Source organism: Anolis sagrei, chromosome X (assembly GCF_037176765.1).
Source record: "Anolis sagrei isolate rAnoSag1 chromosome X, rAnoSag1.mat, whole genome shotgun sequence".
In the NCBI taxonomy this organism is placed as follows: Eukaryota; Metazoa; Chordata; class Lepidosauria; order Squamata; family Dactyloidae; genus Anolis; species Anolis sagrei.
This window is the reverse complement of record NC_090034.1, coordinates 6,363,542-6,424,489: the sequence shown is the minus strand read 5'-3', so window position 1 is coordinate 6,424,489 and position 60,948 is coordinate 6,363,542. Positions and strand designations below refer to the sequence as shown.

Here is a 60,948-nt window from a genome sequence, read left to right as displayed (position 1 = left end):
AGAGAGCACTGTGGACTCAAACTATGATGGATCTGGACCAAACTTGGCACGAATACTCAATATGCCCAAATGCGAACACTGATTGAGTTTGGGGATAATAGGCCTTGACATTTTGGGAGTTGTAGTTGCTGGGATTTGTAGTTCACCTACAATCCAAGAGCATTCTGAACCCCACCAACGACAGAACTGGGCCAAACTTCCCACATAGAACCCCCATGACCAACAGAAAATACTGTGTTTTCTGATACTTTTAGTGACCCCTCTGACACTCCCTCGTGACCCCTCCAGGGGTCCTGACCCCCAGGTTGAGAACCACTGGTGCAAATTATTATTATTATTTACCTTACTTTTATACCGCTGTTCTCAGGCCGAAGGCGACTCACAGCGGTTCACAACAAATACGAACAGCAAAAATTCAGTGCTACAGTATAGAAACAGTTAACAACCTAACACATTACACAATTAATAAACAGTTACTACAATACCCATTCACTGTCGTCTCGTCATCAAAAACATGTTCCAGATTCGTCATCCATTGTTCCATTCCAGTGTTCATTAACCAATCATTGCACTAATTATTCGAAAGCCTGCTCAAACAGCCAGGTCTTCACTTTTTTGCGGAATACCATTAGAGATGGTGCTAGTCTAATGTCCGTAGGAAGGGCGTTCCACAGCCGAGGAGCCACCACCGAGAAGGCCCTATCTCTCGTCCCCGCCAGCCGAGCTTGAGAAGCAGGCGGGATCAAGAGCAGGGTCTCCCCGGAAGACCTCAAAGTCCTGGTGGGTTCATAGGCAGAGATGCGGTCGGATAGGTAGCTTGGGCCGGAAACCTTGTCTCTTTCTCAACCACAGCTGAAATGCTGGGATGTGTAGTTTCCACTGGACTGGACGCTGACCATGCTGGAAGAGCTATACATTGATAGAGAAGTTTGCCCATGTCTTTACTTGCACTATTCCACTTTCCCGGGGGCCTTGTGCCTTAACCCCAGGGAATTTGGGGGGCGTTCTTAAGTTGAGAGCTCTGACTAAGCCAGGCACCTTACAAATGCCCTTTCTTTTCACGGCTTCCGTTGCCGGTGTCTCGGTTATGACTCCATTTGGAGCCGAACTCTGTATCCCGAGTACCTTTCAGCGCCGCAATAAAAGAAGGTGGAATGAAGGTGAGAATTCTCGAAAGACGTCAGAAATATGCAGGAGGCGTCTCCATTGTATAGTGCTGAGCCATTGTGGGTATCATTTTCAAATTAGATGTTATGCTGCCAAACCATTATTGATCTAATTTTCTCTGCAGAATACTTATTAATGTTATCTTGTTACCCCTTGATGCATATGGCCTTGCCGAGCGGAAATGGCAGGCTGTAATTGTCCCTTGGCAGGGAATTATTCATTTCCCCCCACCCTATCTTGAAAAGAATGAGCACCATATGCAGTTACACTAATGATTTCATTTCTGAAGACTTCATGTACTGCGTACGGGGCGTTCTCGACGTATTACGGCTAGATTAACAATCATTCATTTTAAATATCCCATTAAGAAGTGCATGTTTTGCTTACTAAATGCCAAAAATTCTCTGCCTCGCTCTCTTTCTCTCTCTCCACTGTCATTTCCAGGATACTAAAAAAAAAGTGTGTTTTCCACCCTTTTGCTGAGAATATTTTGTAATTAGTAGGTGCTTATCCCCCCCCCCCCCCCCCACTTTTCCATTTCAGGTTTGCAATTCAACCTTACACAGGGTAAGACAAGTGGGAAAAAAACCAAAAAGTGGGACCATCTTTTGTAATGTGGCTTGCTCTTCCAAAATAATAATAATAAAGAAATGATATATTCATACTCAAGTTCAGAATTAATTGGCTTACACTGGAACAATGGATTAGCTCGTATCCAAATGGGAGGCAGGAAACAGACACGTTTTTAATTGAGGTTTGAAGGACATGACAAATATTGGCCCGTATTTCACGTCGTCTAAAACTAAGAGATCATCCACACTGAAGAATTATAGTAATTTGAAACTACTTTAACTGTATAAGAGGATTGAATGAAAAGTAATGCCTCCACCTTCGTTACTTGGGTATGGATGGGAATATTTTAATAAATCAACACAGAAATAATCATCAAATAATCGTCAAAGGCTTTTCATGGCCAAGGTAGTCAGTTGAAACATTCACACCTAGCTCCAGCAGACAAGAGTCCTTTGTCCCACCCTGGTCATTCCACAGATATATAAACCCTTTTTCCTAATTCCAACAGACATCACTACCTCTGAGGATGCTTGCCATAGATGCAGGCGAAACGTCAGGAGAGAATGGCTCTAGACCAGGCATGGGGAACCTTCGGCCCTCCAGGTGTGGTGGACTTCAACTCCCACAATTCCTTGAGGCCAAGGTAAGCCTTTGGGGCGAATGCCGAGCCTCAAGGAATTGTGGGAGTTGAAGTCCACCACACCTGGAGGGCCGAAGGTTCCTGACCCCTGCTCTAGACCATGGCCATATAGCCCGAAAAACCTACAACACCACAGAAATACTCCTTAGAATGTGCTCTGTAACTACCACTATCCACTTTTCAACATAATCACCAGACAATTGGATACATTTCTGCCAACGATGAACAAGTTTCCTGAAGCCCTCACAGAAGAAGCCGACACTGTTTCCGCAACTCATCGTGCACAGATCTTCCGAAAGCCAAGCAAAGCAATAATGTGACCCACACGTTCTTGTGAAATGCCGATTATGCTTGAACTTTCTCTCAGAGTGATACGACGATCGTCCTGAATCAATCTGTCAACCTTTTGCTTGTGAAACTCGGTGGTTGCTGTCACGGGACGTCCAACTCTTTGTTTGTCATGCAAATCAGATGTTCCTACCTCAACATCTTTAAACTTACTCACCCAACGATGCACAGTACTCAGGGGTGGCTCAACCCATTACACAAAGTAAGCATTTGCAGTATAGTTGGTTTTGCCCAGGGGCGCTCTTGGGGGAAAATAGACCTTGACATATGCGAGTTGTAGTTACTGGGATGTATAGTTCACCTACAATCAAAGAGCATTCTGAACTCCACCAATGATGGAATTAAACCAAATATGGCACACAGAACTCCCACGACGAACAGAAAATATATATCAGTGATTGTTTGGGGGGGGGGGGGGCAAAATACTGTTTGCTTACCGTTGAAAATTACTTAGGGCCGCCTCTGTCTGTTGGAACTAGGAAAAAGAGTTTATATATCTGTGGAATGACCAGGGTGGGACAAAGGACTCTTGTCTGCTGGAGCTAGGTGTGAATGTTTCAGCTGACTACCTTGATTAGCATATAATGGCCTGACAGTGCCTGGAGCAAACTTTTGTTGAGAGGTGATTAGATTAGATCAGCCATAGCAGAGCACCTGATGAACCAACCTGGACACACAGAAATGCTGGACCACTCTCACAACCACCATGTCAGACTACACAGAGAAGCCATTGAAATACACAAGCATGTGGACAAATTCAACAGAAAGAAGAAAACCATGAAAATGAACAAAATCTGGCTATCAGTATTTAAAAAAACTCTAAAATTACAATAGCACAACAACAGAGGGGAAACAAACAAATTATTTTGTTTAGGATAGGGGTTTTGGGATGACTGTAAGGTCTGGGGTATGTGTGTAAAATGCCATGTGCTGATTTCCTGAATGTTATGGAAAAAAAATTAATAGAAAGTTCTGACTGAAAGCAGTGGAAAACAGGTGGAAATAGCAAGTCTGTGTGTATTAAGATATGTAAGTGATAATAATTTGTACCTAATGTCAAAATTAACTGATTGAATAAGGTAGATAGGCATGTACACGTCAAAAATATTGGTACCTGATTATATCTGCCATGATTTGCTTTTCTGTTATGTACCATAATCAAAATAAATTGTTTTAACAACAACAACAAAACAGAGAGGGAACAAACAAGGACATCTAATCACCTCTCAACAAAAGTTTGCTCCAGGCACTGTCAGGCCATCAAATGCTAATCAAGGTGGTCTAGACACTATGCTCCTATTGATGCAGGCCAAAATCCCATTGGCTTTTTTTGCCGCCACATCACATTGTTGGCTCATGTTTAATTTCCTGTCCACGAGGACTCCAAGATCTTTTTCACACGTACTGCTCTCGAGCCAGGCCTCGTCCCCATTCTGTATCTTTGCATTTCGTTTTTTCTGCCTAAGTGGAGTATCTTGCATTTGTCCCTGTTGAACTTCATTTTGTTAGTTTTGGCCAATCATCTCTCTAATCTGTCAAGATCGTTTTGAATCCTGCTCCTGTCCTCTGGAGTATTGGCTCTCCCTCCCAATTTGGTGTCATCTGCAAACTTGATGATTCTGCCTTCTAACCCTTCATCTAAGTCAGTGTTTCTCAACCTTCCTAATGCCGTGACCCCTTAATACAGTTCCTCATCTGGTGGTGACCCACAACCATAACATTATTTTTGTTGCTACTTCATAACTGTAATTTTGCTACTGTTATGAATCATAATGTAAATATCTGATATCCAGGATGTATCGTCATTCACTGGACCAAATTTGGCACAAATACCCGATATGCCCAAATTTGAATACTGGTGGGTTCGGGTGGAGAGGTGCATTTTGACATTTGGGGGTTGTAATTGCTGGGATTTAAAAGTTCACCTAACAAGCAAAGAGGATCCTGAACTCCACCAAGGAGTTGAACTGAACTTGGCACACAAAACTCCCATGACCAACAGATTTGGTGGGTGGGCATTGACCTTGAATTTTGGAGTTGTAGTTCACCTACATCCAGAGAGCACTGTGTACTCAAATAATGATGGATCTGGATCAAACTTGACATGGATACTCAATATGCCCAAATATGAACACTGGTGGAGTTTGGGGGAAATAGACCTTGGCATTTTGAAGCTGTAGTGGCTGGGATTTATAGTTCACCTACAATCAAAGAGCATCCTGAACGCCACCAATGACCGAATTGGGCCAAACTTCCCGCATAGAACCCCCATGACCAACAGAAAATACTGTGTCTTCTAGTGGTCTTTGGCGACCCCTCTGACACCCTCTCACGACCCCTCCAGGGGTCCTGACCCCCAGGTTGAGAAACACTGATCCAAGTCATTAATAAAGATGTTGAACAGGACCGGGCCCAGGACGGAACCCTGCGGCACTCTAACTATCCTTCCCAATGGGGCCACCTCTCATAATTCATATTTTTAGCTCTACTTCTTTATAACAATCCTAAGCCATGTAACCAATTACATTTCAGTATGTGCTGTCTTGTTCTGCAATTTTCTGGTGAAGAAATTACCCCACAAACAGAGTGGGAAGGTTTAACGTCAAAGCATACAGTGTGGTTACAAAACAAAATTCCAACTGACAGTTTCTTTCCCTCGCATCTCCAATTCTTCACCCTGGCACCTCCTCTTCATTGCTCCCATTTCCATGGAAACTCTTTCCCTTGATTCAAGTAGGCACAGGCCAGGGCAAGCTAAGGCAAGGTCTTCTTTATTGGTTCCACACAAAACCAGAAAAGGAGGTCATGACATGTACTAAAACAGTGATTCTCAACCTTCCTCATGCTGCGACCCCTTAAGACAATTCCACATGTTGTGGTGACCCCCAACCATAACATTGTTTTCCTTCCTACTTCATAACTGTCATTTTGCTATTGCTATCAATTGTAAATATCTGATATGCAGGATGTATTTTAATTCACTGGACCAAGTTTGCCACAAATACCCTATACGTCCAGATTTGGTGGGGTTGGGGGGAGTTGATTTTGTCATTTGGGAGTTGTGGTTGCTGGGATTTATAGTTCACCTGCAATCAAGGAGCATTCTGAACCCCACCAACGATGGAATTGAACCAGTCTTGGCACACAGAACTCCCATGATCAAAATACTGGAAGGGTTTGGTGGGCATTGACCTTGAGTTTTGGAGTTGTAGTTTGCCTACATCCAGAGAGCACTGTGGACTCAAACAATGATGGTTCTGGACCAAACTTGGCACGAATACTCAATATGCCCAAATGTGAACACTGGTGGAGTTTGGGGGGAAAAGACCTTGATATTTTGGGAGCTGTAGTTGCTGGGATTTATAGTTCACCTACAATCAAAGAGCATTCTGAACCCCACAAATGACAAAATTGGGCCAAATTTCCCACATAGAACCCCCATGAACAACAGAAACTGCTGTGTTTTCTGATGGTCTTTAGTGACCCCTCTGACACTCCTTCGTGACCCCTCCAGGGGTCTCGACCCCCAGGTTGAGAACCACTGTGCTTAAAGAATGCTCACTTAGCATGAATAGTGCTTCTTAGACTTTTAAAAAAAGTTTATAAATTTATTGAGTGAAATTAATGAGATACAAAATATGTACAGGAGGAAGATCTAAAGATAATACAATACAACCAATATATTGCAGTACTCTATCCAATCTTTCCCCTCCTACCCCCACCCATGAACCCACCACCCATGATTTCCAACACTACTCACTATGAGCCCGATATCGAATGAAATCTATCCTTATATGCTTCCTAGACTTTCTTGTTGTGTGCCTTCAAGTCATTTCTGATTTATGGTGACCCCAAGGCAATTCTATTTTCTTGACAAGACTTGGCTTTTGCCTTCCTCTGAGGTCAAGAGAGTGTGACTTAGCTCAGGTCACCTAGTGGGCTTCAACAGTTGAGGAGGGATTCCAACCTTGATCTCAGGTCAAGAACCAACACTTTCCTACACCATTCTGGATAACTTCTACAGCCAAGTTTCCTTGACTAGTGGATGAACAGAATTTATTTATGAGTGAGATTCCTTAATTTATGGCATTTTTTCTTGACATAGGTGTGCTGTCGCACGCTGGGCCTGTACATAGGACTGTAGACAGGACATAAATTCTGTGTGCTCAACGGGATGCCGGGGCTGCCTCAGGCTAAAGGCCTTTGGATTTCCTTAAACAGAGTCTTTAGATTGCTTAAAGGTTCATCAAAGTTCTTTATTATTGAAATCAAACCGGTACTTCAAGGCTTTCTTAACAGTCTATTGGCTCTTTCAATCTTGTCCACAGGGGACAGGCACTATCTTCATAACTGTATTTTAACTAATGGAGAAATCCTTAACTTCTTATCTGGGCAGTCTGTCTTTGCCTCTGTTGTCGTGGAGCCCCCACACCCAGTACCAACTGCTTCTGGCTGCCACGAGTGACCCTTACCAAGCAGAGCTTTGTAGACTTCCAGGGGAAAGGAAGGTGTTCAGGTTTCGGTGATGGCTGGCTGAAGTGTTGTGGGACCGGATTCCCTCAGCAAAGGAGCTGAATGGCTGTAAAATCCTCAGCAAAAGAGCTGTGCTGAGACTGCATCTCTCTGGCCAAGCTATGGGGCTGTATATCCCTGGCCAAGCTGTAGAAGACGAAGCTTTCTACAGGAGCTCCTGGTTTTATGTCCTGTATGAAAGGCTTCTCTGTGTGGACTGACCCAAAATGGCTCCTATTCCCTCCAAAACCCAAAAAGGGGGCGAGACCAAGGAACCTAACGATAATTGACAGGTCGTAAATCCAATAAATGCAAACTAAGGAAAGCCATCTAACTGCAAAGGCATAGAACTTTAAAATACATGCAGTAATCAACAAATAGCAAGATAAGCTGGAGCTCCTGGTGCGACTGTACCAGAACAAAAGGCTTTTCACTTAAGCCACCCGAAAGTAGAAATGTGGGGAGCACAGGCACACATTCGTTGTTTCCTGTCCTCTTCCTTTTTCTTCTTCTTTTGAGGGAAGAAAAATCCCAGAGACATTTGTGCCTTCACACGGCAGGGGATATGGGACTTTATGCAAATATAGCCTCAACAATTACGTACAAAAGAACAGTTCATAATGGCAGCTGTTTTCCTGGTGGCGCAGGTGAAATAATGGTCCCTAAGGAACGTTTAGAAACATAACTCGAAAGCCTCCACTAGTGTGAAGAGCTGGCTCTGGGGATTGCTTTCAAGATGATGGGCTTTTTGGGAATCATCAGTCCTGTTGAAGACAACTCCATGGGGATCTGCAACACAAAAGAGGAGAAAGAGATTATAATTATACTGTTGCATGTTGCATAATCAGATGTCGAAAGTCTCCTTTCCTCCTCCTCAAAAAAAATGAAGAGCAAAGTTCACTGTCTCCCTTTTGAAATATGGGACATGCTCAGAGATGCTCTTTGAACATCTATCAGATGTTTACACTGCTATTGGAAACGTGTGACTATTGGAGTTCAGTCCGTGATTGTGTCTAATGATCAGGGTACTCTGGATGTTGGGAATGAGAATGATGTTTCTAATGATGAGGTTGCTTTAGATGCAGAGAATGACAATGGGATTCCTGTTCAAAATGTCTTTTCTGATGAGAATGTTCCCTAAGGATTTGGGGATGATGGTATGGTCCCTTGAAGAGGGCCTGAATTGCTACCAAAGAATTCCCAGGACTTTGAACATGAAAATTCCCAGGACTTTGAGCTTGAGAAAAGCTCAGCACCTGAACCAGCTTCAGAAATTAATGAGCTGGTAGATAGAAGGCATATTTTCAGTCAACACAGACAAACAAATCAATCTCTCAGGCGTTCCGCCAGATTGAGAGAGATTGATAACAGAGTCAAGGGTGAAACGAAATCTGTTTCTGGCCGCTTGGGACATAGAGTAGATTGGGGATAAAAGTGCCAAGTACAGAATCTATAGTCAGACGAAGCAACATTGGAATTGAGTCAAGACGCCTTTCTTGGTCCTTGGTCCTTGGAAGCACCTGGATCAGCACCTGGGCCAGCTGCAGAAATTAATGAGCCAGTAGATAGAAGGCATATTTTCAGTCAACACAGGCAAACAAATCAATCTCTCTGGCATTCCACCAGACTGAGAGAGAGATTGATAACAGAGTCAAGGCTGAAATGAAATCAATTTCTGGCTGCTTGGGACAAGAGTAGATCGGGGATAAAAGTGCCAAGTACAGAATCTATAGTCAGACGAAGCAACATTGGAATTGAGTCAAGACGCCTTTCTTGGTCCTTGGTCCTTGGAAGCACCTGGGTCAGCACCTGGGGCTGCTGCAGAAATTAATGAGCCAGTAGATAGAAGGCATATTTTCAGTCAACACAGGCAAACAAACTAATCTCTCTGGCATTCTGCCAGACTGAGAGAGAGATTGATAACAGAGTCAAGGCTGAAACGAAATCCATTTCTGGCTGCTTGGGACATAGAGTAGATCAGGGGATAAAAGTGCCAAGTACAGAATCTATAGTCAGACGAAGCAACATTGGAATTGAGTCAAGACGCCTTTCCTGGTCCTTGGTCCTTGGAAGCACCTGGGTCAGCAACTGGGCCAGCTGCAGAAATTAATGAGCCAGTAGATAGAAGGCATATTTTCAATCAACACTGGCAAACAAACCAATCTCTCCGGTGTTCCGCCAGATTGAGAGAGATTGATAACAGAGTCAAGGCTGAAAGGAAATCCGTTTCTGGCCGCTTGGGACATAGAGTAGATCAGGGGATAAAAGTGCCAAGTACAGAATCTATAGTCAGACGAAGCAACATTGGAATTGGGTCAAGACGCCTTTCCTGGTCCTTGGTCCTTGGAAGCACCTGGGTCAGCACCTGGGCCAGCTGCAGAAATTAATGAGCCAGTAGATAGAAGGCATATTTTTAATTAGCACTGGCAAATAAATCAATCTCTCCAGTGTTCTGCCAGACTGAGAGAGAGATTGATAACAGAGTCAAGGCTGAAAGGAAATCCGTTTCTGGCCGCTTGGGACATAGAGTAGATCAGGGGATAAAAGTGCCAAGTACAGAATCTATAGTCAGACGAAGCAACATTGGAATTGGGTCAAGACGCCTTTCCTGGTCCTTGGTCCTTGGAAGCACCTGGGTCAGCACCTGGGCCAGCTGCAGAAATTAATGAGCCAGTAGATAGAAGGCATATTTTTAATTAGCACTGGCAAATAAATCAATCTCTCCAGTGTTCTGCCAGACTGAGAGAGAGATTGATAACAGAGTCAAGGCTGAAATGAAATCCATTCCTGGCCGCTTGGGACATAGAGCCAGTTGAACTGACGTAACCAGGGGGGCAGAGGAGGTTGTATGTTCCTTGTATGCCACTCCAATAAGAAACCTGGCTGCTGTCTGTTGGGCTATTTGAAGCTTATGAACAGTCTTCAAGGGCAACCCTACATAGAGTATGCTGAAGTAGTCTAACCTGGATCTAACAAGATCTACCATGGCTACCTCTACTGCCCACAAAAAGCCTTGATCTATTCCAAATATGCACGAGCTGAGCTCCATCCCACTTTCTCACCAGTGTTTCCTTGCAGGGTTTGAAGGTGAAATTCTGCAACAAGCTCACAGCACCAGCCTTCAGAACGAGAAGTGCAAATCGCATCCCGATGCAGTTCCGCGGACCGGCTCCAAATGGCAGATAAACATAGGGGTCTATGCTGCCTTTGTTCTCTTTACTGAACCTGTGGAGGGAGAAAAGGACAAAGGAGACCATTTGTTAGCTCTCTGAATAATTGGATTTACTGAGCACTTAAGTGGCGGCAAAAAAAGCCAATGGGATTTTGGCCTGCATCAATCGGAGCCTAGTGTCTAGATCTAAGGAAGTCATGCTCCCCATGCTCTATTCCGCTTTGGTTAGACCACACCTGGAATATTGTGTCCAATTCTGGGCACCACAATTCAAGAGAGATATTGACAAGCTGGAATGTGTCCAGAGGAGGGAGACTAAAATGATCAAGGGTCTGGAGAACAAGCCCTATGAGGAGCGGCTTAAGGAGCTTGGCATGTTTAGCCTGAAGAAGAGAAGGCTGAGAGGAGATATGATAGCCATGTATAAATATGTGAGAGGAAGCCACAGGGAGGAGGGAGCAAGCTTGTTTTCTGCTTCCCTGGAGACTAGGACGTAAGGGAACAATGGCTTCAAACTACAAGAGAGGAGATTCCATCTGAACATGAGGAAGAACTTCCTGACTGTGAGAGCCGTTCAGCAGTGGAACTCTCTGCCCCGGAGTGTGGTGGAGGCTCCTTCTTTTGAAGCTTTTAAACAGAGGCTGGATGGCCATCTGTCAGGGGTGATTTGAATGCAATATTCCTGCTTCTTGGCAGAATGGGGTTGGACTGGATGGCCCATGAGGTCTCTTCCAACTCTTTTATTCTATGATTCTATGACACCGAGTTTCACAAGCAAAAGGTTGACAGATTGATTCAGGACGATCATGATTCAGGATGATCACGTTCCTGATAATGAAAGATCTGCGGGGACATCATGATGCTTCTGATGAAGACGTTGAGAGAACTGTGAGACGCTGGTTGCGGAAACAGAATGTCGACTTCTTCTGTGGCAGCTTCAGAAAACTTGTTCATCGTTGGGAGAAATATATCCAATTGTCTGGTGATTATGTGAAAAAGTGAATAGTGGTAGTTAAAGAGCACTTTTAAGAATTATTTTAAGGAATGTATTGTCGAAGGCTTTCATGGCTGGAATCACTAGGTTCTTGTGGGTTTTTTCAGGCTATATGGCCATGTTCTAGAGGCATTTTCTCCTGACGTTTCGCCTACATCTATGGCAAGCATCCTCAGAGATAGTGAGGTCTGTTGGAGTTAGGAAAACTCCAGCAGTTAGGAAAACTCCAACCGAATAGAGCTCATAGGGCTTGTTCTCCAGCGACTAAAATGATAAAAAGTCTGGAGAACAAGCCCTATGAGGAGCGGCTTAAGGAGCTGGGCATGTTGAGCCTGAAGAAGAGAAGGCTAAGAGGGGATATGATAGGCATGTATAAATATGTGAGAGGAAGCCACAGGGAGGAGGGAGCAAGCTTGTTTTCTGCTTCCCTGGAGACTAGGACGCAAGGGAACAATGGCTTCAAACTACAAGAGAGGAGATTCCATCTGAACATGAGGAAGAACTTCCTGACTGTGAGAGCCGTTCAGCAGTGGAACTCTCTGCCCCGGAGTGTGGTGGAGGCTCCTTCTTTGGAAGCTTTTAAACAGAGGCTGGATGGCCATCTGTCAGGGGTGATTTGAATGCAATATTCCTGCTTCTTGGCAGAATGGGGTTGGACTGGATGGCCCAGGAGGTCTCTTCCAACTCTTTGATTCTATGATTCTAATATTGCCATCCAAACCCAAGTAATGAGGGTGGAGGCATTACTTTTCATTGAACCGCCATATAAACCCCACTTGCCTAGTTTCCAACAGTCCTCACAACCTCTGAGGATGACTTTTTCAAATAACCCAAGCAACAGCGGGCACCCAAGCTAGTAACATAATATTAATTGGGTTATTGTGAGTTTTTTGTTCTGTATGGCCATGTTCCAGAAGCATTATCTCCTGACGTTTCGCCTGCATCTATGGCAGGCATATTCAGAGGTTGGGAGACCTCACAACCGCTGTGGATGTCTGCTATAGATGTGGGCGAAACGTCAGGAGAGAATGCTTCTGGAACATGGCCATACAGCTCAAAAAACTCACAACAACCCAGTGATTCCGTCCACGGGAGTCTTCAACAATAATATTAATTGTTTACAAATAAATAAGGATGTGAGGTCACATAGCCAAATCACAGTTGAGTAAGGAATGTTGCCACTAAATGGGTCTATGGATGGAGGATGTATAACTCCAAGATGTTGATGGGTGGCAAATTCTACCCTCTCCTCCCACTGTCTTGGTTGGCTAGGGTTGGTGGATGTGGCCATCAGCCCAAAAAACTTAACAGCAACACAGTCCAAACTCATTGCAACACATTTGATGGGAGGTCAGCTGAAGAAAACTTCTTCAAATGGTTTGAAAACGTTGTCGTCTCCGCTCTGACAGGAGTCAGCTCATTAATGCAAGCTACCTTCTGGCTAGGTAGGGGGAAAAATCACCCCCTGGCACTGTGTTGTGCTGACATCACGCCTCTCCACCTGTTATCTTGCAGAAGTTGACATGAGAAAAACAAACCTTGGAAGAGGGAGGGATGGGGAGGATTCATCGGAAGCAGGGATGGCCAGTTTTGGAAACCCTCCGGGCACGGTGTGTTTTATCATGCAGATGTGCGGCTCTCGCTCATTTGCGCTCGCCACACAATCGCTGTATAGGTCGGGTATTCCTTATCTGGGAAATACTCCAAAATCCAAAACCGTCCATATGGGTGACAAGACAATGACGCCTTTGTTCTCTGACGGTTCAGTGAACACAAGATTATGAAATGACCTTCAGGCTATGTGGGTGAGGTATCGATGAAGCAGAAATAAATGTTGTGTTTAGATTTGGATCCCACCTCCAGGATGTTATGTATATGAAAACCAGCTGTACCCGCCACGCATGGCTATGGCCAACTTTTGCTCCCTCTTTCCTTCCTTTCCCCCTTTTTCTTTTCCTTCTGCTTTTTCTCCTTTCTTCCTTCTTTACCTCTTTCCTTCCTTCACTTTTTGCTTCCATCCTTTCTTCTCTCTTTCCTTCTTTCCTTCCCTCCCTCTTTCTCTCCTTCTTTCCCTTCTTCCTTCACTCCCGCTTTCCTTCCTTCCTTTTTCTTTCCTTCCTTCTCTATCTTTCTCTCCTTCTCCCTTTTTCTTTTCCTTCTGCTTTTTCTCCTTTCTTCCTTCTCTACCTCTTTCCTTCTTTCCTTCACTTTTTGCTTCCATCCTTTCTTCTCTCTTTCCTTCTTTCCTTCCCTCCCTCTTTCTCTCCTTCTTTCCCTTCTTCCTTCACTCCCGCTTTCCTTCCTTCCTTTTTCTTTCCTTCCTTCTCTATCTTTCTCTCCTTCTCCCTTTTTCTTTTCCTTCTGCTTTTTCTCCTTTCTTCCTTCTCTACATCTTTCCTTCCTTCCTTCGCTTTTTGCTTCCATCCTTCCCTCTCTCTTTCGTTCTTTCCTTTCCTCTTTCTCTCCTTTCTTCCTTCTCTACTGCTTTCCTTTCCTTGACTTTTTGCTTGTAATACTCTCTCCTTCTTTCCTTCCCTCCATCTTTTTCTCCTTCTTTCCCTCCTTCCTTCGCTCCCTCTTTCCTTCCTTCCCCCTTTTTCTTTTCCTTCTGCTTTTTCTCCTTTCTTCCTTCTCTACCTCTTTCTTTCCTTCCTTCCTTCCTTCCTTCCTTCCTTCCTTCCTTCCTTCGCTTTCTGCTTCCATCCTTCCTTCTCTTTCCTTCTTTCCTTCCTCTTTCTCTCCTTTCTTTCTTCTCTACCTCTTTCCTTCCTTCCTTCCTTCGCTTTCTGCTTCCATCCTTCCTTCTCTTTCCTTCTTTCCTTCCTCTTTCTCTCCTTTCTTCCTTCTCTACCTCTTTCCTTTTTCCCTTCACTTTTTGTTTTCATCCTTCCTTCTCTTTCCTTCTTTCCTTCCTCTTCCTCTCCTTTCTTCCTTCTCTACCTCTTTCCTTTTTCCCTTCACTTTTTGTTTTCATCCTTCCTTCTCTTTCCTTCTTTCCTTCCTCTTTCTCTCCTTTCTTCCTTCTCTACCTCTTTTCTTCCTTCCTTCACTTTTGGTTTTCATCCTTCCTTCTCTTTTGTTCTTTCCTTCCTCCTTCTCTCCTCTCTTCCTTCTCTACCTCTTTCCTTCCTTCCTTCACTTTTTGTTTTCATCCTTCCTTCTCTTTCCTTCTTTCCTTCCTCTTTCTCTCCTTTCTTCCTTCTCTACCTCTTTTCTTCCTTCCTTCGCTTTTTGCTTCCATTCTTCCCTCTCTCTTTCCTTCTTTTCTTCCTTCCCTCTTTCTCCTTTCTTTCCATCCCTCCCTCCCTCTTTCCTTCCTTCTTTCTTCTCTCCTTCCTTCTCTACCCCTTTCCTTCCTTCCCCCTTTTTCTTTTCTGCATGGAGCACCATTACCTTCCCACCAAAGCAGTACCTATTGATCTACTCACATTTGCACGTTTTCGAACTGCTTGGTTGGCAGAAGCTGGGGCTAACAACAGGCGTTCACCCTGTTCACAGATTCAAACTACCAACCTTCCAATCAGCAAGTTCTGCAGCTTACATTTTCATGTTTTCAAACTGCTTGGTTGGCAGAAGCTGGGACTAACAATGGGAGCTCACCCACAGATTCGAACCACCGACCTTCCAATCAGCAAGTTCTGCAGCTTAGCAGTTTAACCTCACTGTCATTTTCATTGTCATCCCAATAGAAAAGACCACAAACTAGACGAAAGAAGAGCCAATGCAGAAAGACGCAACCCTCCTCCTCAGTACCTTTCAGGTCTAAATTCTTCAGGTTGCTCCCATAGGTCTGGGTCAAAATGCAGGACGTGTGGAGGGATCATCACGGAAACGCCTTTCGGAATGGTGATCCCATTTATCTCAACATCCTTCTTGCAGATCCTGTCAAGTCTGCCGCCAATGGGATACAGCCGGAGCAATTCGTTGACCGTCATATCAAGGTATTCCATTTGCATGACGGCCTCATAAGCAAGCGGAGCCTTCAAGAGAGAGAGACGGAGAGAGTTGCGCTTTGCAGGTAAGTAGGTCATGATTGCTTTCAACACAATCTTTCGGGCTATCCAACCTAGTGCCCTAGTATCGAGAAAGGGGATGTCCGATTCCCTGGTTGGCTTTGCCTCTCAGCTTGACTTCTCTCACAAAGTTGTGATGATTCAATTGGAAAAGAGGGAGAAATGCACCAAAACTATTCACTTGTTTAAGGCATTTTTTAAATTACTTGTCAACTCTCTGAGAGAGCGCACAAGAAGTAAAAAAGGTCTGACTTCCGGTTGGTGGCCGCAGGATGGTGGACGTGCTCTGAGCTCTCTCCGAGAAGAGCCCAGAGCAACCGGGTTTTGGCTAAGTCAGGGGGGCAATTCCCCTCCTTTGTCGATGGTCAGAGGTCGCAGAGGCAAGACCCCAAGGTGTTGTCGGCCGACGGCGTCTGGGAGGTGCCCCCCCCAAGGGGACATCCAAAAGACGTCCGGCAACGGACACACAGGGGCGGACACAACTCCACGGTAGGAGGCTATAGCCTTCACTTTCCCCATCGACCACCAACACACCGAAAAGGAAAAGAATCTGATTAAGAACCCTAAAACATATACAAGGCGATCGGTACCGCTGGGATCTACAGCCGACGAGAAGAAAGGAAAAGAGAGCTAATCTACATGCAAGATAGAAACATAGAGGAAAGCAACAACGGGACGCTCTATACCAAAAGGTAAAAGGTAAAACAGGGGAAGGAGGAAAAGAGGAAAGGAAAGCAAGAACAGAAAGGGGAAAAAGGAAGGGGGCAGAGGAGAAGGGAAAAAGGAAAGAAAGGAGAATACAAGAAAGAGATGAACGTATTGCCACAGCTGGGTAGAGTGATACGCTCCCTCCCATAAAAGGGACAGCATAACCAGAAGAGCCCCATACCCCAGAAGACGTCCCTTAAAGGGGTCGACGGACGGGAAATTGGAGGCCAGAGGTACAGCGGGCTGTGAGCATAACAGCAAAACAGCAATACATCAAGTTAAAGTTACGTGAAAAATTTAAAAGTAAGAGATTTCTACAATCCCCCCCTCCTTACCCCAAAGCTTACAGCGCATGCAAATACCCCGACCTTGAAAATGCGCTGGATAAAGGCGAACACAGCAGAAAGACGGAGGTGCTGTTTACTTTACCTTATCTTAGAAGATAGGAGCGTCCTTGGGAAGTCCTCGTGGCTAGCGAAGGACTCAGAGGAGGTCTGGAATTGCCCGCCTTCCGCTCCTCCCATCCGTGAAATAACAAGCCACGAGGCGAAGAAATCTCGCGAGAGAACAGAAGACAACGCGAGACTGCCGAAACCGCGGAAGTCCCGCGAGAAAACCCAAACTAACGTGAGAGCAAGCTGATCCCGCGAGAAGAAACGAGAAGACGACGAGCAAGAAACACAGGAAGCAGGAAGTAGGAAAATAAGAAGAAAACAAACACCCGGATACCTAAAACGGAGGGAACGGAGGATTAAGTGGAAAGTCCAGAAGAAAGCCCTGAGGAAAAGGCAAAAAGCAAAGGGCATAGGGAGAGGTAAGACAAAAGGACAAAGGGGTTTTATTACATACGAAAGTAAAGCAGTGAACAGCGAAGTAAGTAAGGGGACTTCTAAAAGGAAGAAAGGAAAGAAAAGGTAAGAGAATTTGAATCAGAAATAATTTAATTTAGAATAAATAATCAAACTTCCACAAAATATAAAACCACCACTGAACTGAACAAACCCATTTCCATTAATTCTAAAGAAAGGCAGCACACTGAAAGATACCTGCAAACCTTGGCATTACAACCAAAACTAAATTAAAACAAACATGGCAACACAAAACACTAAAGGAAAAAATTCACAAACAAGCAAAGTGCAAACAAGGAGAGATTCTCTATGTAAGCAGGATTTACAAACAGAGCCACAGACAAAGAAAGATTCTACGACGGAAGATTCCATATTGGGCAACATTTTAGCAGAGATAAAGAAACTCTCTGAAAAGCATGACAAACAACACAAGGAATTACAATCAGAAATTCTAAATATGAAGAAAGAAATTAAGGAGGAAATTGGCAAATTGCAAGAGGATGTTGATAAGGTGAAAAAAGAAAACCAGAAACTATGGAAAGCACAAGGAAAGGCAGAAACTAAACTGCACAACTTGGAAACTATCACCCAGAAAATCCAACAGCAGACAGAGAAATTGGAATATAGAGAATCAGAGTATCAATTAAGAATTAGGAATCTGAAAGAAATGGAAAATGAAAACGTGAAACAAAACATGATTGTATTATTAGCAGAGTTGTTAGATGTGAGCACTGAAGTAATTGGGCAAGATGTCGATAGGGTATACCGAGTGCCGACAGGATATGCCAAGAAACACAACACACCACAAGATGTTGTGATAAGTTTCTGCCGAAAAAGCACGAGAGACGAAATTTTAAAAGAAAACACAAAAAAATCAATTTTCTTCAAAGACCAAAAAGTAACAATTATGAAAGAAATTCCGCAACAAATTTTGGCGAGACGACGGAAATTCTCCTTTTTGACGAAAGAACTCACCAGAAAAAGAATAAAATTCAGGTGGGAGAAGACAGACGGACTAACGGTAACCCTGAATGATAAGAGATACTGGATAAACAGCGAAGAAAGCGCGAGAGCCTTCTACAATGACCATATTAAAGGAAAAACAAATGAGCCAGCACAAAGGAACTTTCATAATGATAGAAAGAAGGAGAGCCCCGAAAGAAACAAGGAAAACTCTAAAAGTACGGAAGAAGCAGAAAATGAAGTAGAAGAAGAAGGAAAAGGCGCATATAAATGGCCCAGAGATGCTCAAGAAGAAGAAGCTGATGAAAGAGACCTTAAAAGACTGAGAGAATTCTCTCCGGAGAATTATCAACTAGTGGTGCCGCAGGAAATGCTGCAATGGGAAATGACCGAAAATATCCATGAATAGCAGAAACGTGAAAATATATTCCGTTAATATTAACGGATTGAACTCCCCCAATAAGAGGAGGAAATTTTTCAGCTCTTTACAACAGGGTAAATATGACCTGATAATGCTACAGGAGACACACATATCGGACAGACACACCAAACATCTAATTGATAACAAATTAGGAAAAATGTTCCAAGCATCCTACAGTGGAAAAAAAAGAGGGGTGGCGACGTATGTAAAGGAATGGTTAAACCCAACACAAATATTTAAGGACACACAAGGGAGATATTTAGGTATACAAATTGAAATAAAAAATAAAAAAATTCTTATGTGTAACATTTATTGCCCCAATGGCCCGAAATTACAATTTATAAAAGAATTAGTCAAAGAGATAGACAAAGCAGAATATGACGACTTAATCCTCTCAGGGGATTTTAACGGGGTAGTGGATGGTACTCTAGACAAATACCAAACAAAGGGGAAAGTAAGAAAGGGTAATAACAAATCTGGTGTACTACCCAAAAAATTCTTAACACAATTAGATAAACTACACATAAAAGATGCATGGAGACATCATAACAATACAAAAAAAGATTATACATATTATTCCGGGAGGCATGACTCGTGGTCCAGGATTGATATGACATGGGCTACCAATTCAATAAATTCAAAAATAAAGAAAATTGAGATAATACCCAGAGTGTTTTCAGATCACTGTGCCCAAGAAATAGTAATAAAAGGGGATGATATCTCATATCGGTGGAAATTAAACGAAAACTTATTAAAGAAGGAGGAGGATATCGAAAGAAACAAGAAACTACTAATAGAATATTTAAATTTAAATAAAGGAGAAGAAACCTCAAAGATAATCCAGTGGGAAGCGATGAAAGTAGTCATGAGGGGCTACCTGATACAACAAGAAGCTATCAGAAGAAAAATGAGGAAAAAAGAATTAGAAGAGATTATGGCAAAACTAAACAAAAATGAAGAACTACTAAAAAGGAAACCAAAAGATAAAAAGTTAATAAATACCTCTAAAATACTTAGAAAACAAATAGAATTAATGCAAACGGAATACTTAGAGAAACAAATGAAATTTAGCAGAGTGAACTACTTTCAAAACGCCAACAAAATCGGGAAATGGCTCGCTAATAAAATTAAGAAACGTAAACAAAAACGAGTAATCACCAAAATAAAAACGCAAGAGAAATTGTATACTGAAAGCCAGGATATCGCAGATCAATTCCTTCAATTCTACAGGGAGCTATATAAAAAAACAAATATTCCTACGGAAAAAATCACAAGCTATCTAGAAAATCTAAAAATACCCCAGTTAACAGAGCAACAAAGAGAAATCTTGAATGGCCCAATAACAACATGCGAAATTGATGAGGCCATCCGTAAGCTAAAACCTAACAAGTCTCCGGGACCAGATGGGTATACTGCCATCTTTTATAAAGTATTTAAAGATGAATTATGCCAATTACTAAAAGACATTCTAAACATCATCCTGGAAGAAAAATTAATACCAAAATCATGGGAAAAAACTAATATTGTGTTGATACATAAAGAAGGCTCAGACCCAATAGAAATTAAAAATTATAGGCCAATAGCGCTGCTAAATTCTGATTACAAAATATTTGCGATAATTATGGCTGAAAGACTTAAAACATTTTTAAAAAATTGGATTTCCACAGACCAAGTAGGCTTTCTTCCAAACAGGCAAATAAAAGACAATATTAGAATTATCATTGATACATTGGAATATTACGAAAAACATAATGGAAAACAATTGGCCCTTATATTTATTGATGCGGAAAAAGCCTTCGACCGAATCAATTGGGAATACCTAAAATTGTTAATAAAAGGATTAGATATGGGATACCACTTTATAAATGCGGTAGAGGCCATATACTCAAATCAGGAGGCCACCTTAATAATAAATGGAGAAGAGACAAAAGAAACCATAAGCATTACCCAAGGTACACGTCAAGGATGCCCCCTATCCCCCTTACTGTTTATCTTAATAATGGAGACACTCATAAGGACTATAAACGAGGATCAATCACTAAAAGGAATGAAAATAGGAAAATACCAATTTAAATTAAGAGTCTACGCGGACGACGTGGTGTGTATAACAGAAGACCCAACTCATAATATTAAACATTGGTTAGAGAAGATTGAAATTTTTGGCAATGTGGCAGGATTTAAATTAAATAAGCAGAAAACAAAACTGCTGGTAAAAAATATGGATGAAAAGGCAAAATTAAAATTACAAGAAATTTCAGAAATAAAAATTGAAAGCAAAATCAGATACCTAGGGATAAATATCTCAAACAGTAACATACACTTAGTAAAAAATAATTATGAAATATTATGGGAAAAAATACGTAAGGACTTGAACAGATGGAAACATATGAACTTTTCATTATTAGGTAGAATAGCGATAATTAAAATGACGATACTACCGCAACTCTTGTTTCTGTTTCAAAGCCTCCCGATATTGAGAAACAACCACTTATTCAAAAAATGGAATACCGATGTGACTAAATTCATATGGAAGGACCGAAAACCAAGAATTAGTTTAAAAATCTTAACGGATGATAAAAAGAGGGGAGGTCTGGGTTTACCAGACTTTAGGGCCTATTATGAAGCTTGTAATCTGGTGGCACTGAAGGAATGGGCGACATTAGAAAATATTATTTTATTATTTATTTATTTCTTTCATTTGTTAGCCGCCGCTCTCAGCCCTAGGGCGACTCGCGGCGGCGTACAGTACAAAAAGGACACTTTACAAAAGGATCAAACAACAATTAACAACACAATACATACATCAACATACTAAAAATCCGCTGCGTCATATTTATGGAATCATAGTCAATCTCGTCGTCGTAGTTCAATCCGGTTGTCATTATCCGTAGCATAGCACTTAGTTGAAAGCCTGCTCGAAGAGCCAGGTCTTCAGGCCCTTACGAAAGGCCATGAGGGAGGGGGCCTGTCTGACATCAGCAGGGAGGGAGTTCCACAGCCGGGGGGCCACCACCGAGAAGGCCCGCTCTCTCGTCCCCGCCAGACGTGCCTGTGAGGCAGGCGGGACCGAGAGAAGGGCCTCCCCGGATGATCTCAAGGCCCTCGTGGGCTCGTAGGCCGAGATGCGGTCTGCAAGGTATTTTGGGCCGGAACCGTTTAGGGCTTTGTAGGATAGCACCAGCACCTTAAATTGGGCCCGGTAGCGAATCGGCAGCCAGTGGAGCTGGGACAGCAGGGGCGTTGTATGCTCTCTGCGTCCTGCTCCCGTTAACAACATGGCTGCCGCGCGTTGGACTAGCTGCAGCTTCCGGGCCGTCTTCAAGGGCAGCCCCACGTAGAGAGCGTTGCAGTAGTCGAGGCGGGATGTGACCAAAGCGTGTACCACCGTGGCCAAGTCAGACCTCTGAAGGTACGGGCGCAGCTGGCGCACGAGCCTAAGCTGTGCAAATGCTCCCCTGGTCACCGCTGAAACCTGGGGATCCAGGCTCAACGATGAGTCCAGGGTCACACCCAAGCTGCGAACCTGCGCCTTCAAGGGGAGTGCGACCCCGTCCAGCACAGGCTGTAACCCTATACCCTGTTCGGCCTTGCGACTGACCAGGAGTACCTCTGTCTTGTCTGGATTTAGTTTCAGTTTGTTCGCCCTCATCCAGACCATTACAGCGGCCAGGCACCGGTTCAGGACTTCGACGGCCTCCTTAGTAGCAGGTGGGAAGGAGTGACAGAGTTGGACATCATCTGCGTACAGGTGACACCGCACTCCGAAACTCCGGATGATCTCACCCAGCGGCTTCATGTAGATGTTAAACAGCAAGGGGGACAGGATGGAACCCTGAGGAACGCCACAGGTCAACGGCCGTGGCGCTGAACAGGTGTCCCCCAGCAACACCTTCTGAGTACGACCCTCCAGAAATGACCGGAGCCACTGCAGAGCAGTGCCCCCAAGACCCATCTCTGCAAGGCGCCCCAGAAGAATACCGTGGTCGACGGTATCGAAGGCCGCTGAGAGGTCCAAGAGCACCAACAGGGACACACTCCCCCTGTCTAGCTCCCGGCGCAGATCATCCACTAAGGCGACCAAGACCGTCTCGGTACCATGTCCCGGTCTGAAACCAGACTGTGCCGGATCCAGATAATCCGTGTCTCCCAAGAATACCTGGAGTTGTGAGGCCACCACGCTTTCCATGACTTTGCCCAAGAAGGGAAGATTGGAAACAGGCCGAAAGTTGTCCAATTTGGTGGGGTCAAGTGATGGTTTCTTCAACAGCGGCTTTATAACAGCCTGTTTTAGGCTCGCTGGAATCTTGCCCTCCCGAAGGGAGGCATTAACCACCACCGTTACCCACTCGGCCAATCCCCCTCTGGCCTCCTTCAGAAGCCAGGATGGGCAGGGGTCTAGGATGGACGTGGTGGGTCTCATTCCTCCAAGTATCTTGTCCACATCCTCGGGTTTCACAAACTGAAAAGAATCCAACAAAATCGGACAAGCAGGTGCTTGTGTCACATCCACAGAGACTGCATCTAATGTGGCGTCCAGCCCAGAGCGGATCAAAGCGACTTTGTCTGCGAAGAACCGAGCAAATGCTTCACAGCGCGCTGTCGAATTGTCAGGGCTCCCACCTGAAGTGGAGGGAGTTAACAGACCTCTGACAACCCGAAACAGCTCCGCCGGACGGTTTTTTGCAGACGCAATAGTGGCCGCAAAGAAAGTTTTCTTTGCGGCTTTTATTGCCGCGGCGTATGCCCTTAAAAAGGACACAAACCGTGTTCGGTTTGACTCGCTTGGGTCTGAGCGCCACACGCTCTCTAGAACCCTCTTCCTTCGCTTCATCGCTGCCAGCTCCTCAGTGAACCAAGGGGCTGGTTTAGCTCGGTTACTCGAGAGGGGACGTTCCGGAGCGATCTTGTCAATAGCCCTGGTCATCTCCCCATTCCAGAGAGCGACCAAGGCCTCGACATGATCACCTGCCGCGGTGGCGGGAAACTCCCCAAGAGCCGTCAGGAATCCACTCGGATCCATTAGCCTCCTGGGGCGGACCATCCTAATGGGTCCTCCACCCTTGCGGAGGTTAGGGGGCGCAGTGAGCCTAAATCTAATCAGGAAGTGGTCGGACCATGGCAACGGAGAGATGGACAACTCCTCCACACCGCCACCCTGCTCCCATCCCTGGCAGAAGACCAAGTCCAATGTGTGTCCAGCACAGTGGGTGGGGCCAGTTATTCGTTGGGACAGCCCCATGGTTGCCATGGCGGACATGAAGTCCTGAGCCGCACCTGTGAGGGTTGCCTCGGCGTGGATGTTGAAGTCCCCCAGCACAAGAAGCCGTTGGGACTCCACCGCCAGGCTCGAGACCACCCCCGCTAGCTCAGGTAGGGAGACTGTAGTGCAGCGAGGTGGACGGTACACTAACAGAATCCCTATTCTGTCCCGGTCACCCACCCTCAGGTGGACGCATTCAAAATTTGTGGTCTGCGGGATGGGGCTCCTGGTTAGATGGATGGAATCTCTATAGACCACTGCGACACCGCCTCCCCGTCCTCCGGATCTAGGTTGGTGCTGTACGGAGAAGCCTGGAGGACAAAGCTGGGTCAGGTTTACCCCTCCAGCTTCATCCAACCAGGTCTCCGTAATGCACGCCAGATCTGCCCGCTCCTCCAGGATTAAGTCCTGGATCCAGGTCGTTTTTCCGTTGACAGATCTGGCGTTCAGCAGCACCACCTTCAATCCCGAGGGCCCGCTCACCTGGCTACACCAATTTACCTTAGGAGACCGGTTGGGAGTTATTAATTTAGATAGGTGGTCCGAATTAGGCCGAATTCGAGGTCTCCTTCTTCCGCATCTCCTCCTTCCCACCACGACCTCTATGGGGGCCCCACGGCTAGTGGAACTCCTCCCTCCCTCCATGCCGCGATCTAATATCAAGGACCTGATTCCTGCTTCATCAGCTGTATGCTTTGTTGGGTCCTGCCAACACCCTTTCTCTCCTTCCTCCCCCCTCTCGGCCCCATTGGGCTCCAGCCCACCTCCCCCCCTGGCCTTTCCGCTAACTACTAGTAACAGAGATAGTATTAACAGGGGGGTGGGGGGCCACATGGATGATAATAACTACAGATGGTGGGACGTTTCAGCCGCACCCGTTAGACAGTTTGTAAAGTGCGAGAGTGCAAGAGTCTTAAATGCGATACAGACAGCAGTAACCACTCGGTTGACAACACTATGTTCTGTAGGGCACGTACATAAAGTGCAAGATTTAAAGTGCAGTAAGTGCCTGAAACTGAGTCTCAGTATTCACTAAGGTGCGGCATAGAGGGTAGGGAAGGGGCGTAAGTGCCAGAGATGTTTAGCAGCGGTGGCAAACGCCCTAAAGTGCTAGAGAGGTCTTGTGTCAACTTAGCAGCGAGGACAACCAGGAGTGTGTTATGATAGTATAAGTAGTCACACTGTTACGAGAATGATAGTAATAACGATTAATAAAATTCCTATGATTCAGGTGTACCTCTAGACGGATGGTCTAAGCGCGGATGGGGCATCCGGCGGTGGTATACACGGCGGCGGTCAGCGCCGTTGGTCTGTTGCGTACCTATCAATCCAAAGAGGGCCAGCTCAAGGGTCTACACAGTGTTAAGGCTGGCACACGAGGTCTACACAGTATTAAGATCTACACAGTATTAAGCCAACACAGAGAACTACACAAATATTCGGCCCGCACAAGAGGTCTACACAGTATTGAGGACTACACAATATTAAGTCAGCTCAACGATCTACACAATATTTGGCAGGCACAGGAACCTACACAATTAGGTCAGCACAGTATTGAGGACTACACAATATTAAGTCAGCACAACGAACTACACAATATTCGGCTGGCACAGGGATCTACATAATTAGGCCAGCACAGGAATTTTGCAGCATGGTCACAGTTAGCTGATGGTGGAGGCGAACTCAAGCCGTTGTAACAGATGATGGGCCATATAGTGGTGGCCGCGATGGAAGGCGGCAGTGAGAGCGAGGCAGCTCGGATGCTGCCGCGATAACAGTGGGTCGTCCGTAGCGATGGTGAGGCAAAGCGTCACAAAGGTGGCTGTAGCAGCGGTGCTCCCGCGCCCCGGCTCGGCCTAGCGGCTCCGTGATGACCCTGCTGCGGTGGACCGGCTGCGGGAGGACGGTGGCGATGGAAGCGCGATGGAAGCGCGATGCCAGAAGATGGCGGCCGCTCTGCGCTTTGTTTTGGCCCAACGGCGAGTCACACCAAGGCCGCAGCGGCAGCAACGGCGAGCGGACGGACAGCCGGCGATGGTGAAACAGCCGGCGCCGAGGCGCCAAGATGGCGACCGCACCAGCAACGCCCAGCGGCAGCAGCGACCAGCGGCAACGGCAGTGACCGCGACTGCGACTGCCAGCAACAGGGCAGCAGCAGGGCAGCGACGGCAACGAGCACACAGCAGCCCCGAGGGAACCAGGGAACCAGCACAAGCGGCGAACAACCCGACGGTCGGCGCCAAAATGGTGGCGCCCGCAACACCCGGCAGCCGGCAGCACCAGCACCAGCACGACGCGATGACGAGCGGCAGGGCAACAAGGCAGCCCAGCAGCGGCAGGAACCACAGCGGCAGGAACCACAGAGACCGCCGCTCTCCGACAGCAGAGCCCCCCAGCAAACCGGGTAGGTCTCTGCGTCTCCGCGTCTCAGGAAGCTACAATGGCGGCGGCGTTCACTTGCTCGCTCACCTCTGTCTCCTGGTCCGCACTCTTTGTGTTCCTCTTTTGTGCCCCAGTCCTCTTGGGCCCGAAAGGGTCGTAGGAGTGTTGACCCTCATCCACCCCTGTTCTGGTGGTCGTAGGGGAGGTAGAACCCCCGGATTCTTTGAGTTGTTTTTTACTTCAGCGGCGCAGCTCCGCGTTGTTGCTGCCGACCGCCATAGCCGGAAAATAAACCACTATTAGCGCTGGAAGGGCATGAGCTAAGGGCCGGGTGGCACGGATACCTTTGGTATCAAAAGAGAAAAGTGGAAAAAGCATTCAGCGACCATTATATAAGAGCGGCCCTAATAAAAACGTGGGAAAAATATAAACCCAGATTATACGCCAAAACACCACTATGGGTCTCCTCAGTAGAAGCCAGGCATAAAAGAGAACTGGAAGAACAAAGCTGGTTAACGTATAAGCAGTTACTAAAAAAGGATGAAATGAGTGGGAATCTAATATTAAAATCCATAGAAGAGATTAAACAAATAAACAAAAAAAATTACATGGCTAAATTATTACCAAATTCACCAAGAGTACAAGGAAGATATGAAGCAGGGATTCAACCAAGAAATTGGAATATGGGATTTAGTAATGGAAAAGAAAAAAAAACTAATTAAAATTGTTTATCAGCAACTACTTACCTGGACCACTGAAGAAGAACAGATTAAAAACTGCCAGGTGCTCTGGGCAAGAGATTTAGGGCAAAGTATTTTAATGAAGCAGTGGGAAGAGATTTGGAGAACAAAAATAAAATACACAGAGGCCACCGATTTAAGGGAGAACTGGTATAAAATGTTCTTCCGATGGTATTTTACACCAGTAAAAATTGCCAAATTTAATAAACATGGTTCCAATCGATGCTGGAAATGTGGAAAGGAATTAGGAACGTTCTTCCATCAATGGTGGTCCTGTAAATTAGTTAAAAAATACTGGAAGGAGATACATAAAGCTACACAAAAAATTATAAAATTTAACTTTCCCCAAGCTCCAGAAATATACCTCCTAGGAATCACAAATATAAAATTAGATAAGAACCAAGAAAAAATACTCTTTTTATTAAGTACAGCAGCAAGAATGCTCCTAGCCAAAGTCTGGAAACTGAAAACAACTCCGAGTCTGGAAGAATGGTATTTGAAGATAATGGATATTATACAAATGGACACCCTCTCACAGAGACTAAAAGGAATAAATAAAGGTACAAATTGGTCTGGATTCAAAGACTATATAAAAACTAAAGAGCTCCCTTTACACATAGATCTATCTAGCATCTGAAGAAAAAGATCACAATCTATCGGCTTGGACACACGGAAACAACAAGAGATGAAAAATCCCAAGGGACTGACGGGAAGCACCGGCAAACCCTTTTCCCTCTTCCCCTTACCCCCCACACCCCCCCCCTGCATCCCTATTGTATCTCCCCCTTACCTCTCTACCCCCCACCCTAGCCCTATCCCTATCCCTGCCCTACCCCATACTACCCTACCCTACCCTAGCGCACCCTACCCTTAATTGTTGTATCTCAAACTTCAAACTTCAATAAAAATTATATTAAAAAAAAAAAAAAGAAGTAAAAAAGGTCTTTGGCAGTAGTATCTAGAAAGGGATATCCGATTCCCTGGTTGGCTTTGCCTCTCAGCATGACTTCTCTCACAAAGTTGTGATGATTCAATTGGAAAAGAGGGAGAAATGCACCAAAACTATTCACTTGTTTAAGGCATTTTTTAAATGAAACCTGCTACAAAACAGGAGTTTTTTTGTTGAGTTCCAGGGCCAGAGTAGCAGATGGCGGAAACAGAAGAACGGCCTGCCTCAGGGGAGCGTGCTTGCTCCATCCATGTTCAACATCTACACAAATGACCAGCCACTGCCAGAAGGGACAGAGAGTTTCATCTATGCTGATGATCGTGCCATTACTGCTCAAGCAGGGAGCTTTGAGACGGTAGAACAGAAGCTCTCCGAAGCTCTAGGTGCTCATACTGCCTACTACAGGGAAAACCAGCTGATCCCTAACCCATCTAAAATACAGACATGTGCCTTTCATCTCAAGAACAGAGAAGCATCCTGAGCTCTGAGGATCACCTGGGAAGGAATCCCACTGGAGCATTGCAACACACCCAAATACCTGGGAGTCACTCTGGACCGTGCTCTTACCTACAAGAAGCACTGCCTGAACATCAAGCAAAAAGTGGATGCTAGAAACAATATCATATGAAAGCTGACTGGCACAACCTGGGGATCACAACCAGATACAGTGAAGACATCTGCCCTTGCGCTATGCTACTCTGCTGCTGAGTACACATGCCCAGTGTGGAACACATCTCACCATGCTCAAACAGTGGATGTGGCTCTTAATGAGACATTATTATCAAGGGGTCTCTATGCCCTACACCACTGCTTAGCTGGTATTGCATCACCTGACATCCGCCGGGAAGTAGCAGCCAATAGTGAAAGGACCAAGGCAGAGACATCTCCAGCTCATCCCATTTGGGTATCAGCCAGCACGTCAATGACTTAAATCTAGAAATAGTTTTCTAAGATCTACAGAGACACTCGCTGGAACACCCCAGCAAGCAAGAGTCCAAAAGTGGCAGGCTCAAACCCAGAACCTCAACCAATGGCTGATACCAAATGAGAGACTCCCTCCTGGGCACACAGAGGACTGGGCGACCTGGAAGGCACTGAACAGACTGCGCTCTGGCACCACGAGATGCAGAGCCAACCTTCAGAAATGGGGCCACAAAGTGGAGTCCACGACATGCGAGTGTGGAGAAGAGCAAACCACTGACCACCTGCTGCAATGCAACCTGAACCCAGCCACATGCACCATGGAGGACTTTCTTGCAGCAACACCAGAGGCACTCCAAGGGGCCAGATACTGGACATTTAACCAACTACCAAACTCACAACTTTTGTATTTTGTCTGTTTGTTTGCTTTGTTCTGTTAGAAATGTAATATAATGGACTGGTTGCTCTGACACGACAAATAAATAAATTAAATTACTTGTCAATTGTCCAAGAAGTAAAAATAAGATTAAATAAGTGAGTATAAGCTAATTGGAACACTTAAGGATTCTCTTTAAGAGTAGGTCTAAAACAGCCGGAGCTAATTTTAGTGCCTGAAGGTCAACCAAAATAGCGCTCCTCTCTGCACACTCAAAGGGGATGGAGACATGCTGATCTCTTCAGAAAAGAGGTCCACAGTTGGGTCACTGCTCAGAAGAAAGAGCTGCCACTTATACCTTCATGACATAGCCTCACATTGTGGTTGGGTGTGCAGCAGGACCTCTGTTGAGGATCTTAGGTTTCGGCCAGGCACATCAGAGAAGAGGCCAGTGTTGGATGTATTCTGGGCCATTTAAGACTTTGCAGGTCAAGACTAACACCTTGAATTAGGGCTTGGAAGCCAACAGGAGGCCAACACACTTCTCGTTAGGTAGGTATTATATGCCCGACCAACGTCTCCCAAAGCAGTTGCTCTACTCCGAACACAAGAACGGAAAACGGCCACATTGTCCGAATGCCCAATCACTGTCTCCCAAAGCAGTTACTATACTACGAACTCGAGAACGGGAAATGTAATGTTGGTGGACAGGAAAAGAGATTGAAAGATGGGCTTAAAGCTAACCTCAAAAACTGTGGCATAGACACTGGGAACTGGGAAGCCCTGGCCCGTGAGTGCTCCAGTTGGAGGTCAGCTGTGACCAGCAGTGCTGCAGAATTTGAAGAGGTACGAATAGAAGGCGAAAGAGAGCGAAATGTGCCAAGAGGAAGGCATGTCAAGCCAACCCCGACCAAGACCGCCTTCCACCTGGACACCAATGCCCTCACTACGGGAGAAGATGCAGGTCAAGAATAGGGCTCCACAGTCATCTAGGGACCCACCGCCAGGACACTACACTTGGAGGACCATCCTACTCGAACAACGAGGGATCGCCTAAGTACTGAACTTAGTGCTGAACTCCATCGATGATGCATCTAGAGCAAACTTGCCCAACACAACAAACTTTAAGTACTGATGGAGTTTCTGAGGGTTAACCTGGCATGATGGGAGTTGAAGTTCACCCACTACCTTATGCATTTTGGACAATTAAAAACTGACTTTTTCAAATAACCCAAGCAACAGCGGGCACCCAAGCTAGTAACATAATATTAATTGGGTTATTGTGAGTTTTTTGAGCTGTATCGCCATGTTCAAAAAGCATTATCTCCTGACGTTTTGCCTGCATCTATGGCAGGCATATTCAGAGGTTGGGAGACCTCACAACCTCTGAGGATGCCTGCCATAGATGTGGGCGAAACATCAGGAGAGAATGCTTCTGGAACATAGCCATACAGCCCAAAAAACTCACTACAACCCAGTGATTCCGGCCATGAAAGCCTTCAACAATAATCTTAACTGTTTCCAAATATATAAGGATGTGAGGTCACATAGCCAACTCACAGTTGAGTAAGGAATGTTGCCACTAAATGGGTCTATGGATGGAGGATGTATAACTCCAAGACGTTGATGGGTGTCAAATTCTAGCACCTCCTCCCACTGTCTTGGTTGGCTAGGGTTGGTGGATGTGGTCATCCAGGAGAATCCAGAGGACCACATGTTCCCCATCTTTGCTATAGGGTTACTACCTACCTTATTTGGCAGAGCGGCATCAATTTCATCCTGCAGTTTCTGCTGAACATCGGGATGCCTGGCTAACTCATACAACATGTAGCAGAGGACGTTGCTGGTGGCTTCATATCCCCCAAAGATAAAGATAATGGCATTGGCCAGAATCTCTTCATCGGTCAAAGCTATAAAAGAAAAACCAAGCCAAGTTGAAAGCTGTGTTCTAAATGCAAGGGTCTTCAATAACAACAACTTTTTGGTCACGAAAACTGTGTCAGAATAGCATTGGTAGCCCACAGAACATTTCAGCTCCTTTTACTCTTAGTGTGATTAAAAACTCAAAAAAAAATACACATGAGTCTGTTGCTTTATTAGGGCTGGGTAACCACGGAAAAATTTGTTTCTAAACTCGATTCATTTTTAGGGGGTTTTTGCGTTTCGTTTCTTAAAAGAATTCCAAAATTTTCCTTTAAAAAAGTTCGAAATATACGAAATTTCGTAAAATTATGAAACAATTACGAAACAATTTCGAAACAATTACGAAATAAATTGAAAAAAATCGTTTCGATTTTTAATTACTCCTGCATGGCTCAATATCGGACCGTAAGCTAATTTAAATACGAATTAATAACGAATTACGAAATTAACGAACGAAACCGCCCAACCCTAAAAAATATAGTTCAATAATACAAGGCAAAACAGAAGAGTTGTTCTCACCAATGTGTAACAAACTATACCTCTGGTGAGTCTTCTTATTTTTTTATTTATTTACAACATTTCTACCCCGCCCTTCTCAACCCCCAAAGGAGGGGGGGGGGAGGACTCAGAGTGGCTAACACTGGCAACAATTTGATGCTGCAATATCACAATATAAACAACAATATAAAACCATAAATACACAATAAATTAAAAACAATTACGATTCCTTCTTTAAATGACGACATGCACATAGAAAATATTACAGTCTCTCTGCTTTGTTATCAGTAGGATGTCCTTATCTTGCCATAAATAAGCAGTTTTCCTTGGCACTCCAAACGGTTCAGCTTCAGGACGCTGCATAACCACTCCCAGCAAGAGCCAACTGCTTCAGCTCTAACAAAGAGCCATCAAGCTAAGCCAAATGCAAAGCTTAAAACTTACAAAGCTAGTGCCTTATTATATGCAGAAGCAGAAAACACACCCATTTAACTTGTAGCAGCTGTAACAGAAATGGTTCTCATCCTCCCTGTTACTTAGAAAAAACCTATTGTAAACCTCTAGTAGCAACAAATGGGTTCTAGTTCGATCCCCATCTAAACTGATATTGGTCAGTTGGGAAAGATTTCATGCCATTACCTTTGTACGTTTGATTCATGCCGTTAGTTTGGGATTTGGTCTCTGATTTTTGGGATTCGATCATCAGTGCCAAGAAATCCACCCGGCCCTAGGACATAAATAAAGCAGTCATCGCTATGAACAGACAGTGAAAGGCCAGTATTGGGCAAGAGTAAAAGGCTATGTGAAAGGTTTGGTTGGTTTAATTCCACAACTTGCAAAGCTCAATTGAGTTGATAATAATAATAATAATAATAATAATAATAATAATAATAATACTCGTGGTGGATCACAGTACATATACACGGCAAACATTCAATGCCGCTTTGTACAGACAACACACAGACAGACAGAACAGAAGGAGGTGGTTTGTTTCGACTCAGTGTCCAGCTGTTTTTGGTGCCATGGAAAGTTGGGCTCGAGTCCAGGGGGTGCTATTGCTCCATCCTCTATGACGAAGAGCCGTCAGGATTTCCTCCTTCCTTTTGGTCACCCAGCATTTTCTGATCTTCTTTCTTTCTGGCATCATAAAACACCTTCCCCGCATTTTAACGGTAGGTACCTAATTTATCTAATCACAGCTAAAGCTGTTTCGAATTGTAAGTAAACAATGAGCTAGGCTGACAGTTGGCAGCTCACGCCAACCCAGGGTTTCAAAACTTCTTTGTTGTTAGATCTTATAATTGCTGATGATTTACCAGCTGTCTTTTAAAATACACTTTGCTAAGAAGAAAATCCCCCCCCCCACACACACACACACACTTTCTGCAATGCATCCGATGAAGTCTATATACAGTAGAGTCTCACTTATCTGACCTTCGCTTATCCGACATTTTGTCTTATCTGACACCCCCCTTTTCCTCCAGCATTTCCCCTTCAATTTAAGAAGTGCTCCCTAACTCTCCTTCTCCATTCCCAATAGGTGAAAACGGCAAGATAAGGAGGAAGAGGAGGAGAGAGGAAAGGGGGAAAAGAGGCAGGACTGGAAGTGGAAGTGTCCTTCCTCCTTCCCTCTGTGATTTCCACGCTCCTCTTCCACATTCAGGCACTTCCTGCTGGGCCACTCTATCCACGAGGCATTGCCTTGCCTTAACTCTTTAAGACCCTGTTGTTAGTATTCTAGGTGTTTAGTGCCGCGTCGGATGAGTAACGGTAAGAGACTCCGCATTATCCGACATTTTCGTTTATCCGACGTTCTGCTGGTCCATTTATGTCAGATAAGCGAGACTCTACTCTATGTCATGTCTTTTTTCTCTTTTTTCTTTACCTTTTCAGCCTCTTGTTGTCGCTGCTTCTTTATTTTTGCTACCGCTTGTGCAAAAAAATCGACTGCCTCGGCAGAAAATAGGCTGACATTCATCTTGTTCAGGATAGGAGTTAGCCATGGAACCATGTCTAGTGGAAGAAGAAAACAACATTAATTGACCTTGCAAAGGCATTCGACACAGTGAATCGCATTGCTCTCTGGACCATCCTCCAAAAAATCGGGTGCCCTGGAAAATTTGTGAACATCCTGCGGCTCCTCCATGATGACATGTTGGCAACAGTCTTGGACAGCAGTGGCTCCCAAAGTGACCCATTTAAGGTGGAATCGGGTGTCAAACAGGGATGTGTTATTGCCCCAACCTTATTTTCCATCTTCATCGCTATGATACTTCTTGATGGGAAGTGTCCCACTGGGTGGAAATAATCTATCAGACAGATGGCAAGCTATTTAATCTTAGCAGACTGAAAGCCAAAACCAAGGTTACAGCATCTGTTATAGAACTCCAATATGCTGATGACAACGTTGTCTGTGCGCATTCAGAAGAAGATCTACAAGCCCTTCTAACCACCTTTGCAGAAGCATACGAGAAGCTCGGCCTGTCATTGAACATCGAGATAACCAAAGTGCTCTTTCAGCAGTCACCAACCAACCCTTCTGCAATGCCAGAAATACAGCTTAATGGTGTAACATTAGAAAATGTTGACCATTTCCGCTACCTTGGCAGCCACATGTCCACATAGTTCAGCATTGCTATTGAAATACAACACCACCTGAGCTCTGCGAGTGCAGCATTTTGACGAATGAAGCAGAGAGTGATTGAGGACCGGGGCATCCATAGGGAGACCAAGGTGCTTGTTTACAAAGCTATTGTCCTCCCAACTCTGCTATACACCTGCAAAACATGGACTGTCAACAGACATCACACGCAACTCCTGGAACAATTCCATCAGCACTGCCTCCGGAAAATCCTGCAAATCTCCTGGGAAGACAGCCAGACAAATGTCAGCGTGCTGGAAGAAGCAAAGACCACCAGCACTGAAGCAATGGTCCTCTGCCATCAACTCCGCTGGACCGGCCACTATTGTCTGGATGCCCGACCACCGTCTCCCAAAGCAGTTACTCTACTTCAAACTCAAGAATGGAAAACGGAATGTTGGAGGACAGGAAAAGAGGTTTAAAGATGGGCTTAAAGCCAACCTTAAAAACCATCACATAGACATCAAGAAGTGGGAAGCCCTGGCCCTTGAGTGCTCTAACTGGAGGTCAGCTATGACCAGCAGTGCTGCAGAATTTGAAGAGGCACGAATGGAGGGTGAAAGGGAGAAACGTGCCAAGAGGAAGGTGCATCAAGCCAACCCCGACCAGGACCACCTTCCACCTGGAAACCAATGTCCTCACTGTGGGAGAACATGCGGGTCAAGAATAGGCCTCCACAGCCACCTACAGACCCACCGCCAGAACACCAAACTTACTTGGACAATGAGGGATCACCTAAGTAAGTGACATGTAGCTATTTGCACAGAGGAAGGATATTGCAAGCGGCAGGAAAACCTACGGCCTTTGGTACGATGCCATTCAAGTATCTTGAAGCCCACACTCATTGTATTCCATTTCAGCACCAGTTTGCAATTTTTTAATTAAAAATATTTAATTGAAAATGTATATCCATTGTATAGTATGCATTCTGGATGCATTTTCCCTCAGTGGCTACACTACCCCTGCTTTGCGGGATGTGGGCAGAGAGCAATAATTGGGTTGTTGTAGGTTTTTTTAGGCTATATGGCCATGTTCTAGAAGCATTCTCTCCTGACTTTCGCCTGCATCTATGGCAAGCATCCTCAGAGGTTGTGAGGTCCTCACAACCTCTGAGGATGCCTGCCATAGATGTGGGCGAAACATCAGGAAAGAATGCTTCTGGAACATAGTCATACACTGGGTTGTTGTAGGTTTTTTCGGGCTATATGGCCATATTCTAGTAGCATTCTCTCCTGACGTTTCGCATGCATCTATGGCAAGCATCCTCAGAGGTTGTGAGGTCCTCACAACCTCTGAGGATGCTTTCCATAGATGTAGGTGAAACGTCAGGAGAGAATACTTCTAGAACATGGCCACATAGCCCAAAAAACCTACAACAACCCAGTGATTCCAGCCATGAAAGCCTTCAACAATACAGAGCCATAATTCTTTTTCCCCACCAAACCAGGAATTATGGGATGGACTATGACTCTCTATCCATTTTTTTCACCACTGAATAGATTTCCAGTCTACCCAAAGAGTAGAGCATAACATAACAACAACAACAATAACAACAACAACAACAAGGAAGACTGATTCCCGAAGCAGAGCAACTTACACATTAGAATAAATAACGGAGAGAAAAAGTTGAACTTCACAAGTTTCTTGGCGTGCTTGACAAAAGGGTCCTGGGCATTGTTCATGGAATCGATGTTGACCCCGAAGGAGCTGCTGGTGACCACATCCATGCTGTAGGGTCCAATGACACTAAAAAGAGGCATTTGGAGAAGAAAGGGGTCAGAAAAGGTGACCAAATCCTGCATTATTATTTATTTATTTATTTATTTATTTATTAACTGCACTTGTAGACCGCCGTTCTCAGCCCTAAGGCGACTCACGGCGGTGTACAACATATAAAAGCACTTTACAATAAGGCAATTACACAAACAACAACAACATCACTATTAATACTACAATTACACTAAATCATTCGCGACGTCTCATCGTAGAATCACAATCCAATCTCGTTTTCCATATTCCGTTCCAATCATCATTGCCAATTGTCGTAGCACTTAATCAAACGCCTTCTCAAAGAACCACGTCTTTAGTCTCTTACGGAATGTCATGAGGGAGGGCGCCTGTCTGATGTCTACAGGGAGGGTGCTCCACAGCCGGGGGGCCACCACCGAAAAGGCCCTATCCCTCGTCCCCGCCAGACGTGCCTGTGAGGCAGGCGGGATCGAGAGAAGGGCCTCCCTGGACGATCTCAAAGTCCTCGTGGGCTCATTAGACAGGTATTTTGGGCCGGAACCGTTTAGGGCTTTGTAGGCCAGCACCAGCACCTTGAATTGGGCCCGGTAGCAGATCGGCAGCCAGTGGAGCTGGAACAACAAGGGAGTTGTGTGCTCCCTGCGTCCCGCTCCTGTTAGTAACATGGCTGCCGCGCGCTGGACTAGCTGGAGCTTCCGGGCCGTCTTCAAGGGCAGCCCCACGTAGAGAGCGTTGCAGTAGTCAAGGCGGGATGTGACCAGAGCGTGTACTACCGTGGCCATTAATCAGAGTGTCCAAAACACAGTCCTAAGGGCAAAAGTAATGTGGGTTCCATTCTCCTAGGCCTCTGCTACACCACCATATAAAATCCATATTATTTGCTTTGAGCTGGATTATAAGGCAATGTAGACTCATATAATCCAATTCAAAGCAGATAATGTGGATTATCTGCTTTGATAAGTGACAGCGAAAAAGTCCTGCCTCTTGTTGTCATTTTTGGCATTTCTTGGACAGGCCGCAGTCTCCAGTCTTCATCATTCCACATTTTCCTTCTTGCTCTCAATCTTCCCAATAGACAGATTCATCACTGCAGAAATGGAGTTTCCCCAGAAAACAGCCCCTCTTCCCTGTGATGAAGCATGACTCAAATGGATAGATGTACGAGGATAGTTACTCACTCTTTAATATCCACAGGCTCTCCTTTGTCTGCTTTTTCTGCAAAGTTTTTGATGAGGCTTTTTGCATAGTGCTGGATGATAGGGAGCATCTTGGTGGGTGGAGCAGAAAATGGGAAAACAAGGTTAAGATGATGGCATTCCCATTGAGCCCTGCCTCATCTTTCGTTCCGAAAACAGACTGATGAGGCAACACAATGCCATACAATGCAGTAGAGTAGAATGACAACAAAACCAACTTGTAATGAATGCATTTATTATGACACTAGCTGTCCCCTGCCACACGTTACTGTGGCCCAGTCTGTGTATATGTGTTTTGTGTGTGTATATATTTGTGTATATATGTATATATGTGCGTTTGCATATATATGTGTAGTTTTGTGCATTCGTTGTAATGATTTTTTGATTTTTTTGGCTTTTTAAGTCCCTTCTGCTTTTTTTCCCATTGTTTTTATGAGTGATGGTCAGTCATTGGCCTGAGAGGTGTATTGTGTCCAAATTTGGTGTCAATTCATCCAGTGGTTTTGAGTTATGTTAATCCCACAAATGAACATTACATTATTATTTATATAGACTAGCTGTTCCCTGTCACGTGATGCTGTGGCCCAGTCTGTGTTTTGCATGTGTATATATGTGTATATATTTGTGTATATGTGTGTTTCCATATATATATATGTGTGTGTGGTTTTGTGCATGCGTTGTTTTTTTGGAGGGGGGGGGCTTTTTGAATCTTTTTTGCTGTGTTTTCAGTGTTTTAATGTGTGATGGTTACTTCTTGGCCTTAGAGTTGTCTTGTGTCCAAATTTGGTGTCAATTCATCCAGTGTTTTAGAGTTATGTTAATCCCACAAACGAACATTACATTTTTATTACATTACATTTTATTACATTTGTGACGATGTGTAATTTTATTTCTATGGTTATATGTTGTTTAAACAGTAGTTAATAAATTGTAAGTATGTAGGATTATATTTTGTTAGAGATGGTGGCTGGTTTGACTTGAGCTGAGTTGCCATAGCAACAGGGGTGGAGCCAACTGTCACTTCATGGGGCAGCTGTTTGAAATAGGCAGTCTGTAAGCCGGTGAGCTACAGGGAAGACTGATTTCTCTAGTGGGGGAATCAGGGAAGAGTCTGTGACTATTAGAGTTGCAGAAAGGACTGATTTTTCTAGTGGGAGAAACGGGGAACTAGTCTGGGACCAGTAGAGTTACAGGGAAGACTGAAATCTCTAGGTGGCGATTCAGGGAACTAGTCTGTGACCAAAGAGTTACAGGAGAAGGTAGTTGATCTTGTGGTGTGTGGAAAACCATCAGGAATACTATAGTTAGAGAACTATAGGGAAGACTGGTTCTTTAATATTAAGAATCAGGGTTTGTCTGGGAGCCAATTCTGTTAAATAAGCCTTTTAGCTTATTTGTTTTATTAGAAGAGTTGTCCAGGAAAGATACATCTGCTTACAGAAACCTCTTAAAGTCTGTACCTAAAGTTACTCATGAAACCTTACTAATGTAACCAATCAAGATTTGTGCCTCTTGTGAAGAAACAATTGAATATGTTATACTCCTGTTAAATAAATTTGTTACTGTTATCCTCAAGCCTTGCCTGATACAGTTTCTCCTAAGTCAAACAGCCTACATAAGACGTAAAACCAAACCAGGGACAGAAAACGCCACGCTATCAAATGAATAAATACTTCTGCAAATAATAGTCCCTTTATAAACTAGCTCCTAAGCTGATATTGATCATTACCTGGCTTTCCTCACAAATTTGGTGGCAGTAATTTTACGCTCCTTCACAACATTACATTACATTTTTATTTATATAGACTAGCCGTCCCCTGCCATGCGTTGCTGTGGCCCAGTCTGTGTATATGTGTTTTGTGTGTGTGTATATATGTTTGTGTGTGTGTGTGTGTATATTCGTGTATATATATGTGTGTGTGTGTGTGTGTATATATATATATATGTATGTATGTATGGGTGTTTATATATGTGTATTTGTGTGTTTATATGTGTACATGCATATTGTGTATATGTGTGTGCTTGTCTATATGCATGTTTGTGTGTATATGTGTGTGTATATGTATATATGTGTGTGCATGAATGTGTGCATGTGTATATGTGTGTATGTATATGTATGTGGTATATGTGTACATTTGTGTGTGTTTGTGCATATATGTGTGTGTGTGTATGAATGTGTGTATGTGTATGTATATGAGTGTATGTGTATATATGTATATATGGTGTATATTTTGCGTTTTTAAGTCTGTTCTACTGGGGTTGTGTGTGTGTGTTTAGGGATGATGGACACTTGTTGGACTGTTAGGCATATTGTGTCCAAATTTCGTGTCACTTCGTCCAGTGGTTTTGAGTTAGGCCAATCCCACAAACGAACATTACATTTCTATTTATGTAGATTGCAATATAAGAAAAATTGCATACGTTCCGTCGGTAACAGAACGTACGCAATGATTCTTGTATTACGATCATCATAATAAATGAACTCCAAAGTCCACTTTGAGAAGATTCACTTTGCTCCGCTTTCCAAAGTCTAAAGGCAAGGCTGAACTTGGACAAAATGAGGAAACAGCCTCAGGCAGCAGATGCTGGGGGTCAGAGAGTGACATTAAGGTCACGGGGGGTGACATTTGATGTTCCTTGTGAATATTGCCCTTGATTCCCAAAACCACCCTGTTGTCTTCAGAGGCAATGGAGTCGACCAGTTGCCAGTCAAGTCAGGCTCCCTACATGGGATTGTGGTGCAAGTGAAGACAGTGTTTTGTTCCTTGCCTCTGGCAGAAAAACATCTGAAGCCAAACATCACCGAAGGAGAGAGAGCTGCACAGGCCAAGCTCACCATCACTCTTCAGACATTGCAGTTTGGATTTTTCCTCATGTAAGGAGAGATCAGTCTGTTCCAGCTGACAGTGGTTTCAAAAGATTTCCAGGATAATAAACCCAAGGGGGCATCTACACTGTAGAATTAATACACTTTAATGCAGTGTTTCTCAACTTGGGGTTGGGACCCCCGGGAGGGTTGCAAGGGGGTGTCAGAGGGGTCGCCAAAGACCACCAGAAAACATAGTACTTTCTGGGTTGTTGTAGGTTTTTTAGGGCTATATGGCCATGGTCTAGAGGCATTCTCTCCTAACGTTTCGCCTGCATCTATGGCAAGCATCCTTGCAATAGATGCAGGCGAAACGTCAGGAGAGAATGCCTCTAGACCATGGCCATATAGCCCGAAAAAACCTACAACAACCCAGTGATTCCGGCCATGAAAACCTTCGACAATACATAGTACTTTCTGTTGGTTATGGGGGTTCTGTGTGTTAAGTTTGGCCCAATTCTAATGTTGGTGGGGTTCAGAATATTCTTTGATTGTAGGTGAACTATAAATCCCAGCAACTACTACTCCCAAACGTCAAGGTCTATTTTCCTCAAACTCCACCAGTGTCTACATTTGGGCATATTGAATATTCTTGCCAACTTTAGTCCAGATCCATCATTGTTTATAAATTATTTCCCCCACCCACGCCATAGGCCAGCATTTCTCAACCTGGGGGTCGGGACCTTTGGGGGGGGGGTTACAGGGGGGTCTCAGAGGGGTCATCAAAGACCATCAGAAAACACCGTATTTTCTGTTGGTCATCAGGGTTCTGTGTAAGTTTGGCCCAATTCTATCATTGGTGGAGTTCAGAATGCTCTGATTGAAGGTGAACTATACATCCCAGCAACTACAATTCCCAAATGTCAAGGTCTGTTTTCCCCAAACTCCACCAGTGTTCACATTTGTTCCAGATCCATCATTGTTTGAGTCCACAAATCCAAGGATTCCATAGCATAAAGCCAGTGCAGTTAAAGTGGTATGAACCAATTCTATAGCGTAGATGCACCCCCAAAACTCCAACTGTTCCCATCTGCTAGGAATGGCCCCAATTAATCCCCTGAGATCCCACTATTCCAGCTGCTTTGAAGGAGCCACAATGGCACAATGGGTTAAACCCTTGTGCCATCTGAACTGCTGACCTGAAGACCTGAAGGTCAGCGGTTCAAATCCACGAGACGGGATGAGCTCCTGTCAGTCATCTACAGCTTCCCATGTGAGGACATGAGAGAAACCACCCATAGGATGGTAACACATCCAGGCATCCCCTGGGCAACATCTTTGTAGACGACCGATTCTCTCACACCAGAAGCAACTTGCAATATATTCTCAATTTGCTTCTGACACAATAATCTATATAAATAAAAATATAATGTTCATTTGTGGGATTAACAGAACTCAAAAACCACTGGACGAATTGACACCAAATTTGGACACAAGACACCTAACAACCCAATGTATGTCTTCACTCAAAAAAAATTGATTTGGCCATTTGGGAGTTGTAGTTCCTGGGATTTATAGTTTACCTACAATTAAAGAACATTCTGAACCCCACCAACGATGGAATTGAACCAAACTTGGCACACAGTTCTCCCATGACCAACAGAAAATACTGAAAGGGTTTGGTGGGCAGTGTCCTTTGGTTTTGGAGTTGTAGTTCACCTACATCCAGCAATCACTGTGAAGTCAAACAATTATAGATCTCGATCAAACTACACAAATACTCAGTATGCCCAAATGTGAGCACTGGTGGAGTTTGGGGAAAATAGATTCTTGACATTTGGGAGCTGTAGTTGCTGGGATTTATAGTTCACCTACAATCACAGAGAATTCTGAACCCCACCAATGATAGAATTGGGGCAAACCTCCCACACAGACCCCCATGACCACCAGAGTGAGCCACAGCAACGCGTGGCAGGGGACGGCTAGTAAAATAAAATAAAAAGCTACTTAGAAAATATCCCAGTTTCCCCATTCTCGTCCTATTTCTCCCTTTGTCCTCAGCTAACTTCAGCTGCTGCAAGTGTAAAACCAGTTTAGTGTTATGAATAGGTGATCCCATGCTTTTGTTTACTTTTAGCTATGACGGTTGAATGAAAAGTAATGCCTCCACCTTCGTAGCTCCTCAACAGATGGCAGTACTGGTATGTGGCAGGTACTGGCTTGCTCAGTAGACTCTCCTCTACAGTTCCATTTTGGCGGGAAGCCTTAGCATTGAATGGTTGTGTTGTTAAAGTGCAAAGTATGGAACCCTGCACAGTACAAGGGTTGAATGAAAAGTAATGCCTCCACCTTTGTAACTCCTCAACAGATGGAAGTACTGGTATGCGACAGGTACTGGCTTGTTCAGTAGACTATCCTCTACAGTTCCATTTTGGCAGGAAGCCTTAGCATTGAACGGTTGTGCTGTTAAAGTGTGAAGTATGGAACCCTGCGCAGAAGGTCGGTCAATGCGACTTAAGCAACGTGCAGTCATTGAATTCTTGACAGCAGAAGGTGTCACCCCAAAAGAGATTAATCACAGAATGCAAGCTGTTTATGGTGACTGTGTTGATGTGAGTACTGTGCGTCGTTGGGCGAGTAAGTTTAAAGATGTTGAAGTGGGAACGTCTGATTTGCGTGATAAACAAAGAGTTGGACATCCTGTGACAGCCGCCACCAAGTTTCACAAGCAAAAGGTTGACAGATTGATTCAGGGCGATCGTCATATTACTCAGAGTAAACTTTCAAGCAAGTTAAAGAGCACATTCTAAGGATTATTTCTGTGTTTGATTTATTAAAATATTCCCATCCAAACCCAAGTAACGATGGTGGAGGCATTACTTTTCATTCAACCCTCATACATTGCTTCTCGTGGTGGTTTGTTGCAAACCATCTGCACGTTCTTACCTCCTTCAGCTTTCCACTGGTGAAGGTTGGAGAGAGCACGGTGCGGATCCTCTTCCAGTTTTCATCTTCAGCAAGAGAAACAGCACTTTCCAGTTTGCCAGTTGGGCCAAATTTCTGAAATTGGTGAGGGAAAAACCAAAAACCATTATGGGAATAAATGTATCTGGAATGGATTGCATTAAGGTCTCTATTGTCATCCTCCTTCTCCTTCTCATCTCCATTTTTTCTTCCTATCCTTTGAAATGCAGGGTAATAAAACCCTGTTGTGTATCCAAATAACTCTGCTACAGCTTCCCATGTGAGGACAGGATGGTAACCCATCTGACTTGGCCATGGTGGTCCACACTCTTGTTACATCCCGAATAGACTACTGCAACACTATCTACATGGGGCTGCCTTTGAAGACTGCCCAGAAGCTTCAACTAGTCAAACAGTCGGCAGTCAGGTTGCTCAGCGGAGCAGCATACAGTGAGGATACAACCCATCTGACTTGGCCATAGTGGTCCACGCTCTTGTTACATCCCGAATAGACTACTGCAACGCTCTCTACATGGGGCTGCCTTTGAAGACTGCCCAGAAGCTTCAACTAGTCAAACAGTCGGCAGTCAGGTTGCTCAGCAGAGCAGCATACAGTGAGGATACGACCCATCTGACTTGGCCAAAATCCACGCTCTTGTTACATCCCAAATAGACTACTGCAATGCTCTCTATGTGGGGCTGCCTTTGAAGACTGCCCAGAACTTCAACTAGTCAAACAGTCGGCAGTCAGGTTGCTCAGCGGAGCAGCATACAGTGAGGATACAACCCATCTGACTTGGCCATAGTGGTCCACGCTCTTGTTACATCCCGAATAGACTACTGCAATGCTCTCTACGTGGGGCTGCCTTTGAAGACTTCCCTGAAGCTTCAACTAGTCCAACGGTCGGCATCCAGGTTGCTCACTGGAGCGGCATACAGGAAGAATACAATTCCTCTGTTGCGCCAGCTCCACTGCCTGCCAATCAGCTTCTGAGCACAATTCAAGGTGCTGGTTTTAACCTTTAAAGCCCTAAATGGTTCTGGCCCAGATTACCTGTCCGAATGTATCTCCTGTTATGAACCATCACGAAGTTTAAGATCTTCAGGAGAGGCCCTGCTCTCGATCCCACCACTATCGCAAACGCAGTTGGTGGGAACGAGAGACAGGGCCTTCTCTGCAGTGGCCCCCCATCTATGGAACTCTCTCCCCAGGGACATCAGGTTGGCCACCTCCCTCCTGTCCTTTAGAAGACAATTGAAGACATGGCTTTGGGACCAAGCGTTTGATTAGTGGATAGCGGCAATTGAAATTGTGACATTGAATCTGCCCAGACTTGGATATGGTTTTAACTGGCATGTTTAAGTTATTGTTTTAATGAATTGTATAATGTTTTTAATGATTTTTAATGTCTTTAATGTTTATATGTTGATAGCATCATATGGAGCTTGTGTGAGCCCACCCTGAGTCCCCTTTCCAGGGAAGAAGGGTGGAGTAAAAATGCATGAAATAAATAAATAAGCTCATCCATATGGTTCAGGAAAAGTTCAGTCTCTACTGCAAGCCTGGGCAAACTTCCATGTGTTTTGAACTTCAACTCCCACAATTCCTAACAACCTACTGGCTGTTAGGAATTGTGGGAATTGAAGTCCAAAACACCTGGAGAGCCCAAGCTGGCCCATGCCTGCACTAGTGCTTCACTTAGAATCATAGAATCATAGAATCAAAGAGTTGGAAGAGGCCTCATGGGCCATCCAGTCCAACCCCATTCTGCCAAGAAGCAGGAATATTGCATTCAAATCACCCCTGACAGATGGCCATCCAGCCCCTGTTTAAAAGCCTCCAAAGAAGGAGCCTCCACCACACTCCGGGGCAGAGAGTTCCACTGCTGAACGGCTCTCACAGTCAGGAAGTTCTTCCTCATGTTCAGATGGAATCTCCTCTCTTGTAGTTTGAAGCCATTGTTCCATTGCCTCCTAGTCTCCAGGGAAGCAGAAAGATAAAGTCTCAAATGGGAACTTACCCTCCGATTGGTGAAAACCGAGTAGCATTCCTTCACTAAGACCGCTTTTATGACAGCTGGATCGGTGATGGCCAAGACTGGGGTTCGGCCATCGTAAAACCTAGGACAAAAAAATTGTGCTTAACTCAAAAGAAGAGATTTTGTGTGCCCGGGTCTTATTTTTTTTCTCTCCTTCTAAGATTTGAGTTCCTTAAGCTAGCAATCATTTCAGTAGAGACTGGCAAATACAAAGAATATATGCTGCTTACCCCCAGATTTTTCCATATTTCTTAAAACAGGCTTTGTCAAATGCCAAGAGTCCCTGTAAGGAAACATTTTAATACAGAGTCAAAATGAAGCACCACAATAGACTACAATCAGTTGTACCAAAATTCAGTAAAATGCAGACACAATCCTAGATACATTCATTTTTACAAGACACAGATGGGTGGATTCAGGCATTACAAGGAACTGTGGTTAGTTTACAACAGGACGTCTGTTCACCTTCCTGTATGACATAAGGAAGTGGTGAAGGACATCAAGTGAGTTATAAAGTAGAAACCACCCATATTGCAAAATGTCAATCAATATTTGTGAGTAGGTTCTTGTGGGTGTTTTTGGGCTATATGGCCATGTTCTAGAGGCATTTCTCCTGACATTTCGCCTGCATCTATGGCAAGCATCCTCAGAGGTAGTGAGGTCTGTTGGAATTAGGACAATGGGTGTATATATCTGTGGAATGGCTGGGGTGGGGCAAGGAGCTCTTCTCTGCTGGAACTAGGTGTGAATGTTTCAACTGACCACCTTCATTAGCATTTGAAGGCCTGCCTGAGCCTGGGAGAATCTTTTGTTGAGAGGTGTTAAGATATGCCTGGTTGTTTCCTCTCTGCTGTTTTGCTGTTGTGATTTTAGAGTTTTTTTAATACTGGTAGCCAGATTTTGTTCATTTTCATGATCTCTTCCTTTCTGTTGAAATTGTCCACATGCTTGTGGATTTCAATGGCTTCTCTGTGTAGTCTGACATGGTGGTTGTTGGTGTGGTCCAGCATTTCTGTGTTCTCAAATAATATGCTCACTACCTCTGAGGATGCTTGCCATAGATGCAGGCGAAACGTCAGTAGAAATGCCTCTAGAACATGGCCCTATAGCCCAAAAAAACCCCACAAGAACCTAGTGATTCCAGCCATGAAAGCCTTCGACAATACAATATTTGTGAGCTTACTTTGCGATAGGCCAAAGCAGTCCCGATGAAAGGGAGGGGTCTAGGTCCTGGTATGCCCAACTTTTTGAAGACCCCGAAAGGCCAGATGCCATACCTGTAAAGCAGAAAAGTACGTTGAAAGATGAAATGGTAGACTACCATGATGGCCATTGTGTATGTTGAAACAAATTACATAGAATCATAGATTTGGAAGAGACCGCATGGGCTATCCAGTCCAACCCCATGCCATGAAGGAAAAGAACATTCAAAGTACCCCTGACAGATGGCCATCCAATCCCTGTTTAAAAGCCTCCAAAGAAGGAGCACCCACCAGACTCAGAGGCAGTGAGTTCCTCTGTTGAACGGTTCTTATGGTCAGAAGGTTCTTCCTAATGTTGAAGTGGAAACTTTTTTTTTGTCATTTGAACTCCATTGAGTCCTAGTCTCCAGAGCAGCAGAAAACAAGCCTGCTCCCTCTTCCTTATGACATTTTTTCATATATTTAGATATGGAGATCATGTCTCCTCTCAACCTTCTCTTCTGAGGCAAAACAAACCCAATTCTTTAAGATGATCCTCCAAAAAAATCATGGTCTCCAGACTTTTGATCCTTTTAGTCATCCTCCTCTGGACACCATCTATCTTGTCAACATTCCTCTTAAACTGTGGTGCCCAGAATTAGACATAGTATTCCAGGTAAGAATACTATACCAGGTGAGGCTACTATACCAGGTGAGAATACTATACCAGGTGAGAATACTATACCAGGTGAGAATACTATACCAGGTGGGGCTACTATACCAGGTAAGGCTACTATACCAGGTGAGGCTACTATACCAGGTGAGGCTACTATACCAGGTGAGACTACTATACCAGGTGGGAATACTATACCAGGTGAGACTACTATACCAGGTGAGAATACTACACCAGGTGAGGCTACTATACCAGGTGAGACTACTATACCAGGTGAGAATGCTATACCAGGTGAGACTACTATACCAGGTGAGAATACTATACCAGGTGAGAATACTATACCAGGTGAGACTACTATACCAGGTGAGACTACTATACCAGGTGAGAATGCTATACCAGGTGAGACTACTATACCAGGTGAGACTACTATACCAGGTGAGACTACTATACCAGGTGAGACTACTTTACCAGGTGAGAATACTATACCAGGTGAGACTACTATACCAGGTGAGACTACTACACCAGGTGAGGCTACTATACCAGGTGAGAATACTATACCAGGTGAGAATACTATACCAGGTGAGGCTACTATACAAGGTGAGACTACTATACCAGGTGAGACTACTATACCAGGTGAGAATACTATACCAGGTGAGACTACTATACCAGGTGAGACTACTATACCAGGTGAGACTACTACACCAGGTGAGGCTACTACACCAGGTGAGACTACTATACCAGGTGAGACTACTATACCAGGTGAGAATACTATACCAGGTGAGACTACTATACCAGGTGAGGCTACTATACCAGGTGAGGCTACTATACCAGGTGAGGCTACTATACCAGGTGAGACTACTATACCAGGTGAGACTACTATACCAGGTGAGACTACTATACCAGGTGAGACTACTATACCAGGTGAGACTACTATACCAGGTGAGAATACTATACCAGGTGAGACTACTATACCAGGTGAGACTACTATACCAGGTGAGACTACTATACCAGGTGAGACTACTATACCAGGTGAGAATACTATACCAGGTGAGACTACTATACCAGGTGAGACTACTATACCAGGTGAGAATACTATACCAGGTGAGAATACTATACCAGGTGAGACTACTATACCAGGTGAGAATACTATACCAGGTGAGACTACTATACCAGGTGAGAATACTATACCAGGTGAGAATACTATACCAGGTGAGACGACTATACCAGGTGAGAATACTAATTGAAGCAGAATAGAGAAGCACTATGACTTCCACTGATCTCTAGACACTAGACTCCTTTTGATGCAGTCCAAAATCCTATTGGCTTTTTAAGCTGCTGCATCACACCGTTGGCTCATGCTGAAGTTGTTGTCCACAAAAACTTGAAGATCCCTTTCACATGTAACTCTGTTGTCGAACCAGACACCACCCATCCTGTATCCTTGCATTTCATTTTTTATTTGTAGCTAAATGTCATAAATTACATTTGTCTTTGTTGGCATTCATTTGTTAAGGTCATTTTGGATCCTGATTCCACCTTCTGGAGTATTTGCTATCTTTCCTAATTTGGTCCCATCTGAAAACTTGATCACTGCCCATTAATAATTTGTCCATTAATAAAGATGTTGAACGGCACTGAAAGGCCTAGGACAGAACCCTCTTTATGGCACCCAAACAGTCATTTCTTTCCAGGATGAACACAGACATGTGCCTTTCACCTCAAGAACAGACAAGCTCTGAGGATGACCTGGGAAGGAATCCCACTGGAGCATTGCAGCGCACCTAAATACCTGGAAGTCACTCTGGACCCTGCTCTGACCTACAAGAAGCACTGTCTGAACATCAAGCAAAAAGGGGGTGCTAGAAACAATATCATACGAAAGCTGACTGGCACAACCTGGGGATCACTGGAGAAATTACACTGTCTAGCCAGTATTGTACCACCTGACATCTGCCGGGAAGTAGCAGCCAATAGTGAAAGGACCAAGGCAGTGACATCTCCAGCTCATCCCTTGTTTGGGTATCAGCCAGCACGTCAATGACTTAAATCTAGAAATAGTTTTCTAAGATCTACAGAGACACTCGCTGGAGCACCTCAGCAAGCGAGAGTCCAAAAGTGGCAGGCTCAAACCCAGAATCTCAATCAATGGCTGATACCAAATGAGAGACTCCCCCCTGGGCACACAGAAAACTGGGTGACTTGGAAGGCGCTGAACAGACTGCGTTCTGGCACCACGAGATGCAGAGCCAACCTCAAGAAATGGAGCCACAAAGTGGAATCCACGACATGCAAGTGTGGAGAAGAGCAAACCACTGATCACCTGCTGCAATGCAACCTGAGTCCTGCTACACGCACAATGGTGGACCTCCTTGCGGTTCAGTCACTTGACCAACGGTAGTACTATCTAATCCGGATTTTACTAGTTTATTTGAAAGATGATCATGAGGAACCTTGTCAAGATATGCTACATCCACAGCATTACCTGTAGATCAGTCCTAAGGTAGATAGGTAACATGGACTTTGATAGATCCATGCCTGTACATCATTTGGAAACAGTGACATCAAGTGACAGACTGTATGTGTGAAAGAGTCGCCAGAGATGAAATACCACCTTGGTTCTGATAGAGCTGCTGCTTCCATCAGGTTGAGTTATCAAGGTGTGTTTCCATGTGAACTGGTCTAGGAAGAACAAGAGTGTGAAGATCTAAAAACTCCCATCTCTGGAGATTGTGGCGCAGCTGGCTGAGTATCATTTGGCTTTACTCTTTAGCATTGTCGGGTGGTACTTCAGCAAATGACAAATCCAAGGATTCCATAGCATAAAGCCAGTGCAGTTAAAGTGGTATGAACCAATTCTATAGCGTAGAGGCACCCCAAAACTCCAACTGTTCCAATCTGCTAGGAATGGTCCCAATTAATCCCCTGAGATCTCACTATTCCAGCTGCTTTGAAGGATGGCACAATGGCACAATGGGTTAAACCCTTGTGCCGGCTGAACCGCTGCATTAAGATCACTCTGACCAAAAGATCATGAGTTCAAAGCCAGCCCTAGTTGGAGTGGGTTTCCAACCAATTGTGTAGCCTGTTGTCGACCTTTGCAACCTGAAAGACAGTTGCATCTGTCAAGTAAGAAAATTAGGTACCACCTTAAAGTGTGGGGAGGCTAAATTAACTGATTTATGAGGCCATAAAGAAGACTCCAGCAAAGCACTCCAGCAAAAGTATGCAGGGAATGCGGAAGTACTTCATCAGTGTTGCAGATGGACGATGAAAGCCTCTGTGTATGTCTGTATATGTTGTATGTCAAAAATTGGCATTGAATGCTTGCCATATATGTGTACACTGTAATCCACCCTGAGTCCCCTGCGGGGTGAGTAGGGCGGAATATAAAAGCTGTAAATAAATAAATAAATACATAAATAAATAAATAAAAGCTTAGTGCAGAGGCACTGAGCCAGTCTCACCACTAGTGAGATAATGCTCCAGGTGAGAGAGGTGGCTGCCAAGGTAGCAGAAATGGTCCACATTTTCTAATGTTTTTTATCTTATTGTCTGTGTTGGCATCGAATTGTGCCTTTTGTAAGCCGCCCTGAGTCCCCCCTCGGGGTTGAGAAGGACGGGGTAGAAATGCGCAAAATAAATAAATAAATAAATGTTACACCATTAAGCTGTATCTCTGGCATTGGAGAGGGGTTGGTTGGTGACTGTTGGAACAGCACTTTGGTTTTCTTGATGTTCAGTGACAGGCCGAGCTTCTTGTATGCTTCTGCGAAGGTGTTTAGAGTGGCTTGTAGATCTTCTTCTGAATGTGCACAGACGACGTTGTCATCAGCATACTGGAGTTCTATAACAGATGTTGTTGTAACCTTGGTTTTGGCTTTCAGTCTGCTGAGGTTGAATCGCTTGCCATCTGTCCGATAGATGACTTCCACTCCGGTGGGAAGCTTCCCATCAACAAGGTGAAGTATTAGCGATGAAGATGGAGAATAAAGTTGGGGCAATAACACATCCTGTTTGACACCTGATTGCACCTTAAATGGGTCACTTTGGAAGCCATTGCTGTCCAAGACTGTTGCCATCATGTCCTCATGGAGGAGCCGCAGGATGTTCACGAATTTCTTAGGGTACCCGATTTTTAGGAGGATGGTCCAGAGAGCGCTGCGATTCACTGTCTAATGCCTTTGCAAGGTCAATGAATGCCATGTACAGAGCTGTATGTAATAGTCCCCTAATGATGATTTCCACTCCGGTGGGAAGCTTCCCATCAACAAGGTGAAGTATCATCGCGATGAAGATGGAGAATAAGGTTGGGACAATAACACATCTTTGTTTGACACCTGATTGCACCTTAAATGGGTCACTTTGAAAGCCACTGCTGTCCAAGACTGTTGCCATCATGTCATCATGGAGGAGCTGCAGGATGTTCACGAATTTCTTAGGGTACCCGATTTTTAGGAGGATGGTCCAGAGAGCACGGGAATTCACTGTGTCGAATGCCTTTGCAAGGTCAATGAATGCCATGTACAGAGGTTGGTTTTGTTCCCTGCATTTTTCTTGGAGCTGTCGTGCAGTTTGGGAGCCATTGTTGTCCAAAACTGTTGCCATCATGTCATCATGGAGGAGCCGCAGGATATTCACAATTTGTTAGGGCATAAGTTCTTTCTCCCATCCTGGACATCATTCCACAGATATGTAAACCCATATTCCTAGTTTCCAACAAACCTCACTACCTCTGAGGATGCTTGCCACAGATGCAGGCAAAACATCAGGAGAGAATGCTTCTAGAACATAGCCATACAGCCCAAAAAACCTACAACAACCCAGAGAAATGTTTGATGAATGTGGCACTGAAGGATCGTCTTGTGCAGTATCACGCAGCTGTGATTAAGTATGGAAAGACAGAGAAAAGAGAGCAAAGTGTGATGACTTCCATATTGGAAACAGGTAATTTGCAAGAGGGAGACAAAAGCAGGCTTCTGGATAGTGCAGATAGAAGAAGGAAAGTGATGTTCCATTTAAGCAAAATTAGCTTAGCTGTTAGGGGGGGAAAAAACAGCGGCACTCCATCCTTTCATAAATAGAACACAATGTTGGGATGAAAGATCTTTGAAACCGTTCCCAGAGGCGGTCAAGTTGTTAATGTTAACTCGGGAACTGAGCATTTACGCTGGTCCAGGGAAAGAAAGAAAGAAAGGAAATGTGCTGTCGACATCCCCCTCCGCCTTCATCCTTTTCCCTCCCACTTTGGCAATAAGGGCTTTGCGAGAGTGTTTAATAAGCCCTGCTGTTGATAAAGCGCCCGGCGCACGCTTGCTTGCTGCTGCGGCACACATCTTCAGAGGAAGAAGATAACCCCGAGGTAAAAGCAATCATTTCATAAAGGGAAAGGTGCCCTCGTGGAGACCGGGCCTTCAAGGCTTGAGCAAGGAGAGAGAAAGGGAGAGAGAGGCTGAGATTTCTCTCCCGGCTCTTTGCCAAACCAAGGCACCCAGATAGGAAGCCGGAGCCAAAGAGCGCACGAAGAGAGGAAAAATAAAAATGCTGCTTGCACATATTTATTGCTGAGGAATCAAAGCCGAGTTCGGAGTTGTGGCCTGAATTGAAGTATCAAAGGAATTCTTTGTTTAGGTTTGGAGGATGAGTTTTTCCCCCTTCTCAACTTGCTTCTTGATTTAAAGTGGTCTGTTTGCAGAAAGAGTATTTAGAAAAACATTTCAAGGCCCACTTTCGGGATTTTACCTATGAACTACAGTTTTTGGAGTCACCATAGACCTCCAGAGGACAGGAGCAGGATTCAAAACGATCTTGACAGATTAGAGAGATGGGCCAAAACTAACAAAATGAAGTTCAATGGTGACAAATGCAAGATACTCCACTTTGGCAGGAAAAACGAAATGCAAAGATACAAAATGGGGGACAATGCCTGGCTCGAGAGCAGGACGTGTGAAAAAGATCTTGGAGTCCTCGTGGACAACAAGTTAAACATGAGCCAGGAATGTGATGTGGCGGCAAAAAAAGCCAATGGGATTTTGGCCTGCATCAATAGGAGCCTAGTGTCTAGATCTAGGGAAGTCATGCTCCCCATGCTCTATTCCGCTTTGGTTAGACCACTTTACCTGGAATATTGTGTCCAATTCTGGGCACCCCAATTCAAGGGAGATATTGACAAGCTGGAATGTGTCCAGAGGAGGGCGACTAAAATGATAAAGGGTCTGGAGAACAAGCCCTATGAGGAGCGGCTTAAGGAGCTGGGCATGTTTAGCCTGAAGAAGAGAAGGCTGAGAGGAGATGTGATAGCCATGTATAAATATGTGAGAGGAAGCCACAGGGAGGAGGGAGCAAGCTTGTTTTCTGCTTCCTTGGAGACTAGGACGCAATGGAACAATGGCTTCAAACTACAAGAGAGGAGATTCCATCTGAACACAAGGAAGAACTTGCTGACTGTGAGAGCCGTTCAGCAGTGGAACTCTCTGCCCCGGAGTGTGGTGGAGGCTCCTTCTTTGGAAGCTTTTAAACAGAGGCTGGATGGCCATTTGTCAGGGGTGCTTTTAATGCAATAGTCCTGCTTCTTGGCAGAATGGGGTGGGATTGGATGGCCCAGGAGGTCTCTTCCAACTCTTTGATTCTATGATTCTATGATTCTTGTTGTTTGGGAAGTCAATGTTGGTTTAGGAGAAAGTCTGAAATGAAATCTATTGCTAGACTCGTTGAATCACTTCTATTTATCTCTGTGTTGATTCAGCGCAGTGCAGCGGTTTGAGGGTGGACTAAAGGTGCACCTACACTGTAGAATTAAAGCAGTTTGATCTCTACTTTAACTTCCATGGCTCAGTGCTATGGATTCCTAGGATTTGTAGGGTCCCTGGTCAAGTGGTCCTTCATCAAAATGGTCCCTGGTCAAAGTGGTCCCTGGTCTAAGGGGTCCCTGGTCAATGTGGTCCCTGGACATAGGGGTCCCAGGTCAAAGGGGTCCCTGGTCAAAGGGGTCCCCGGACAAAGGGGTCCCTGGACAAAGGGGTCCCTGGTCAAAAGGGTCCCTGGACAAAGGGGTCCCTGGTCAAAGGGGTCCCTGGACAAAGTGATTCCTGGTCAAAGGGGTCCCTGGACAAATGGTCCCTGGTCAAAGTGGTCCTTGTTCAAAGTGGTCCCTGGTCAAAGTGATTCCTGGCCAAGTGGTCCCTGGTCAAAGTGGTCTCTGGTCAAAGTGGTCCCTGGTCAAAGTGGTCCCTGGTCAAGGGGGTCCCTGGTCAAAGGAGTCCCTGGTCAAAGGGGTCCCTGGTCAAAGTGATTCCTGGTCAAAGGGGTCCCTGGACAAAGGGGTCCCTGGTCAAAGGGGTCCCTGGTCAAAGGGGTCTGGTCAAAGGGGTCCCTGGTCAAAGTGGTCCCTGGACAAATGGTCCCTGGTCAAAGGGGTCCCTGGTCAAAGTGGTCCCTGGTCAAAGGGGTCCCTGGACAAATGGTTCCTGGTCAAAGTGGTCGCTGGTCAAAGGGGTCCCTGGACAAAGTGGCCCCTGGTCAAAGTGGTCCCTGGACAAATAGTCCCTGGTCAAAGTAGGCCCTGGACAAATGGTCCCTGGTCAAAGTAGGCCCTGGACAAATAGTCCCTGGTCAAAGGGGTCCCTGGACAAATGGTCCCTGGTCAAAGTAGGCCCTGGACAAATGGTCCCTGGTCAAAGGGGCCCCTGGTCAAAGTGGTCCCTGGACAAATGGTCCCTGGTCAAAGTAGGCCCTGGACAAATGGTCCCTGGTCAAAGTAGGCCCTGGACAAATAGTCCCTGGTCAAAGGGGTCCCTGGACAAATGGTCCCTGGTCAAAGTAGGCCCTGGACAAATGGTCCCTGGTCAAAGGGGCCCCTGGTCAAAGTGGTCCCTGGACAAATGGTCCCAGACAAATGTTCCATGGTCAAAGGGGTCCCTGGGCAAATGGTCTCTGGTCAAAGTAGTCCCTGGTCAAAGTAGGCTCTGGTCAAAGTGGTCCCTGGACAAATGGTCCCTGGTCAAAGTGGTCCCTGAACAAAGTGGTGCCTCTTTGACCAGGGCCCAAGTTTGCCCATGACTGAGCTACACTGTAGAATTAATGCAGTTTGACACCACTTTAACTGTTGTGGCACTATTCTATGGAAGCCTGGGTGTTGTAGTTTTGCAATGTCTTTCACTTTCTCTGCCCAGGAGTGTCATCAAACTGCATTAATTCCACTGTGCAGATGCACCAATGATTATATATAACTGTGTTTCTTGATAGAATAACAATTAAAAAAATATTTATTACCCACCTCTCCTTGCGGGCATATCTTTTTTTTTTCTCACTTGTTCTTTTTTCTTACGTCATTTCAATAAGTAAGAAATTATTTGTAAAGTTAGGTTCTTGTGGGTTTTTTCGGGCTATAGAGTAATGTTCTAGAGGCATTTCTCCTGACGTTTCGCCTGCATCTATGGCAAGCATCCTCAGAGGTTGAGAAGGACCTTCTCAACCTCTGAGGATGCTTGCCATAGATGCAGGCGAAACGTCAGGAGAAATGCCTCTAGAACATGACTCTATAGCCCGAAAAAACCCACAAGAACCTAGTGATTCCAGCCATGAAAGTCTTCGACAATATTTGTAAAGTTACTTACAGCACCAAGAGACCTAGGGATAGGATTAGAAGAGCCCAGGTCTCCACGGAGAAGTAAGAAAGGAGATCCATCCTGGTTAATATTCTCTCTGTCTGGACTCTGGCAGCCAATTGGCACAACGTTGGACACCGTTCTTGCTTCTGAAGATCTTATCTGCTTCGGCTCAGGTAGGTCAGTGACTTACTCTGGCATGGAGACACATTTATTGCCCTTCAGAAGGGGTGGAGCAAATGCCCAGGTGAGATGGCCACTGGCTCGCATTTAATCTGGGGGACTTCAGTCGGGCACAACGGGCAGTTCGTTTGATTCTCCATTACATAACTTTCCAGTTCTCCCAGTTATGTCAGAGCAGGGATTCTCAAACTTGTTCAGCTGCAGAGCCCTTTCTGAAGCAAAAGTTTCTTGTGGAGCCCCAAGAAATGTTTACCATAGATATGATAGTATACACTATATATATATATACTAGCTGTCCCCTGCCACGCGTTGCCGTGGCCCAGTCTGTTGTTCTGGAAAATGAAGTAATGAGAAAGTGTTGGTTTGTAATATATGTAATTTCTTTCTGCTTGTGGGTAAACAGTAATTCTTGCTGTTTCTTTGTCAGTGTTCATGTGGAGAGTGTCTGGTTTGCCTATTCTGGAATATGCAACATATCATAGTCCTTCTTTAAGGGTCTCTTTCAAATCTTTGATACTGCATCTGTGTGTGTATGAATCATATATATCTATCTATATCTATGGCTGGATGGCTCTTTGGCAAGAGGGCTTTGATTACGTTTTTTTTTTTTTTTTTGCCCTGGTGAAGGGAGTTGGACTAGAGGGCCTTAAGTATTTTCTGTTGGTCGTGGGGTTCTGTGTGGGAAGTTTGCCCCAATTCTGTCGTTCGTGGCGTTCAGAATGCTCTTTGATTGTAAGTGAACTGTGAATCCCAGTGACTACAACTCCCAAATGTCAAGGTCTATTTCCTCCAAACTCCATCTGTGTTCATATTTGGGCGTATTGAGTGCTTGTGCCAAGTTTGGTCCAGATCCATCATTGTTTGTGTCCACAGTGCTCTCTGGATGTAGGTGAACTACAACTCCTAAACTCAAGGTCAATGCCCACCAAACACTTCCAGTATTTTCTGTTTATCGTGGGAGTTCTGTGTGCCAAGTTAGGTTCTATTCCAAGAGTTCAGAATGCTCTTTGATTGTAGGTGAACTATAAATCCCAGCAACTACAACTCCCAAATGAGTATTTGTGCCAGGTTTGGTCCAGATCCATCACTGTTTGTGTCCACAGTGCTCTCTGCATGTAGGTGAACTACAACTCCTAACCTCAAGGTCAATGCCCACCAAACACTTCCAGTATTTTCTGTTTATCGTGGGAGTCCTGTATGCCAAGTTAGGTTCTATTCCATCGTTGATGGAGTTCAGAATGCTCTTTGATTGTAGGTGAACTATAAATCCCAGCAACTACATCTCCCAAATGACAAAATCATAATTTTTGAGTGATGGTCACTCCTTGTGTTGTGAGATGTTTTGTTGCCAAATTTGGTGTGATTTCGTTCATTGGTTCTTTTGTTTTTAAGGAACTCATTATGCACAGAGCATTTTTATATATATAGATAATGTATATGTATCAGGCATGGCCACACTTTTGAAGAACATCATTAACCAACATAAACTTAACAGTGTTTCAGTGGAAGAGCCCTGTGGCCATCCAGTCCAACACCCTTCTGCCATTCAGGAAAAGCACAATCAAAGCACCCCCAACAGATGGCCACCCAGTTTTTGTAATAATAATAATAACAACAACAACAACAACAACAACAATAGTAATAATAATAGGAGAAACCTCAGGAGCCATCCAGTCCAACACTCTTCTGCCATCCAGGATAAGAACAATTAAAGCACCCCCAACAGATGTCCACCCAGTTTTTCTAAGAATAATAATAACAACAACAATAACAATAGTAATAATAATAGGAGAAACCTCAGGAGCCATCTAGTTCAACACCCTTCTGCCATCCAGGATAAGCACAATCAAAGCACTCCCAACAGATGGCCACCCAGTTTTTGTAACAACAACAACAATAACAATAGTAATAATAATAGGAGAAACCTCAGGAGCCATCCAGTCCAACACTCTTCTGCCATCCAGGAAAAGCACAATCAAAGCACCCCCAACAGATGGCCACCCAGTTTTTCTAATAATAATAATAACAACAACAATAACAATAACAATAGTAATAATAATAGGAGAAACCTCAGGAGCCATCCAGTCCAACACTCTTCTGCCATCCAGGAAAAGCACAATCAAAGCACTCCCAACAGATGGCCACCCAGAATTTGCAATAATAATAATAATAATAATAGGAGCAACCCCAGGGGCCATCTAGTCTAACTCCCTTCTGCCATGCAGGAGAAGCACAATCAAAGCACCCTCAATAGATGACCACCCAGTCATGATAATAATAATAATAATAACAACAACAACAACAACAACAATAATAGTAATAGCAGAAACCTCAGGAGCCATCCAGTTCAACTGCCTTCTGCCAACTAGGAAAAGCACAATCAAAGCAGCCCCAACAGATGGCCACCCAGAATTTGCAATAATAATAATAATAATAATAATAATAATAATAATAGGACAACCCCAGGGGCCATCTAGTCCAACCCCCTTCTGCCATGCAGGAAAAGCACAATCAAAGCACTCCCAACAGATAGCCACCCAGAATTTGCAATAATAATAATAATAGGACAACCCCAGGGCCCATCTAGTCCAACCCCCTTCTACCATGCAGGAGAAGCACAATCAAAGCACCACCAACAGATGGCCACCCAGTCTGAAGAAGAAGAAGAAGAAGAGCTGAAACCTCAGTGGCCATCCAGTCCAACCCATCCAGGAAAAGCACAATCAAAGCACCCCCAACAGATGGCCAGCCAGACTTTGCAATAATAATAATAATAATAATAGGAGCAACCCCAGAGGCCATCCAGTCCATCCCCCTTCTGCCATCCAGAAAAAGCACCATCAAGCACCCCCAACCCAGACTTTGCAATAATAATAATAATAATAATAATAATAGGAACAACCCCAGGGGCCATCTAGTCCAACCCCCTTCTGCCATCCAGGAAAAGCTCCACGCAATAGGCATTGCAACTTCATGAGTCATACCACGTGCCATCTATCAACGCTGTAGAATGAATGCATTTTGTCACCACTTGAACTTCCATGGTTTCATATTATGAAATCCTGGAAGCTATAGTCATGCCGGCCACATGACCTTGGAGGTGTCTATGGACAACAACGCTGGCTCTTCGGCTTAGAAATGGAGATGAGCACCACACCCCAGAGTCAGACATGACTGGACTTAATGTCAGGGGACTACCTTTACCTTTTTTTTAACCTATAGTTTTGTGAGACACCAGCACTCTTTGGCAGAGAATTATTATTATTATTATTATTATTATTATTATTCCACCTTTCTCCTCGTAGAGACTCAGGGTGGCTAACAAACACAATCGGAACAAAACAAATGCAAAAACAAAAAGCAAAATATTACTGTGTGAGTATACAATTAAAATACAGTGAAATACAATAAATACAACTACAACTACATTTAAAACTCTCGCACTTGCGCTCCCATTTGGCGCTCACTCTCAACTCAAAGCGCTGCTCATATGTCAAAGCAAAACTGGACCGAGTGATTCTCTTAACTCAAAACATTCTTAGGTTGGAGTGCCTTTAAGTCGAGGTTCAACTGTATTTGGAAATCCTTCTCTAGGGAGGCTAGGATGGTCCCTAGTTTGGTCTCCTTCAAAACATTTTTATACTATTGAGCTTTGAAAACGAACAAGATGATCTTGATCTCTGTTCATGTGCACCCTAGATTTTGATGGTGTACTCATCAGCTTTTCTGTTTGTCTATAAGATTAAACACACAGTTTAAAACACTGTTAGCTTCTTTCACTGCTGAAAAGATGAATGAATCAATAAATTATGTTATGGGGTATGGTTAATGGGATTTGTAGTCTGACAATAATACATTTCCTCATCCCCACTTGGTATCTGTTGCTCACAATGTATCACAATGTAATATAGTTCAGAACACGCCGTACTGTTTCAGAGTCTCAGAAACCGAAGGCATGAACTTTCCAAAGGGCAAATGAACTTTCCAAAGGGCAAACTAAACAGGTGACTGGAGTTGACTGTAAGGGTCATGGAAGTTTGTGTGGCGAGGCTCAGAATTGACTTTGGATGCCATGTAAACTCTTTTGGCCTACGGATAAAGTATTTCCCAACAGCAGATGCTGATCAACTTTACGTTATTCGCCAGGATAATGAAATAATGGACACAGACCATAGGAAAACTAGCTTATGTCAAGGTTGAAGAACGCTGACTCATCCAGCCCTGAGTTGACTGGACCCAATCTCACTAACCTTTGGGTCGGCACATTAGAAACATTGATAAGAGTGCTATGAGTGCTCTCATGATATGATTTATTTTGAGAGTGTTGCCAACCCCAAAACACATATTTTGTAGAAGAACAAATCAAAAAAGGTCCAGATGAAATCTATGAGCAGACACAGTGACCTTCTGAAATAGATATGTGAATAGAACAGTATCTCTTGGGATATTTGATGTTCCAGAAGGCCAGGGATCAGTGCCATATTTGTGCACATCGCCTACCATTGATTCTTCCTTTTCCGGAAGCCAACCAGGGAGCATCAACTGACAGCTTAAGGAGACTGGTACATTTAGTTTGGAGAAGACTGAAAGTTGAGATGAGTTGCTATTGTTGCGTGGCTTTCAGTTGTTTCCAACGTATGGCAGTCCTAAGACTATCCATCACAGGGTTTGCTTGGCAAGATTTGTTTACAAGGAGCTTGCTATTGCTTTCCTCTGAAGCTGAGAGAGTGTGGTTTGCCCAAGGTTTCCTGGCTAAGGAAGTGGTCGAATCCTATCCCCAAAATCATAGTCCAACGCTCAAAGGACTACACAATGCTTTAGATATCTGATGAGACGCTGAGTACAAGGTGGAGTAGGGGAAACGTTGGGCAAACCAAAATCATAGTCCAAAATCATAGTCCAATGCTCAAAGGACTACACAATGCTTTAGTTATCTGATGAGATGCTGTGTACAAGGTGGAGCAGGCTTGTTTTCTGCTGTTCCAAAGACTAGAACATGAACCAATGCATTAAAGTTACATGAAAACAGATTCCACTCAAACATTAGGAACTTCTTGTCTATCTTAATTATTTGACAGTAGAACAGACTCAAAGCCAACCTTAAAAACTGTGGCATAGACACTGAGAACTGGGAAGCCCTGGCCCTTGAGCGTTCCAGCTGGAGGTCAGCTGTGACCAGCAGTGCTGCAGAATTTGAAGAGGCACAAATGGAGGGCGAGAGAGAGAAATGTGCCAAGAGGAAGGTGCATCAAGCCAACCCCGACCGAGACCGCCTTCCACCTGGAAACCAATGTCCTCACTGCGGGAGAAGAATAGGACTCCACAGTCACCTACGGACTCACCAGAATACCGATCTTGGAAGACTATCCTACTCGGCCAACGAGAATCGCCTAAGTAAGAAAGTAAAGAACAGACTTTCCCAGAAAGTGATGGGTTCTCCTGTTTGAATATCTTTAAACAGAGTCAGGGGCAGTGAGTTAAACCGCTGAGCTGCTGAAGTTGCTG

The 60,948-nt window shown here is 44.5% G+C and overlaps 1 protein-coding gene across 1 annotated transcript; it reads right to left on the bottom strand.

The window, feature by feature from the left end:
- Positions 1–6,326: 6,326 nt before the first annotated feature.
- LOC132782170 (cytochrome P450 3A9-like) lies at positions 6,327–55,453 on the bottom strand. The gene is made up of 13 exons (XM_067473317.1): positions 55,270–55,453; positions 45,987–46,080; positions 45,034–45,086; positions 44,786–44,885; positions 42,747–42,860; positions 36,977–37,065; positions 35,647–35,795; positions 33,294–33,421; positions 32,048–32,135; positions 30,737–30,897; positions 15,160–15,386; positions 10,303–10,465; positions 6,327–8,029 (listed from the first exon to the last, which is right to left on the bottom strand). The coding sequence occupies exons 1-13, from the start codon at positions 55,338–55,340 to the stop codon at positions 7,940–7,942; spliced, it is 1,527 nt and encodes a 508-aa protein (XP_067329418.1). The 5' UTR covers positions 55,341–55,453; the 3' UTR covers positions 6,327–7,939.
- Between the last annotated feature and the right edge of the window lie 5,495 nt (positions 55,454–60,948).

Bases quoted from the DNA above. Each gene is read 5' to 3' on its own strand.
- LOC132782170 (XM_067473317.1), bottom strand. From the start codon at position 55,340: ATGGATCTCCTTTCTTACTTCTCCGTGGAGACCTGGGCTCTTCTAATC. The intron at 33,422-35,646 runs GTAAGTTGCTCT...TTCTTCCACTAG, and splicing joins TCCGTTATTTATTCTAATGT to ACATGGTTCCATGGCTAACT. The intron at 8,030-10,302 runs GTGAGAAAGTGG...TTTGTGTTGCAG, and splicing joins AACCCTGCAAGGAAACACTG to ATCCCCATGGAGTTGTCTTC.